The following is a 51,088-nucleotide window of genomic DNA, read 5'->3' as shown; positions in this document are numbered from 1 at the left end:
ATAGTAAGGAATATTATTCTATTGTTTAATAAATCCTGTATGTTACATTATAGCAAACATGTCAGATGAGCTCCTTTTTGGAGTAATTTTTTATTTTTACATTAAAACTGCAACATTGTAACTTAATTAAAAAACATGTATATAGCTGTATTGGCCCAAGAATCATTGGCATATCAAGGCAAAGTTGAGAGCGTCATTGGGCTGGGTTAGAATAAAATGTAGTCACATACACTTTCAAAGCCATCAGTGGTCGCTTCTACAAATGCCATCTGAATAAGAGATCTCTGAGGTCCGAAACGCTTTTGTGACTCTACATCTTCTTCCATGCTGGCCCAATCAATGCTATCAATGTTGACTAAAGACTCCAACGGTGTTTCTGGAATTCAAAAACATATTTCCTGTGAACAGCTAGGGGTTCTGCGTATCTGTAATGACTCCCACATGCCTATCATTATTATTATTGTTTTATACAGCGCCATCAAATTCTGTGGCATTGTACAAAGGGTAGACAGGACATAACATAGTAGTATGTTACATAACAAACTGACTTACAGAGACAACAGGTAAAGAGGGCCCTGCTCAAACGAGCTTACAATCTAACTATCTGCGGCCTAATAAGTAAAAACAATGCCAAAATCTCCTATCCATAGGGGAACCTGCCCCTTGGAATGTAACCACCCAGCAGGCTACCAAAATATTCTGCCAGGACCCTAATCTAGGATTATCATCGGCCATTTTTTCCAGCACACGTATCATTTTTACATATCGCTGACCAGCCATGTGCTGGCGTGCAGTATGCGGGATGGAATTAGTAAATTATACAGTCTATTTTCTGCTGGTCAGTGAAGTGGCTATAAATAGGTAACTCCCCATGGTCACATATAGTTTGGTAAAGTGATCATGGCTCTATGCATTCCATACCCTCTTCGGTAATTTAAATAACCAGTTTTAAGTGGGCAAGTTTTATACCTTCCACGTCTAACCGTATATGGACTGCAACTTCTCTTGACACCATTTTAGCCTTAACACAAACCTCGCTTTCTCCCTTCATAAACTAACCCAGAACCCAGAACCCACGGCTTACCCGTTATAGTCACCCCTATTCCCAAATTTAAGCGTGCATCGTATGACTGAGGATGGCCATATTTTGGACAGGTAACATAAACATACGCATATTTCATCTCATATAGTTCCCAGCTAATTTCATTAACCACAATGGCTGCCCTGGCTTGTCACTTTATATTTAAGGCGGATTGGTTTTCTTCAAAATAAGGCGTTCTAGGCTCCCTTATCAGAAAGCGCTCTTCCCAGGGCAGATTCTGCCTCGTCTGAGGGCACTGCCGACACGTGTACGCGCACACTGCATGAGGCAAAGCACCAGCAACGCACATGCGCGCATCAGCTCAAGCCCGCTCATCCCCAACAATCTTCAATTCGCAGCCAATACGAAAGCTCCTCTTGCACCCGCCCATTTCAGGTGCAGCCACGCCTCCCCCGCATCGCCCTCGCGCGCAACCCGCTTCAGGCGAAAGGACGAACCCGCGCTTAAAGGGACCGCAGCGGGCGCGCGCGGGCGTGTGAGAGAGAGCAATAGAGTGCGCGAGACAGCGGGAAAAGAAAGAGACGGCACGAGACTGCGGCTGCGCAAGAGACTGCAGGAGGAAGACAGCGAGACAGGAGGGGAGTGACTGTAGCCCGTCTGGTGAGGTACATGGAGAAGTGGCACCCCAGGGAGCGACAGCTGGGGATCTGTAGAGTAGAGGGGCGCAATCTGGTTTGCAGAAATCAAGAGGTGGGGAAGGGGTAGACAGCCGAGGTACGGACAGACACGGGGCTGGAGGAACCAAGAGGAGAGACCTTCTGGGTTGGGGGAGGGGTATGAAGTGAAAGCCACCAGGGGTGGGGGAGGTGAGAAGCCACAGCGGGCATTAGATGGGGCAAGATAGGGGGAGGGTTGGTGCCCTGTATGTGGGTGATAGGAAGAGCAAGTGGAGGTGCTTAAAGGCGGGGTATAATGGCTGTAAGAGGGGTGGGGTTTGGGGTAAGTGAGGGGGTGTGGGTAGAAACAGTGGTTGGCCATGGGGAGTAAAGATCACAGGGGTATAAACACGAGAGGCCCAGTCAGTATACGGTAAAGAGAAGAGAGAGTGCAACACCTTATTAGCGAGGAGAATGGGGAGAGAGAGACAGTCGCTAAAAGAGAAAGGGACATCCGGTTTGGCATGTGCTGGTGGAAGGGAACTAAAAGAGGGTGATTTGTTGGAGGCAGGGGAAGGTGTCTTACTTAGAGGAAGTGTGTTTTTTTGTTTTGTTGGGGGGGTGGTGTTGGTGGTAAATGGATAGAAGAGGCACTAGTGCTTGCATGGTGCAGTCACATGGTACCCCCACCCTGGCAAAAATGCAAGATGACAAGGGCCAGTCAAAGGGATAGTTACCAACGGTGTACATGTGTGCATATGTGCTATTCATAAATATGTGAACATAACACTCCATGTGATAGATCACGCGTAGTTCAGTGTAATGAGCATTGCATCCAGCTATTAGACTGTGAAGAGAGTGGGCTTTATTCACTAAAAGGAGAACTGTCAGGTGAGTTTACCCGGGCAGTTTCTCTAGCAAGAAAGGTCACCCTGGCCCTGTACGATGAATAAGTCCATGGGTGAGGAGATGCTAGCTATATCGGTGAATAAACATACATTGCACAGGGCTGGCGCAAGGAGTTCCACGCAGGAGAAGCAACTGGAGTTGGCCTTTAATAATATGTAGTAAAGTCAAGGAGCCGAAACACAACTCTCCTGGCGACTCTACACTATGTGTGTGTGTGTGTGTGTGTGTGTGTGTATATAACACACATAAGCAATATTTGTTCTATATGGTGCCATCATAATCCGCAGCGCTGTACAATGGGAAATTAGGGTGTTTGATTCTGGCAAACAATGTACATTAAATGTAATCCAGCTAGTAATAATAGCAGATAACATTAATATAGGACACTGTTAACATGCAAAATAAAACTATATATCTGTTATACTCTTTTGTTAGGTGTACGCCCTCTCTCCCCTCCATGGAAACCAATTCATTCACCGACGGTTGTCATATGTCGTCCACTAATGATGACTCGCAAAGTGGAGACCTTCCAACACATAATAAGTCTGCACAATCTGATTGTACACCCCAGGACAGAAGCTCTACGGAGCCCATTAAGATGGAGTGGGAGGAAAACTCAGTTGATGGGCAAAAATATGATGATGATGATGATGATGATGCAGAACGTCTGGGACCTGAAGATGGCACAACAGAGGAACAGGACCATGTAGAAGATATGGGAAACTCTAACAACGTAAAAGAGGAATCCATGGGTTCTGTAGAAGAGAAGCATTCCCTAGAAACAAACTCCGTAACTGAGAATTCACCTGAAGATTTACCGGCTGGTCAGAAAACAAATGATGATGATGATGACGACGATGTAGAATTTGTAGATGCAACAGATTGTAAAACAGGTTTACATAGGAGCCTAGGCAGATCAAAGAGCTCCAAGTCAAAACGCGTGGAAGAAAATGGTGATCCCAGCCGGAAGATTGCTGAAAGTGTCGAAAAGCCAATTTGGATAGATGATGATAAAGCAGGAGAGCCTCCTGAGACGCAGGCTGACCCGCCACAAGCAAGCCAAACAGCACAGAGAAGGATGAGACTACGGCCTTCATTAAAGCCTCGTACTTCTTCGTCCCATGGCCTTGACCACGATTTGGCGCAAGAGAGAGAGACAGACCCAGTGGACAGTCCTTCCAACGCCACTGACACTGACCCTAAACCTTCAACAGGTGTGTGAAGCTTCTGAATACTATCTGTGCCGTTTGAAATCAGCACCCCGTGTTTTAGTTCAAACTAAGCATAATCAAGTTAATTTATTGACCTTTTGTGTCCTTTGTGAGACCAGACCTTAAGTGAGGAAGGAATAGATTCCATTTGTTTTTCATATGAGTGTTCTTGCGCTCTTTGGTTTGTCTGCTTTATGCCCCCAGATTGTGACAGATTGTGTTTTTAAGGGGTAATTTTTGCTTTTAAGAAATCTTTTATGGAGTAATTGTGTACTTTTTTTTCTTATGTAAATTGCACTGTAATGTAACTTATCTGATAGTTCCTGACGGTGTGGTTTAGCTGATCATTCTCCTTCCTGAATCGTGGAATTCAGGGGGTCTTACTCTATTGTGAATGTCGACTGATCAGGACAGTTTTCTTTCGGAAGCTGCCTGTACTTTGTCACCCTTTTGAGATAATAGTTTGGAATTGGGACTATTTTACCTCTGCATGGCTCCAATGTGTGCAGTGCTTCGTACGATATGGCAAATTTAGCATAACCATGTCTTTTTCTGTTCTAAACTGTTTTATAATTCTCTATTAAAATCACTTGTCATTTACTATTAATGGCTTAAGTTCGCAGACACAAAGTAGAAATGGATGGTGGCTTTAAGCTACTTGATTGTTTGGCATGGTGACAGATTTGGGGTAGGCATAGGTTTTGGTACACTTGATGTGAACCGTATATTTAAATTAATATATATATTAACCCCTTAAGGACAATGGGCTGTCCCTAAACCCATTGAAAACAATGCATTTTGAGCCCGTACATGTACGGGCTTTGTCATTAAGGGGTTAAAGTGGTATAAATATAAGGGCTGCTGTACCATTGGTATCTGGGTACTATACCTTATATCAAGGGCTTATACATTGAACCTTCTCTAACTGAATTGTTTGTTTCTGTGGATGTGCGCTCAAGCCCTGAGTATTCATGCATTCAGGATCTCCTGGCTCTCTGTCCAGAGATGTCTATTGGATAGGCTTGCATGTTTATAGCAACTAAAGGGTGCCAAACACTCCGCTTAACTAGTCACTGCTTCACTCAGTCACCAGAGAAACTACTACCTTACTTTAGGTCTCATGAATTTAACAGAGCAGATTTTACTTGTAATAAAATATTAATTCCTACCCATCCTTATGACAAATGATTGATGTCCCAATGCTAAAGGTTTGTATTGATTTATGGTAATCACAGAAACAAAAGGTAAGGAGTGCCCTACTCACATGAGCTTACGCTTCAGAGGTTTCTGCTAAACCCAGAGGCGAGTCAGCAAATGAATGAACATGGAGAACAAGTGCCCATGTATCTGGCACTAAATGTGATCACACGAGGAGGTAGAGAAAGTAGCTGGGCAGTGTTTAATCCTGAAATGCTCTTTAATTGCATGGAGAGAGGTAAAACCGTTTGCTTTTCCGCTTACATGAAGATTGAGCACGGTTTGCCCCCCCCCCTTTACCTGTTGAATTACTGTCCGGAGAGGAAGATTTCCTTCTCTGCTTTCAGGTGTGGCATCTCCCCTTTTCTAGTCAGTTGAGGTTTATTTACTAATGGGGGGGGGTCATCAGAATTGTGGGTTTAACGCAGTAACTTGACTCTTCATTGTGAAGGGCCAACAAGGCCCGTTTCTCTAGTAAGATGGTTTAAGCCGGCCCTTTATCATGCATTGTTCAATGGATGACGAAACTTAAGAAATCTGATTTAAATATGCGTGATACAGAGCCAGCCAAGTTCTCCCTGGACCGAAAACTTGCTGGGGTTAGACCTTTATAATGTATTGTGATGTCAAGGAGCTCAGACGAATTTCCCCTGTCAACTCCCCCTTTAGTGAATAAACCCAAGTGTAGGTTTAATGCAGTCTACAGCAAAATAAATGAACACCGACAAGATTGAGGCTCAAATGTAAAAATCGTTTTTATTCGGCTCCCTATTCCCAAAAGATCATTGAGTATAATTCAAATGTAACAGCCAGCCGAACAAGCTAAACTTGAGATTAGGAGAGAAGGTTTTCTCTCTTCCTTACACGCGCGCGCACACACACGCTTACACACACACTCTCACTCGCACAGTCTACCCATATTTTAACGTCTTAAGAATGTAACTTAATATGTAACAACATCTCGCCTTGTGTTGGAATTGGCTCTAAGAATGGAATTGTTTCCTCCCTTGCAGGTGATGACCATGATGACAAAGGGACTGTGTCGGATAAACCCGCAGCGGTAAGAGCTTCACAAAACTGCTGAGCCTTCGTGTTGCTCAACTGGTGCAGATTTTCTTTTTCTTGTACGTATTTTCATGTGTAGGGCAGGTAAATGCAGGACAACATAATCGTCTCCTGAGTCTATAGCAGATTAGCAGTGATACATGTGATGTCTGGTGAATATTCCGTGAGCTTTAAGACATTTGGGAAACAATCCAAGCACCAATAACAATTGTTTGTGTATTGAGTGTTTATTCTTTCCTTTTTACAACAGACAAATTTTTGTTCCGAAAGAAAATAATGCTGGAGAAATAAAATGGGGAAAAAAACCCCACTTCATTCTCTTGTGATAATATTGTCATGATCTTAATGGCTGATGGTATTCTTTCTCATTCAGGAGCAAAAACGGAGTGAACGAGCCCGCCGTTCTGAGGCTTTAAAGGCTGAGGGCTTAGCCTCGTCCGAGAGCAGTAAGTATATGCCAGTTTCTGATGCCCGTATCTCTCCAAGTAGAAACTTTCCTTGCAGTGGTCCTCTGTTTACCAACAGTAATATTCAGTGTAGCATATTCACAAGTAATGACTCTGTTTTACGACATTAACATCCTATTCTGGCCTCATTGAGGGTTTAAGGGTTACTATGAAATGATTTTAGGTATATGGAGCTTACCCACTACTATCCTACAGTGCAGATTTCAGATGAAGACTCTGATGCTATGGTGGACGACCCAAACGATGAGGATTTTGTACCTTTCCGTTCACGACGTCCAACGCGCATGTCTCTTCGTAACCCTATACCACCACGGCCACCAAAGCCATCGTACACCAAGATGACTTGTGCCAATTGTCGCACACCGTTGCAGAAGGGACAGACGGCGTATCAACGAAAGGGACTGCCTCAACTCTTCTGTTCCTCTTCTTGTCTTACCATTTTCTCCAAGAAGCCCCTCGGCAAAAAGATGTGTACCTTCTGTAAAAAGTAGGTGTCTTCTATGTGCTGCCAGGTTACATTATGATGATTGTTTCCTGTACTCCATTTCCTTACTTCATAGTATATACACTTGCAGTAGATGAAGAATCCCCAGCGTGTACTGATCATGTTAATACCTACCACCATTGCTTACAGAATATGCTTCCGTCTGTTTTGGATGCAGTTCTGTTCATGCTTTCCACACATTTCAGGGATATGCGTACCTCCAAAGATTCAGTGGTTGCCCAGACTGGTGCTGGAGGATCGTTCCAGGAATTCTGTTCTTCTGCCTGTCTCTCGCTTTTTGAGGCACAGCCAAGATCCAGTTCTCAGTCCTCTTCTGATGTCCCCGATATCATAAAGTGTAGCATCTGTCACAAAAGCGGCGAGGTGAGAATCCTACGACCTTGTTAATCGGAATTGCGTTTTAGTTTGTATGCTAAATTCACAGAATCCTGCTCCGTCAGTTACCTCTTGGGAAATATTGGTTGTCACAAAAGCTTTATGTAGGTCTGTGAGGGGACAGCCTAATGTCCCATACATCAAAACCAGGAAATAATGTATGTCAAAGTATTTGGCAAGAACTTTAGTATGTATTTATTATGCTAAAAAGCTGCAGTGGTCAAAGACCCCCCCTGAAACACCAATGCAGACTAGCACTGTAGATTGATGGCAGTGGGTATGTGCCCATGCGCAGCTGTGTTAAAGTGCATATGGTGGCTGAAGTGTCCCTTTGCTTGTTTCTACATAGATTATATTCTGTGGCGTATACAGTGTGAGTATACATGTCGGATTTATGCAATGCTGATTGTTTAAAGCAATGCCAACTGTTTGCTAAACCCATGTAACGAGAGGCCTAGAAGCTTAATACTGCACAGTCGATCCTCTGGGAGGGTTACTTTCTAGCTACTTGATATTGTTGTTATTGTCAGCTGGTGCTTTGTTTTAATTTTTCCTCTTTGGCCACCCAACTTCTAAAATTGTTCAAATGCACATAGATCTTGTATTAAATTATCAGAGGCCAGAAAGAGAGAGATCCATAAAGATCTGTTTTGGATGGATTTCAAAAAGCTAGATGCTAGGTAAGATTTAATGTGTTAATGTTGGTGTTCATCAGTTTCTGTCCAACCAAAGCTCTGAACTGGTTATTTTTTGGAGGGGCATTTGCACGACCCTTTCCAACTGTTTGCCTTGTCTTGGATAAGTAATGAGCATTGTCTGCTTTTTAACTTCTTATGGAAGGTGCTACATATAGCTCGTCTTTTTAATTGGGAGGTTTCATAAATTTTAGTGTTTAACTTTGCTATGCCGTGTTTCTTCTCCCAGATTCAGCATGAGGTCAGCAATGGAAGCGTGGTTCACAGACTGTGCAGCGATACGTGTTTCACTAAATTTCGAGCAACCAAAGGTCTAAAAACGAACTGCTGTGACAACTGTGGTATCTACATTTACAACAAAGGTTTGCCACTGGAATATCTGTTCCACGAGGGACAACAGAAACGCTTCTGTAATGCAGCCTGTCTGAGCAACTACAAGAAGGTAACTGATGTGGTTGTGCTAAGTAGATGTTGGTGGCAACTTTGAGCACCAAATAATGAGTACCATTGAGTACCACTGTATTTGCATACCTAATTGTGTTTGCATTGCAGAAAAACACAAAGGTTTATCCCTGTATGTATTGCAAGACTCTGTGTAAGAACTTTGAAATGCTTTCCAATGTGGACAAGAATGGCCGCATGGGACTCTTCTGCTCTATCTGCTGCATCACCTCACACAAGGTCAAACAGTCTGGACTAACAGGTGAGAATCCAGGGCCAGGTTCTGTCCCTCTGCTGCCCAAATTCACTGTAGCTATTGTTAGCTTTTTGTCCTTATATTTCTTTTGCTGCTCTGTGCAACTATTATTTGAAAATAACCAATAGTAGACCCAGGCAGCCTCCCGAAGCACTATTATTCCAATACCAAAGTTATACTGGACATCCTGCGCAGCCTTTAGCGCTGTTATGTTATATCCTGTTACAAAATGTGGTATTTCCATAGCATCAACCAAACAGGTCATTTATTAGACAGCGATACTGTTTAAGATGACTCGGTTCCCTAGAATATAAAAAGGCGGATTTCGATTTGAAATAACTGCTCTGGTTGGTTCCTTTCTAGATGGTAAGTACTGACCTGTCCAAAAGTGGAGAGCAGCTAAATATCCTGCCCTACAATGAATCCCTATTTGGAACAGTCTCTGATTTTAGCTTACATGGTCTGTTACAGAGAAAAATCTCTTTCAGCGTATATGTCAAACATGCATAAGCTTATGTCCTCTTGATATGGGACCCAAACAATTCCAAGATTGCACTTTTAAATAGCCTGATTCTTATGTAGCCTATATGTAGCCGAAACATTTTGCCCCATGTCCTTTTTTGGTTGTAGGTCCTGCTCGCCCGTGCAGTCTGTGCAGACGCAGCCTTTCTGAGCCAGCTTATTACAACAAAACAGAACGCGTTCTCTATCAGTTTTGCAGCCCCAGCTGCTGGACCACATTCCAAGTGAGTTAGATGCACCTGTGAAGTACTGCACAATGTTATACGTAACCTAGATCTTTCTCTTCCCCCGGGGTCCTTAATCCGGTGTCGTGTGTCTGTTTTCTGTAGAGTCTGCGAGATACCCTCCATCCCTTTGGGGACCTTGTCTGTCCTTTCCAGCCAAGGTTTCCCTTATGTAGGCAAGCTGGTGGCTACATGAGTGAAACAGTAAAAACTCTAGTTTGACTAGTGTTTCGCTTCTGTAGCCACTACTTGTATGCAGGCCCGGACTGGCCATCGGGCACACCTGGTGCTTGCCCGGTGGGCCAGGCCGGATTGACTTAGGGGCTGATGGAGCTGCAGCTCCAGGCCCCTACCTTAAAATAGGCCCAGTCAGGACCGGACTGACTGGGCCTATGCGGCCTCTACGGCCGCATTAACGCAGGGCATAAGGGGCACCTGCCCATAAGCCCGCCGCAACTGCCACCGTGTCCGCCACCCTAAGGGGCCGGGAAGCCCCCACCAGGGCCGACCTTACGGGTGTGCGGCCGCACAGGGTTTAAATTAAAACATCGGGGGGTTTTTTGTTGGTTTTTTTTTTTATTTTTTTTTACTTTATTTAACATCCTCCATGTTAAATAAAGTTTTTGTTAACTTTATTTAACATGGAGGATGTTAAAAATATAACCCCCAATGTTTTAATTTAAGCCCTGTGCGGCCGCAGACCCCTAAGGCCGGCCCTGGCTTCCCGGCCCCTTAGAGTGGCGGACCCGGTCGCAGTTGCGGCGGGCTTAAGGGGTCCTGACTGGGCTTATTTTTAAGGTAGGGGCCTGGAGCTGCAGCTTCATCAGCCCCTAAGTCAATCCGGCCCTGCCGCGAGCCCGGTCGCAGTTTCTGCTTGCTCCGGCAACAAGGTAAGTAGGGTGAGGGAGGGGGGTGCAGTGAGAAGGGGCAGAGGGAGGTTAGATAGTGAGAAATGGGGAGAGGGGATAGATAGTGAGAGGGGGTACATAGTGAGAAGGGGCAGATAAGATGGGGAGAGGGGTGAATGCGTATGAGAATGAATGAATAAATGTGTGGATGAATTGTGTGAATGCGTATGACAATAAATGAATTCATGTGTGGATGAATTGCTTGAATGATTTGTGAGACTGCATTAATGAATGTGTTAATGGTTTGTGTGAATGAGTGAGTAAATGTAAAGATGGTACATGAAGGGTGGGCTTTAACAATAAATAAATAAATAAAAATGGCTTGCTCAGGCTTAAATGCCCAGGCCTGCTTGTATGCCATAGCAGAGACACGAAAAGGTGCGTTTTGTAGCTGTGCCTAGCAGAACCAAATAATTTGTTATACCACGAAAATGCTATAGAAGAAAGCTTTAGCAGAAACTGAGGGTTTGCTCTAAATTCTAGAGACATACACTGGCAATAATTAAATAAATTTTATTTTGAAAAAAAAAACCTTATTGAAATCCCTTAAACCTAGTTTAATGCACTGAACATTCTAAATGGCATACAATAAGCATCATTCCTACTCTTTCCTATCATTTATAGTTTTTTAGATGTCACTGAAGAGCAGCCGTATTGACATCTTGTTGGTTTAGAATTGTCCTTTATGTGTCATTTCAGCGCACCAGTCCGGAGGGTGGAATCCACTTGAACTGTCATTACTGCCACAATTTATTCACAGGAAAGCCAGAGATCTTGGACTGGCAGGTGAGAGGACTCACTTCTGAACACTTTGTTCAAATGCACTACTTGCTACCTCAAAGCATCAAATAATTTTCTAATTTCTATGCATCTGCCTCTAGGACCATGTGTATCAGTTCTGCTGCAAGGATTGCTGTGAGGATTACAAGCGTCTACATGGAGTGGTGTCTCAGTGTGAATACTGCAAACAGGAAAAGCTTCTTCATGAAAAGATCCGTTTCTCTGGGGTGGAAAAAAATTTCTGTAGTGAAGGTAACATCATTTTTTAAATCTAAAATAGGGAAGGGATACCGTGGGAGAGAACGGGTAATGGAGGGTAGCTTGGATCTCTCTCTAGGGGTATGGTTTATGTTGGTGGGTGGTGTGTAGTTTTGGAGTGCACACAATGACCGTTCTGCCTTCGTTGTTGGATAGGCTGTGTGCTGCTGTACAAGCAGGACTTTACAAAGAATCTGGGTCTATGCTGCATCACCTGCACATACTGTTCCCAGACCTGTCAACGAGCAGTCACTGAGGAGCTAGACGGAAGCACGTGGGACTTCTGCAGCGAGGAATGCAAAAGCAAATACCTACTTTGGTACTTTAAGGTATTGCTCAAGACGGATGTGAAAAAGAAACTAGTATTGACCAAATGACTGAAAGTTTTAAATAAGTGGTAAATGTGTTAATGGACAGAAGGGCATATTCTGAGCTTCCAGCTGAAAAAATTGTCCCTCCAAGAGTGAAGCATGGTTTAAAAAACGCTTTTGGAAATGTTTAGGGTTCTAGTGATGCATGTTGTTCATTCCAATACAAGAACTGTCTTCTCACATGCGTTTGGGTGCTTAATTCTTGTAGCTTTTTCTGTAGGCTGTGGGGTTTAATCATTGAGCAGTGAGTTTTATTTTTTTGCCATGAAATAAAAACTCAGCTTCCCAGAAACATTGCATTTTCCTTTCAGAGGAATCTACTGGTATTGGCCTTCCATAAAGCTTTTTATTTCACTCGTTGTTTAGTAAATAAGCCCCTTTTTATTTTACCGTTAACTCTCCTTGTGTTGCCCTCTCCTTAGGCAGCAAGGTGTCATGCCTGCAAGCGTCAGGGGAAGTTGGTGGAAACGATTCATTGGCGTGGGGAAATTAAACATTTCTGCAACCAACAATGTTTGTTAAGATTCTACAATCAACAAAACCAACCCAACCTAGACACTCAGAAAGGACCCGAAAGCCTTTTGCACAGCAAGAAAGGTTTGTGAGACAGGGAATGTTAAAGAACAGCATGGCTTGACTGTATTTTAATTAGGTGCATTAACTAGGCCAAGAGTTTGCAGCAGAGTTAAATATTTCACCTCCTTTACTATAAAATGTTTTTGAATCTGTGTTGTAACTATCCAATGTACAGCTTCAGTTAAGTTATTTTGGAAGAGAAGCTCATTGAAATGTTGAATTGTGAAACTCCATACTCTTTTGCAGAGTTGTCATGCCAAATAATGCTGGGATTTAGAGTTTCCTTCTATTCACTCACTTTTTTTTTTTAATGAAACCGAATGAAGATATATATATCTTCATAATCTATTTTATATATTAGTACTCTAAGTATAAACAGTGCTTTATCAACCTTTATGGGTATGTCATCTCTTGTAATACATGATTCTCTCTGACTGATATATATATATATTTATTATACACAATGTATGTTGACTATTAATTTGTGCCAGTTCACCAAAACATTTTATATTCAATCGTATTTCACAATATTAATAAAAACAAATGAGGTACTTGCCATGAAATGACATTTGAACTTCCATGACACTTTTGGATATGCTTTCCATTTCAGATGTGTGTTTCATTTAATAGAATGGTGTTGTTTATTTCATCTAATAGGCCTGCATTTTTTTGAGGGTAAAACATACTATTTTATTGCCCCTTCCAGGTCAAAATGCAGGATCCAAAACTCCAGCAAATACTCAAGTTAAAGCGGAGACTAACTCGGTGAGAAATTGGGCAGATACGTTTGGAAAGAGGTGGTGGTGTTTAGAGGGAGGAAAGGTTGACGAAATGAACACAGAATTATGGTTATTTCACTACTGGTGGGAGTTGGGGTAATGGCAAAGATAGGAATCACAGAACAAGCTCTTTCACAGAACACTGTAGAGAACCAGAAGCTTTCTGTCATGGTGTTTATTGCAGACCGTTAGTTTAGTCAACCATGAGTGTTTGGATGCCTGTTACACATGTTGCCGAACAGATTGTCCATACTTGCACCTAAAACTAACACTCCAGTCGTCTCTACTGTTTGTGTTCATGTCCCAGAATGCCTTACGAAGAACTACAGAGAAAGGTGACTCTAAACATGGTGGAAGCATGCAGCCTGTTGCGGGGGATCAGGAGATGTCAAGGCCTGCTGAAGCAGGAGAGGACAGAGATAGATTGGTAGGGACACAGATGTAATCATGGAGAGTGGGTGGACGTAGTGGGAACTGAAAAGGTGGCTTTGGTTGCAGCTTCAATAAAGGGCCATCAATTCAGCAATAAAAAAAAAAATTCCAAGCGCTACTGGGGCAGCAGCTGAATTTGTGCTCAATTGCTCGTGTGTGTATACATATATCGGTACTTACAATGGGATTATGTTCTGATGAGCCCATTATAAGTTAAATTCACATATCAATACATGTAATGTACCTGTATCATCCTTTGGTAATCAAGTCAATGTACTGAGTGTGCATCGCCATCACACAGTTAAATAATATAAATATTGTAAGTCGAACCATTGTTAAAGTATGGAAGAGAAAATATTTTATTTTGGTGAATAAAAATCCAGCTACTTTCTTATATTCAGCTTGGCAAAAAATCAAACTTATATCACATGCGCATTTAAATGGCAGCAACTTTATTCTGGTTTTATAAAACTAAAAAACTTGCTGAATCAAAAACACTGTGCTTTCATTCACCAATACATAAAACATGTTTTGAAGTATATATAACGTGTATTTTGAATTTTAGGTGGAACTTGCATTTTGAAGTACCTATTTGTGTGGGCAATTTAGACTTTTGACCATTAGTGGGTCTTTCTCGCTTTCGAAAGGATAGCACTTGTAGGTCTCTACAGATGATTCCCCCCTCAAAACAGGGGCTGCTTATAAAGTTAATGTTTTTATTTCTTCACAGAAAGGTATATCTAGAGCACCAAGTGCGTATATTTAGAAGAATCCGGCTACTGATTTATTTATTTTTTTGCCACCTAGGGTTCGCCAAAAACTCGTACAGCACAAGTCCCTCCTGCCCCTCCTCCCCCACAAAGCCCATCTGCTCCCCGCAAGAATAAAGCTGCGATGTGCAAACCCCTAATGCAGAATCGAGGAATATCTTGCCGAGTGGAGACTAAAAGCAAGGATTGTCAGACAGGTTAGACATGGTTGGCTTTCTTTTAGAAAATTTACATCTTACGGATAAGTTCCTAACTTGTGCTGTAAGTAGGGGCTGGTCTGCAGTTTGGTCCATTTAATTTCTTTTTTTTTTTTTTTTTTTTCTTTCTACCACAGAAGAAGATTGGAAGCCACAAGTGCTAGTGCTGCCAATCCCAGTACCCATATTTGTGCCAGTGCCCATGAACTTGTACTCTCAGAAAGTGCCTGTACCCTGCACCATGCCATTTCCCGTGAGTTATATTTTTACAGCCTAATAATGAACGCCTTCCTTCATGGTTGTCTTTTACATCCTTTACCTGTTTTAATTTTTACATTTTCTTTTCTTTGTTTAGCCTAAATTAATTTCCCAAACATCCCTTTTTTCTATACTTATTTACCTGCCATCTTTTATGTTCTCTTGTCTACATCTCCTTTGATATTCTATATTTTATTATTTCGCAACCCTGCATATTTCCAGGTTCCTGTTCCCATGCTACTGCCAACTACCTTGGAGAACACGGATAAAATAGTGGAAACCATTGAGGAACTAAAAGTAAAGATACCATCCAACCCACTAGAGGCAGATATTCTAGCCATGGCTGAGATGATTGCTGAGGCTGAGGAGTTGGATAAAGCTTCAGACCTATGTGGTAAGAGACTTTGGATTTAAGAGCTATGTTTTAAGGACAGGGCCTAAAAATGTTGGAACATGGAATGTACCTTGTAGATGCAAAGTGATGGGGAGCTTCATCTATATATTTATATGTATATTTTTTACGTATAATACCGACGTTTTGTCCTCTTAGCAATGATTCAACCCCAGGTTTGATAAACATTGTCTCAGGGGGGTCTGATTGCGTTAGTCATTATGTGTGACGTGAAATCTTCTGTGAGCCCCCAAGTGGTAACTGGCCTGAGAGAATCGCCTTCAAACCACATGGTTATTTCATAATCATTTCAGCTAATTTATGTCTTGAGAGAGCCCTGTCTTGTCTTTCTAAATATTTCAATCTCTGTAGTTGGTTTTCGACAATGAACTACCAATTAGTAGAATTCCCCTTTATTATTTTTCAGCAGAGCTTGCCAGTGATCAGAGTGCCGAGGGCCTACTGGAAGAATGTGATCTCTTTGGGCCAACAAGAGATGATGTCTTAGCTATGGCTGTGAAAATGGCAAATGTGCTAGAAGAGCCAGGGCAAGACTTGGAGGCAGATTTCCCTAAACGTAAGTTCAATGCCATGTTTATCATTGAGTCTGATTGTATGTTTGCCTAACTGTTCTTTTGATGTGGCTCATATTCCTTCCATTGTCTATGCCGTATCCCTCATGTAGACCCTATGGATATCAATCAGAGTGTGGATTTTCTGTTTGACTGTGGTCTGGTGGGGACAGAAGATGTATCTGAACAGGATTCCTCCCGTGTCCTGAGAAAAGTAAGGAAAATGCTTTCACGAAGAAGAAGAGTACTACATTAGCATCATTACTGGTTGCTCACATGTTATGTTTTCATCCTTACCAGGGCCCTAAGCGAGTTCTTGTTTCCGAAAGAGAGAGCTGCTCCAGAGACTCTCTAAGCAGCCAGAGGAGTAGCACCACCCTTAGCTTCACATATGGGGTCAACGCGTGGAAATCATGGGTGCAGAAAAAGTACGAAGGGGGTGAACCAAGCAAGGGTGACGAAATACGATTTGGGCGTAAGTACTGAATATAAAGGAATGATAAAGTATGATACCGTATTGATGATATTTCATTGATGTTTTATTGTTCTTAAACCTTTCTCGCTTCCTATCCATATTTTAAAGTAATTTTTCGTTTCGTTTCAGCTAAGCCTATGCGTATAAAAGAGGACATCTTGGCTTGCACGGCTGCCGAGTTAAACTATGGTTTAGCACAGTTTGTGAAGGAAATTAGGAGACCAAATGGGGAAAGATATGAGCCAGATAGCATTTACTACTTGTGTCTGGGCATCCAGCAGGTGAGGTACTTGGCAGTTAATGGTGTAAATTTTTCTTGTCATACCTCCCTCCCTTTCTCTTATTCTTTGAACTTCAGAATTTCTTGCAATGAAGAGTACATGAGCCTGCTTTACTGTACAGTAAAAATCAGTAACTGATCACCTTGTGTTGTGGTTTGCCACAGTATCTCCTGGAAAATAATCGAATGGTAAACATCTTCACTGATCTGTACTACCTGACGTTCGTTCAAGAGCTGAATAAAATATTGACAGCTTGGCATCGGAACCTGACACCAAACAGTAAGAAATGGGGATGGTGTGGGCATCTAATAACATGGAAGACTTTACTAGTCCCTGTTGTATTACAGAGCTGAAAGTTTGGATTGCTGATGCTGGTAAGGTCGTAATGTTGTTGGTTTTGTGAAGGTTTATGGGGTCTCTTTGTGATTTGTACTCTCTGGCAGGGCTGATATACTCGCGTGTAGAAGAAGAACATCTCTGGGATTGTAAGCAGCTGGGTGTCTACTCTCCCTTTGTACTGTTGAACACACTTATGTTTTTCAATACCAAGTTCTTTGGGCTGCGGACAGCAGAGGAGCACATGCAATTGTCATTCGCCAATGTTGTCAGACATTCTCGCAAGTGCACTACAAACAGAGGAACAGTGAAAATGGTTAGCGTCCGATACAGTCCTCCAGCACGACAGAAAAAGGGCAGAGGTATGTCTTGGTAAATGTCTGCTCAGTCCCTTGTACGTAAGGACTGGATCCTCCTGTCTTATGCCCCCCGTTTAACCCCCCCCCCAACTTACCGGTGCTTCTCACTCCCTGGTGTCTAGTCGGGGCAACGGGTAGATGTCTATGCGATTCCCGGAGGCAACTTCTGCTGCAGCCGGAAGGAGGTGCCTATTAGCGGGGGTTGTCTGCGTCCATCGCGCAGACCTTCCCCGGCTGTCAGAGAGGAGTGTACCCTGCAGCGCTGCAGGGAATTCTCTCTGACAGCCAGAGGGTGTATGCATAACTGGGGGGCAGGTTGGAAAATAAAAGGAAATAAAAATAAAAAATATATATATTTTTTTAATAATAGCTTTTATTAAAAAAAATAGTTTACATGAATTAACATTTACTAGTAAAACTTTTTTCCTATAGGGTCGTCTTATATTCAGGCTTTTTCTTTTTTCCCTAAATTAATATTCAGATTTTGGGGGGTCGTCTTATAATCGAGCAAATACGGTACATTCCCTACACACTATGGAAACGTGAGGGTTTTCGTCCCTCTTAATCAATTGGGAAGCAAAAAATTTAAAACCACAACATATCTTGCCAACTGTCCTTAAGTATAAGGTATAATAAATCTATATGCCATGATTTTCTTTTGAGGGATAATAAAACTTTTGTATTCCTTACCCCAAGAAAATACTACGAAACGGAAGCGTGAGGAAGAGCTGCCACCACCAATGGAGCAGCATGAAAACAAGATGAACCCTTTACGGTGTCCTGTCAAGTTCTATGAGTTTTATCTATCAAAATGGTAGGACAATCTTAAGACCTGGTCTATACAACTTTATGAGAATGTATTCCTTGGTTGATATCTGATACATATTATATACGCACATAATCCCATTTGTGTAGTGCAGCCGTTCAGTGTATTCTGGAAATAATCAGAAACCTTAAACAGGCATTCATGGAACAATGACAGTTGTGTATGAAATGGCCCCAATCTAGAAATTTTGCTAGCTTACATTGCTGACAACTGCCACAGGACAAACATGTAGTTTGGGACACCCACGATCAATTCCCATTTAGCCCAAGTAAACAGGGAGAACAAAATAACTCAGATAAGGTCAGATAAGTTAGCTTAGCATTGTTTTGCATTCCACCTTCTTTTAAACTTTTACATCGAATCGACGTGAAGGGCAGGCAGAAACCTGTTAAGAATATTTAAAGCAAATTAATGTTTTGTGTATAATAAGTATAGTTTGTAGTTGGCTAAAAATCTTACAGTGCTGCCAATTTTTTTGCTACCGACTAATTTGTCTATGAAAGCCCAGCTTTTCTGCGTATTTATGTATTTCTCTCTCCACCAGCCCTGAAAACCTTCGCAACCGTGCGGATGTGTTCTACCTACAGCCCGAACGCTCGTGTGTCGCCGAATCCCCTCTATGGTACTCTGTTATACCCATGGACAAAAGCACGCTTCAAAGTATGCTGAGCCGTATCCTGGCCGTGAGGGAGGTATATGAAGATCAAGCAGCGGCTAGTGCTGGCGAGGACACGGACTGACGGGTGGAGAGTGGGCTACCAGGGGAGAATGAAATTCTTTAAATCTTCCTTACCTTTCCACCATCAAGTGACTTGGTTTGAGACCTCATAAACTTACAGATGGATAGTTGGGAGCATGTACTGGTGTGGACCTGTATAACAAAGGCTCAGCCTCTGCAGACATTGGGACTCTGTCCCTTCTTTGCTGCCTGGAAACGATGTATTACAGAGCATCTTACCACCTTACCCTTTTTCTTCTCCATTGGTGTAGTAGAGGAAGGGCACAATACAGGTGTCCTTTAGTGTCCTTGTCTTTTAGACATGTAAACACAACTTGAATGTGGCAATGTCCCTCTCGAGCCAGCCGTTGTACTGATTTGAGTCAAGGTACCATCCTGTGCTATAACCGTGCACATTCACACTGTTCCCAGCTGCTTCCATGTGATGTCAGCTACTCCTTCATTTCCCAGCTTGTGTGATGTCACCATGCACTTGGTGACATTATACTTGCCTTTCACGTTTGGTCTTTATTCATGCTTTTGTTTCATGTATGCAAACTTTCTGGATAACCAAATTTTCTTTATCCCCCCACATGGCCTTTGCTGCTGGTGTGAGTTATTCACATATTTGTTGCTTGATAATATCACAAGATTTTTGCACTTCCTGCACTAATATAACTTGTCATTTGATCCGGGCACCGGCCAGCAGGTGTCCCTGTATCCTTACACATTTTCAGAAGGTAATCTCCCTATAGAGAAGAACAAGGCTGCTACTGCTGAATGCTCCCTCCTTGACTATGGTCAGGAGCTGCAATCCTTGCTTATGTGGCCTTGTGTTCTTGGAATTGAAATTCTCGGTCCAAGCTCATTTTAACTCCTAACAGTAAGATATCCCTGGTCAGGTCTGATGATTAGGCCTCTCAGTGGAAGATGCTTTTTTTTATTATTTTTTTTTTATACCTATTCTTTGGTTCTTCTGCTGTCCAAGCATGTATATACTGTTTTTATGCGTGTGCTCTTCGCGTCTGCCTCATGTTCACACTTATTGTGTGCCAGATCCTGGCAGAGCCATGTGTGAGGTTACTTTAATTAATTGAAAATAAAACAAAAAAACTTTTAAGTCCTTGATTAGTGTCTGGCAGACCTCTGCATGACACAGGTTATATGCTGTAAATGTTGCGACCTATAAACTATTTTTGATAGTGTATCCTGTTGTCTAAAAACAGCTTTCTGCCATTCTCTGTGTGCACTTAACCACTGACATTTGTTCAATGTGTAACTGTCCCGCAAGACAGTCCTTAGGGGACCTTTACAGGTTCTTCAAGCTCTCTGCTTAACGCATTGCTGTGTTAAGAAAACTGTTCAATGCCTGATTATTCCCCCTCCGGGACTTTGCAATCCTTGAATGCAGAACAACTGCTGTCACAACACATATTTCTCCCAGAATAATCTGTAGGACCAGCAGTGTATCACCACTGCCCTCTTAACAGACAGAAATAAACTGCCCATAGACCACAGCAGTGTGGTTGACTGGAAGTGTAAACGGTCTGATTGCTTTGGACAGGTCAGGAAAAGGTTTTAGGTTTCCTTATCTGACAGTCGGGTTAGTTCAGAATTTCATATCTGATGTCATAAGAGGTTATCATTACATTTCCTGCTAGGTAATCACAAATTGAGCATCACAATTTAATTATTTACTGCTTAATCTCGTGCACTGCCTTTCACACATAACCTCTCCCATTCACACCCAACAAACACTGCATGGGTGAGAGCAGTGCTGTGATCTCAAATCACTCCCTTAGCTGGGAAGAAACTGGACAATACGCAAGAACACTGCCCACCGCTGCCCACTACAAGCCATTCCATTTATCTCGCAGAGGAACCTCGGGTTCACCAATGTTACAGTGCAATACACGTAATAAATCTATCTGCTAAACGCAGCATTAGAGGTCTGAGAGTAGCCGTTTAACTACCTGCAGTAAGATTTGTATGTTTTGTTGTTTTTGTGTTTTTTTTTATTTTTATTTTAGGAGCAGCTGGTTGAACAAGCATAATAAGACTGAGAGGAATGTTGGTTCAAGTAAAGATAGGGTTTCCACCACTCAAGCAGCCTCTATGTCTCAAAGATTTACACTACTTGGAGAGGAAACAAAAAGTAGAAGCTTAAGGGTAGCTGTAATACTTTTAATGACGTTAAAAGATCTGTTGGTTACAGGTCCATTTTAATATTTGTCATAGTAAGGAACTTACATTTGGAGATCTTGGTACAATGTGCATGATTAAGAGGCTACAAACCAATCGGAATCAAGCACAATTGTGGCCGTACTAACTACGGCGTAAATGCTGTAAAGTACAGCGATCACTACCAGTCCGTTTCTCGTGGAAGGAGAGTTTGTGGTTATATTACAGATTAGTACAGCAGTCTCCAGTAAATCCAGAGGCCTATGAACCTACGACAATAGAAACAGCACACTTAAATCAGAGGAAAAAAAAAACGAATGCTTGCTCACTGAGTATCTCTCCTTACTCACTGAATACTGGAAATGGGTTACTTACTTTTTTTCGTGCCGGATGTACAAACCACATTATATAATTTCATTCATTTAAAAGATAATATTGTGTTCCATATGCCATATTACAAAGTATGCTACTGGAAAAAATATTTAAGTTATTTTTTTGTTTTGTTGTAATGGTGATAAGCATATGGGGTGGTTGTTGTCATTTTGGAGCCTTTTTTTTATTTTTTTTATGAGTGACTCCTCAGTACTCCTGGCCAATGTCAAAATTTAATTCTACAAATAAATCTTACTGGACGCTTCTTTGGTTTTAGCAAAGGCTGAGATGTATTTTTAGATATGATTGAAGGGTGGTAAGCCTTTCATTTGCCAAAGAGGCCTACAACTCTACTAAGAAACATTTTTGCAATCACAAAATATAAATATGTTATGGAAAGATTAAAGAAATAAAATGTTGTTGTTTTAAAGATCTTGGTTTTGTTATCACAAAGAATATATCTATACAGTTACATGAAAAGAATACGCAGGGTTTTGTTTTAAGGGGGTCAGGGTACGAAGCCCTGGCCAGTAAATCATCGGGACCCCATAGCATTTATTTTGGATTTAGGGAAAGAAAAGTTGTATGTTTTTTTTTAATAAAACAGGCTCTACGTCACATCCCGCCCACAAAACAGATGTTGATCTCGGCACAGAATATGGAAGCAGTGCAAATCTGCTACCAATCTATAACCATCATATTGGCTTCACCTGTCTCACTGTTGGCATTCACCCCCAACGCAGACCGCTAACAGTGTTTAGAAAAGGCTGATGTGAAACCATTGTTCTTTTTTTTGTTTTGCACCTTTTTCTTGGTTTTCCTTGTAATTTTCGGTCACACAGACAAATCTGGACGAGATCGGTTGCTGCTCTGCCTGCTGTTTCTGCTTGCCATTCTCTGATGCTCGGCATGCTCTATGTCGCTGTTGTGTTCTAAGGCTACGTTCATCTCCGGAATCCCGCTGCGTTCCACAGCCTGGTTTTCGCGGTTTTGTTTCCGGGCAGCCTGGCTACTGTCCATTGCATTGACTGTGTTTTTACTTGAGGAGAGTGGGAATGCAAGGGGGGGACTAAATACAGACCCCCTCTCAGGTGGTGGATAGTGGGGAAAATGTGGAATTATATGGGTAAGAGTAGTATTACCAGGTTTAGTTGATAATTTTGTTACTGGCTCACAGCCAGAGGAGGACAGTCCTTGTCTGCATTTGGTGAATCCCAAGTAGTAAACTTCAATGAGATTTAGTAGCAGAGACAAGCAGGCTACAGCTAGCATGAAGATGATGAATATGGTCTTCTCGGTAGGGCGGGAGATGTAACAGTTTACAGTGTTTGGGCATGGCCACCGGCTGCAGGTGTAAAGGGGCTGTAGCTGGAATCCATAAAGGAAGTATTGTGCCACAATGAATCCTACCTCAAACAGTGTCTTGAAAAGCACGTTAAACACGTATGTGCGCAGAAGAGCTCCACGGAGACGAACTTTGCCCAAATCATCTTTGAGTGGTGGTTTGGGTGGCGAGAGAAGCAATTCTTTGTCCCCCTGAGGATCTCCTTTGCTTTGGCGCTGCTTCAGCCTGTGCTTTTGCTTTTCTTCTAGGCGGACAAGGTGGAGGATGTGCCCGAGGTAGATGATGGTTGGGGTAGATACAAATATAATCTGAAGCACCCAGAAGCGAATGTGGGAGATGGGGAAAGTGTGGTCGTAGCAAACGTTCTGGCAACCGGGCTGTTTGGTATCACAGGTGAATCCAGACTGTTCGTCCCCCCAGACCTTCTCAGCTGCTGACCCCAAGACCAGGATTCTAAATATAAACAGCACTGTTAACCAGACCTTGCCCACTACCGTAGAATGTTCCTGGGCCCGCTCAAGAAGTTTCCCCAGCAAGTTCCAGTCTCCCATTGGAGCAAACGTCACATCTCAACCTGTTCAAGAAAAAAAAAAATACAGTATATCAGTCAGTGAGATTTAGCAGCTAACCTACCCTCTATCTAAAATACTGATCGTATAAATAAACAATGCGCAGAGATCTCCATTCTTGTAGGAGCTGAACGCCGTTTTATTACTTACCATTAGCATAGGTGACAAGCTGAAGGAATCTTGACGCGAATTTGCCGAAAGTATCGCAGTGCTGTAGTAGAACAGCCCTTATTACCCAACGATTAGGCTACTTGTGGTCTCTGTCCACCGTGTGAGTATTGGACTCCAGCCTCTCATAACTACTCAGGGAAGCTCCCCCCACCTCATCACTATTACTTGTTATTTTTAGAATGGGCTTCTTTTTTTTCTAAATATAATTCCACTGGGGGGCTGTGGCATTCTTCCTCCCCATCTCCCCTTGCACGTCACAAGTGTTAGCTTCATTCTGCTATTGGTGTCACAAAGTGGGACCGTGAAGCATCAGTGGTGATTTGGTTGTTTTCTTTTACCAATTTTAAAACCTGCTATGCACACATCCTACTGTCAGTCACCCAACGGTAGATATTTGTCCTCTCGTTTTTCCACACACTTTCTCTGGATTATCTCCGGTCAATTGTGTTTATCGATCAGTTTGCTTCAAAAGTTAATTGCAAATGCACTCTCTGTAGCACACCTTTTTCCTTGGGAATGTCTTTATTTGACATTCGCCTGCATACATTTTGTTTCTTCCCCATCGTTTGCTTGCTGTGAATAATTTTTTTTCAATATCACGATACATATTACTTAAGAAAAAAAAAAACCCCAAACAACTGCATTAAAATATAAATATACAATGCTTCCATACATTATATATTGAATATATATAATATTAAGGCCACTATGACTTTTTACATTAACAAATATTAATATTTCCCAATAATGGGTTACTGGGCGCGCTCCACTTTTGGAGCTGTTCTTTCAATAACCTACTTTTGATTTATGTAAATCATTTACATAAGTAATCATTTATAGTATCCACATAAAGTAATATTATAGGTGTCCCAATATTCCAATCAGACATTTTTAATGATAATTCATTAGTATAATTTGATCCAAAGCATGACTAAAATATCTAGCAAATCCCAAATACAAAATTGAAAAAATATATGAATCAAAAGCTACCAAATAGACAAAAGGTGACAATATAGCAAATCAATAGATGAACTTTGAAATATTTGATTTCTGGATGAATTTACCTTGCTAATTTGCCATGTAGTCTTTTGCCGGTTTTGGCATTTTTTGGTTTATACATTTTTTGCTTTTTTTAATTTTGCTTAGATATGTAAATCATGCTTTGGATCAAATTTTACTACCGAGTTATAAATGTCTGATTGGGATATTAGGGCACCTAATTAATTTATCATTAATTATGACTTTTTAATCTACTTTTGTTTTATGTGAATAATTTACGCAACATTTCCAAAAGTGGAGCGCAGCCAGTGATACATTACCTTCTACATTAAACTGGCCATCTGTTTTATAAGACTACTGGACGGCCATATTGCTTTTCTAGCACACAATGTTGCCCCAGCATTCCACTTTTGAAGATCTTATTATATCGAAACATAATTTGCCCCTAAGAAGTGCCTGCTCTGAAAATCAGACCTTGAAAATACCGAGCTAAGTTTGTACGTACAAGTATGTATCGCCACGCGTACAGCAAGGGTGTAGCCGAGTGCAACTCTAAATGCATAGGTTGACTAAGAGGTGAAAAGTTTAAGTGAAAGCTGTATGAATCATCAGCCGGAAGACAACGCTCTCCAGGATAAATATATATACATTTATACAGGATTTATACCCATGATAAGGAACCCAAAACTCTTATTCATTTCACCGCAGCCGGGAAGAATGACAGGGCCAGTTGCTGGTGTCTGACTCAGAGTGGGGATATGTGATTTTGTGTCGTCAGAGTTAGAATAACCGTGTCTGGGATTTTATGTGTCTGTCTGAGTGTTTACCCAGCACCATAACTTGGTCTCATGGCGCCTAGGGCCGGGTTGGTGGTCCTGCACCGCTCTAACGTCACACATACCTCCAAAAGTGGAAGGAAGGGACACGTGGTGAAGGGGTATTGCCGCCAAGTTGCTCAATTGCAGCCCTCACCTGCCCCTTTTGCCCGGAGAAGTTACGGCTCTGTGTTTACACCTTGTCTGCTGTTTTACATGTCGGTGTTTGAAGGAACTCAAGACTCTGGGTTCTATAACTGTAGTATTCTAACAACATTTCTCACGTAATCACCGCTTGGAATTTTGGGACAATTAACTAAATTGCAAGAAACATGTTTACTGCCCCTTTAAAGGTATGTGAGTTCATAGCCACGATGTCACAAGAAATGCAGCAACAAATGAAGCCAGCAAAATGTACCAGCAATACCGTGGGTGGCATTTTTTTCCAGTGAAGGTGGTGATACTAATTAAAGTACGTGATGCACTTCATTGTAGATTCCACTATGACAGGAATTTAGCTAATTTTAGTTATTTCAAACATTCCCCTGAAATGGCAGAAAGGTCCTTCCTTGACCCCTTACACCAGCGATTATGGATGTGCAGGAATTGCATATCCTTACATATAAAAAAAAAATGTCTATTTATAAAGTGCGGCCTTATTTTGGATGTTCATGTAAAATGATCAGGCCCAGCATACAAATAATTAGTGGAGTTCCAATGTAGACACTGCAATAGGTTCCTAAATTAAGCCGTCATATAGTTGTACAAATGGTCAATGTTCAATAATGTTGTCCGGTCCAGAAATGGTCAATGACCCCAAAAATGACATTCCCTTCCATAAATTTTCTGAATCTTAATCATAAACCACCAAATGCAAATAATTCGCTATAATTGTAAGGTTTTTTTCCATAGCGGTGGCATTTTGAGTTGGCGGTTAGATGTGGAGTGTGGCCTTCCCCAATATTACTTCTTATGTTTAGAAGGCTACCTTAAACTAAGTTCCATTTATGCACCTATCCTTAATTTAATCCCCACGCTAATAGTAGGTAGACATCTGTGAGATATGATAATAAATGTTACATTTATCTGTGTACCACATCTAGATTTACTTACGTTACTGGAGATGCCATATTTTCACTTTGTTGAAGACATGTTATTGCTGGTTTAGTTTTTTATTGGATGGGTGATAAATGTATCCGCAGTTGTTCTTTCTTTTCGTTTCCGTAGGAGTAACTATGCATTACCCATAGATACTGCATTTATACTTGGTAGATACAGACTGGGACACAATGTGGTCGATATGGTCCTGCTCAAAGTGGGTCGCACACCTTTGCCGCATAATGTCTTTAATGTGCTACGTCAGGTTCTACTTCCCATCTGTTTGTGGTATTATAAATTGATAGTCTTACTTCACTCTGATTTCTATTTGTACGCTTTTCTCCATTCATCTTTAGCAATTTGACTCTTCACTTGAGAGGGTACAGACTAACTGGCACCAAAAGGCTAAACATTTAAAGAATGTGTTTGCCTTTCTAATCAATTCTCCTTCCACCACAGGAAAGAGTATTGGCTAAAGGGTCAATCATTCCAGCCTCTTTAAAGGAACAGTTGGTCAACAATCTTTTTTTGCAGTAGACAAAAAGACGACATCACAAAAAGGGGAGATCACTTTCCTTAGCATGTCTTCTCCCTGACCTTTTGTGAAAAGTTACCAACAGCCCAGGCCTAGACGTAAATGGCAGTTGAATCATCCGTGGTGGCAAGGAGGAGCTCATAATCTACCTTGCAGCAATGCACATGGTCCATATGATGAAGTATGATTGCAAGCTCTTGTAATCATATAGCAGTATTTTGTAGTGACATATATACATTTTATCACTGGCTGTCAAATTACTGTCCAGACAAAGTTATTGTCTGGAAAATGTGATTAGAGTCAAGGCTTTCTTTAAAGCAAGGCAAATGGGATAGCTACCCCGAGCCCAGTTTCACTATAGAAGAGATTTGCTCTGAGCCCCATGTTATTAAAGATGTCCCTAGTTACTGGAAGGTTGGGTGAAATGGACATGGGAAATCTGATGAAAGTAGATGCCAACCTTTGCCAATAGTTGCTATTAGAAAAATAATCAGGGCTCTTCAGCACGGGACAAAAGGGTGCCCAGGACTCAAACAAACTCATGACTCCAGTGGCTCTGGACCTAGTCATGGTGAAAGACGAGAAAAGAAATTTCTTTGAAAGCAAGGAAAATTAATACCACACCCTCCTGCCTTCAGTGCTTTGTTCCATAAAGTCCATGTCTGGAACAACTGGGAAGATTGATCACGGCTGCTGGCCTGGGTCAGTGATGTAAAAGATAAAGCTATTGACTGATGAGAGCTTTCGGGGCGGTCACCCGGTCAAATTGCACCGATGCCCGCTCCCCCCTTCTGTTTATCTTGTCCCTGGAACCCTTGACCAATGCAATTAGGCAAAACGATTCCATCCAGGGCCGGAGATAGGGGGAAGAGTCCATAAGGCATATGAACATGATCTGATTTTTATGGTTACTAAACCACCTAGCTCGATATAACCTGAACATTAATGTCTCAGAAACCGAGGCCCCTCCATTAAAACAGACATCCTTTTCTGGTTAAAATCAACTTCCTCCCAATATTATACCTCTTACAAAGTCTCCCCATATGTATCCCTCGCTTCTTTTTTAAGTCATGCAGGAGCATCATAACATATTTTGTATAGAACATGAAAGCCCCTAGATTGGCATATGCCCACCTTACAAGGGGGTCTGGGACTGCTGGACCGCTCAGCCCACTTAGCTAGAATTGTAGAGTGGACTCAACCACCAGATACAATCTGGATCTCACTTGAACAACATGGCCTCTCGGCTCCTATATCGATTGTTGACTGGTTGCCATGCACTTGCAGTACTGCACAGTCCCCCGGCATCCCTCCATTGTGCCAACACTGGAGTTCTGGGAGAAGGAGGTATTAAGAGGTGAAAAAACCCAGTTTCCAAATCTTCTCCTCCTGACCCACAATCGCGATTGCCCTCCAGAGTACCAATAGGGTGCAATTAGGGATCTTACTCCCACAGACATAGATTTTCTCAAGGTGGGACATCTCCACTACTGGGGAGACTCTGTTACCACTAGTTTCTCAGGTCTATCCTTCTCAGTGTTGACTACGATTCATCCATCACCAGTTGAAACATTATTTTAAATCCATCACAGCCACACACTCTTTACTAAGTAAACTAACAACATATAAGGAGCTCTGCACATCACAAAGCTCTCAACCACACCTGTCCTTGCAGGTCCATGCTCTACTTATGCTACTCTATTCTCCATATCTTCCAAAGTTCAAAAGACCCCCTTACGAAAAATTACTGCAGTTTTTTCTGAAGTAATACTGCAGTTTTCTGGACATGAAAAAACTGCAATACTGCACTTTTACTGCAGTATTACTGCACTTTTACTGCAGTATTACTGCACTTTTACTGCACTTTTTTTTATATTGCAAACTATTGAAAACCTTCAAAGTACTGTAGCTTTATTGCATTTGTACTTCCGTACAAAAATAACTGCAGTACAGTGAAGTACAAATGCAGTAAAAGTGCAGTAAATGTGCAGTAATACTGCAATAAAAGTGCAGTATTGCAGTTTTTTCATGTCCAAAAAACTGCAGTATCACTTCAGAAAAACTGCAGTATTTTTTTTGTAAGGGCCGCCTACAAGCTTCCAGCCAGATGGTACAGAACACCAGTAGACATATATCACTTTTCCCCAACAGTCTCTAATCTTTGCTGGAGGTGCCAAGAGATCTACCTTTGGTGGCTTTGGCGCCTGATTGCCCTGTTTTGGGAAACACTTATACAGGTGATAAAAAGGGTGGGTGAGGCCTCCATAGCCACAATTCTATTACATCCACACCCCACGCCCTATTGCTAAATAAAACAAATAATTCTATTAAACACTGCAAAATTGATTATCTTGGCCTATTGGAAAAAATGTGAACATCTGGCCATCACACATTGGCTGCATATGACAGAACATGTTATAAATATGGAGGGGTTGGTTCCTATCTCACGAAGGGCAAGATGCCCAACACAATACCCGCTGATTTTACCGGAACTGCTTTATGCAATCTGATGATTTGAAGTTACTTTTGTAACCATGAGCCTTAATCCCTCTAGTCGTAATTGGAAATTATGGTTACATATGGTTATGTGTATTCTCATCAGCCTACAATGCTCATGTAGAAAACCCCTGCCATTTGTACATCTGCATCTCAATTGTCCAACCTGTTGTACTTTTACCTATGTATGCCTGGAATATAAAACTGGCCCTATTTGAAAATTCCAGATCTGAAATACCAAGATTATACCCCCGGATCGATGCATTATGCCTCACTAGGCAGCTGGACACTGAGATCATATACACATACACTATATGAACAAAAGTATCTGGACACCCTTCCTAATAATTGAGTTTAAGGGTTTTAGCCACACTCATTGCTAACAGATGTATAAAATAAAGCACATAGGCAGCCACCTCCATAGACAAACATTGGCGGTAGAATGGGTCATACGGAAGAGTTGAACGCTGATTGTGAGCCAGGCCTTCTAGTCCTGCATCAGTTCCTAATCTCACAAATTGTCCTTTCGCTTAATGGGCACAAATTCCCACAGACACATCACAAAATCTTGTGGAAAACCTTCCCAGAGAAATGAAGGCTGTTATAGCTGCAAAGAGAGGGGGCACCTCCATATTAATGCCCATAGTTTAGAACGGGATGCCCAACAAGCTCATATACATGTGATGATTAGGTGTCCACATACTTTTGGTCATATAGTGTGTGCTCATCATCTAAAATATCGCCTCATCCCCTTTATGGAGTAAGTCGAACTCCTCTGAGCCACACTGCTTAGGAAAAATTATTACCCAATCTTACTTTGAACATTTATACTCCATTACCTGGCTTTTTGTAAGGTGTGAGGTGTTGATTTATCTCGCAAAAACATTACAATACATATATACAGATATATTTTTTATTTTTCATATTGCTTCCTTGTATTAGTCTTTAAAATGAACAGCTTAGAATAGCACGTGATCCCTGAGTACAGACGCATAGGTTGCTACAGCAGGAGAATATGACATACAATAATAATAGATGACACATTGGAATTATTGGGAAGAAGAACTTTGGGTAAATGAGGTAACATTAGTGGGTTTAGGGAATTCAGGAGGTTGCACAACAACAGAGAATTAGTATGTATTTACTCACATTGCTTGTGTAGGAGAAGAGCAGGGAAAGAGCGTGTAGGGCAGGAATGTGGTTTGTGAATTAAAGTATTAAATGTCAATTAAAATATTTAAAGGGAACAACATGTAAAATGAGCAGAAACTGGGTTTTAGTTCATTTTTATTTTACAATAAATCCAGGCTGTTACGTAGAAACATAGATTTGACGGCAGATAAGAACCATTCGGCCCATCTAGTCCGCCCATTTTTCCTGATGTAAAAACTCAAACCTTAATCTGTCCTTGGTCTCATCTTAGAGTTAGGATAGTCACAGGCCTGTCCCATACATGTTTAACTTCTCTCACTGTACTAACCTTTACCACTTTTGCTGGGTGGCTGATCTGCTTCTGCTGGGAGGCTGTACCACTTACATAAACACTAAAATCACTGTATAATGCTCTACACCTCCTATTTCTGTGCACCCTTGTGGACATGTGCAGTAACTTGACTTTTATGGTTATCGCACATGTCCTCAATTCACAATTTAAAATATCCACCATTTATATGATCCCGTTTGTTATGGTAACTATGTTACCATGAATTTGAAACATCTACCATATCTACTCTTGGGCCAGGGAAGCTACAATAGAGTTGCCACATTCGCCAATGTTTCTACCTATATGTAGAAGATATAGTGGAACGAAGTAAAGGAGGTTCCCACAGTCAAACATCCCTGTTCCTCTCAATGTGCCATGTGTCTTAATGGAGCTATACTCAAGTGATCTGCCCCACCAATGGCTTATGTCTGTCTGTACCTGATCATTTGCCATGTCCACTGGTAGTAGATACTGAAGGCCCATACACAAACATTATACATTATATTTGGTATTTTAGTCACTGGTTTGTCAATTGAGAGGGGGCCGTAATAGTGAGACCTGAAGCATTGGATGGACAGACCTGTCTCTGCTGCCTTCCAGTAGGGCACAAGGCAAGAAGCTGACAAATCCATTGGGACTCTGGGTCCAATCTCTACAGTCCCTGCAATTTATGTTGTTCCGCCATTTATGCAGAGGTAAATTGTTCCTCTAAATGCCTGGGATCTCAAAAAGTTTAGTAATTATGAGGGTTCTATATAAAACTTTAATAAAGTTAGAATGTTAGACATTGGTATTAAACTTTTATAATAGTGTCATATAATGTAATAATGTAATGTGTTACCATAGTTTAAAATTTGTCAATAATCACAACACGGTAGCATATATTCAATACAGCCCCCTAGATTTTAGATCCCTCACTGTCTTGATGGACGTAATGCAGGAGATGGCATTCCAAAGGGCAGAAGGATGGGAGTGATTCAACGTGTTCATCTTATTCTATTGATGTTTTTGATGTACAAATTATCTTGAGGTTGATCTTGAGCCCGGAAACAGGCCTTGCCAATGAGGAAGAACACCTCTGCTAAATTAAGGAGAATGCAGACCCCAGAAGCAGAAAGCATGAAGATAGTGAAGACAGTTTTTTCTGTGGGACGAGACACAAAGCAATCCACCGTGTTGGGGCAAGGATACGCATCACACTTTACGAGCCGTATCATGGCATAACCAGGGTAAATGAGGTAGAAGATGTACATGAAAGCCGCCTCAAAAATGATCCTGAAGATCACACTTATTGTGTATGTCCACCACAGAGTACCAGAGATCCTGATCTTCTGCTTTTTCACCTCTGCCAGTTCACTAGGGTCTGCATGGCCAGACATGCGTAGAAGCCTCTTCTCCTGGTGCTGGCGGTACGCCACATGCATGGCCACAAGGAGAGCAGGTGTGGACACTATGATGAGTTGAAGGGCCCACAGACGAATGTGGGAGATGGGAAAAAAGTGATCATAACACACACTGTTGCAACCTGGCTGTTGTGTGTTGCATGTAAATTCAGAGCGTTCATCTCCCCACACACTCTCAGCTGCCACTACAAGAACCATGATACGGAAGATGAAAATCACAGAAAGCCATACACGTCCGATGCCAGTGGAGTGACGATTTACTCCACTTAGAATAGAGTAGAAGCCTGCCCAGTTCACTGCATTAGGCCTGAGGAAAGAAAGGAAGAGGAATGTAAAAGCAATAGTTTAGAATACTTTGATCTTGGGGAGGGGAAGTTGGGACAAAATGATAACATTTTGCTGGTTTAAAAACTAATCAATGCGTTTGAACGGCATGACAAATCCTCACCCCTATCCCAGGCTTCTATGATGTGAAGAAGACAATCAATTTTCATTTCACAGGCCAGGTCACTTTATTTACGTCATCAGCATTGGATAAACATGATTATTGTTTTTACATGAACTGTCTATTTAAAACTGTTACACTATTTCCACTTTATTAAATTCCTTTATATAATTCTGCTGGTTAACAGAAGATGAAATATTAACTTTACACCAAAATTTCCAAATTCAATTATTAAACTAAAGTCGTCAACACACCCAGGAGAGCTGAAAGCTGCCTAGCCCTTTGTTGTATATTATTTGGGATATTATATAAAGTAAGGTTTCTCATGTTTAGTTCTCAAGCTACATTTGTCCATCAGGTGTTTCAAGATTATCTCCAAAGAGCAAATTGGGGATCAATACATGTTGACAGATTCATAATATAATTAATATGCTATGCACTCTTACCCAGGAGAAGTTAACCAGAGGCGTGACCTTCATAACACAAGTAAATGTTCATATTATAAGTGTCATTATACTGTATGGATGCAGCTTTATAGGCATATCACATTTTTCTTATATGTATGCTCAAAGTGCATGTGGAACAACAAGGTAAAAAGAAATGGCATCTCCATTGGTGGGTTTTGAGCCATTCCTTGGATCAAGTCCATCCTGATTTTTAATGTGGAGTTCACATACCATTCAGAAGAATATGGCCGAGTGGCCGCATCCATTCAACTCACTAATATAATACAACAGAATCTCTAGGGTAGGGCGCACACGAAAATACTTGAGGCCCACATTTGCTCCAAAGGCCTCCTCAATCATAGTTCTTGTACTGGCATCAGTGGGTCAGATGCAACATTTCATGGTTCCTTTTTTCTGACACTGATTCCCAATGATATATATATATCTCGCTCTAGATTATCATAGAATATTAGAGGACCTTGTTACGTCTGTGTTTTTTTTTTTTGTGTGATATGCATTAATATGCGTAGGTACATTTACCAGACATTGTCAAAGTGGTTATACACCCACCTCATTTTAGTGAAGCAGAATGAGGATGTGAATCAAGGGGAGGTGACCATATATCAACATATCCAAATCTAAATGTATATAATACAAAGTATTGTGTTTACGTAAAACAAATAGAAAATGTTTATTTTTGTTTAAACACATCAAGCCATAAAACAGGTACGCTGATATACTAACACAAAGACTTATAAGGATTTATTCTTATGTTTTATTTATAATAATTCATTTGCATATTAAAACAATCTCAATTTTATGGCAGTATAAACCCACACACGCCCCCCCCCCCTCTAATACTTCCCTCCCCCTCTCATGAAAAAGCACCCTGGCCCATAGTTAATGAAGAATACTGTGAGAGGCATAGGTGCAGAATGGACCATTGACAACCGGTGTGCAATACAACTGGCATTAGAATACCAATACAGTCAACTGCAGTTTGGATACTTTCAGGCATTGGCCCATAATGGGAACTAATATATCATCACTGTATCTTGATCAGAATGTTGGTGTCTCAAATGAGACATTTACTTGCACCATCCAGTTCTTCATTTAATTTTGTTCCTGTTTCTTTCCAGTTTAAGTCTTGTAAACAATCCCACTTGTGATTACTCTCACTTAAAAATATGGAATGATCTCAATGCACCCCTGCCTTTTATGCCCAAAGGAACAAGCTAAACATATTAGGAAGCTCTAGGAAGTAGAACAATGTTCTGCTTTCTCCTGGCTTCCTGGAGGACGTTTAATAAGGCTGTCTCCGGTGATCAGCTTGTTCATCTCATTTTGTCTTTGCTCTTGACCTTTGTATGAGTCGTCGTGTCTATGACGTTTACGGGTACAGGCCTTGCCAATGAGGAAGAACACCTCAGCCACGTTTAGGATGATGCAGAATCCAGACGCAGCAAGCATGAAGACTGTAAAGATAGTTTTCTCTGTGGGTCGAGACACAAAGCAATCCACAGTGTTGGGGCAGGGATAGGCATCACACTTCACAAGCCTTATCATGGAATAACCTGGGTAGATGAGGTAGAAGATGTACATGAATACCGCCTCGAAGATTATCCTGAAGATCACACTTAATGTGTATGTCCACCACAGAGTACCAGAGATCCTCATCTTATGCTTCTTCACATCTGCCAGTTCACTAGGGTCTGCATGGCCAGACATGCGTAGAACCCTCTTCTCCTGATGCTGCAAGTGTGCCACGTGCATGGCCACAAGGAGAGCAGGTGTGGACACTATGATGAGTTGAAGGGCCCAAAGACGAATGTGGGAGATGGGGAAAAAGTGATCATAGCACACACTATTGCAACCTGGCTGTTGTGTGTTGCATGTAAATGCAGACTTCTCATCCCCCCACACGCTTTCTGCTGCCACCACCAGGACCATAATGCGGAAGATGAAGACTACAGAAAGCCAGATTCGTCCGATGCCAGTGGAGTGACGATTCACTCCACTCAGGATACCATACAAGCCTGCCCAATTCATTGCGTCAGGTCTGGAGAAAGAAAAAGGAGATTTATGTTAAAGCAATAGTTACTGTGACATTCTGAACAGCTTTTATATTTAATGATTGTAATAAATGGAAGCAACAATTTCCCTGCCATCAGCATTTGTCATGTACACCAGATTCCCATGCCATTCATGCCATTTTTACATACATAATCGGCCTTTATGCCCAAACTCACATCCGCCCCTCTACAACGCATAGCATTACCGTAGGGTTACTATACCCAGAACCTGATCCAGAGCTTTAAACTGTGTCTGTCTACCCCCATGTGTCATTAACCGTACAATTACTACTCAGCCTCCACACCACACACCTATGGACTAGTATTCCTAAACCATTTAGAAATGTAAGTACAATTTAACTGAAGTACCCCCTGGTATTGTACTGTTTTCCCCCCATAGGTACTAACTCCTCAGATACAATGGGTGAGCTGGGCTGTCCAACGTGCATTAAGCCATCCTAAAGACTTAAAAAAGTAAAAACTGAAAAACACTGAAACACTTACTACGTTTTTTAAGAATAGGTAGAAAAGAACCATAATTAGCAGACTGAATCGGGAACAATGTGTAAAGGTTTGTAATTTGAAACCCTAAGCAGAACAGTCTACAGAGAAAGGAATGTTTCTACTCTAGATTGACCACTGTACGCCCGCCGAGCACAGTAGAATTCTTACAAGTTAAGAGTGCTGGGAGTGTCAGCCATATTTCTTTCTTTATCATTTAGAACCTGCAGCACTTGTTTGTCTACATGATTCATTTCACATTGCAATTTTACACCCCTGGGTCAAATAAAAAAAAGAGTGGAAATATGTAGTGAACACTGAGTAGTTACATGACATATTTCCCAGGTGTCTTTTTTATGATGGTCAGTATCTGCTGTCTCTGCTGTCCCTCTTTTCTAGAAGTTCAGAATATTTGCTGGCTCTCGGTGTTTTACAGTTTTCTACAGTCATAAAGACAACGATAACGCGTACAGAACAGCAGGAAACGGGTATATAAAATAAATTGTTTAAATAAAAAAGTATTCTTGTAAAAAAACTTTATTCGGTTACATAGACAGCTATTGATAGGTCCCAAAGTCACATAAAAAGTCTAGCCATACACCGCAAAAAACACGTGTCCCGCTGGCTATTTCGATAATACATAAGCACGATGTATAAGACTAGACAAAAATAAATATGCTCTCCTAAATATAAAAAGGATATTAACAACATTTCATTTTTTTATCCTGCCCCTTAATTGTACACTGACATTCTATACAGAAACCTGCGGCCTCCAAGAGCAGACTAACCCAGTCTACACACCAGTAATACATATAAGTGCGTCAAAAACCTTCATCCCCATATCCTACCTGCCAAAAGCCCCAGATTTTTACAGCGTGGCTTTTAATAAAATAGTTAACAGTCCGATGGTTTCCCCGCTTTATTTATCATGTGATATGTAATCTACCTTACAACTTCCATGCTTCACTAAACGTAAGGACATTTAATGACACGCTGTGACATAATAACAACCCAAGGTGAATAGTCCCATTCTTAAGTACAAGTTCCATTAACAAACTGGATAAAAGTAGGTTTTGTCTTTTTTATATGTTCAACTTTATCTGCTGACCTGAAGCTCACCATGTTAGGTTAGCGCGTGATATTTATTTGCCATCCTCTAATCATTCCAGTATTAACTAAACTTTGGTAGAATTTATTCAATACCTCCTAAACAGGAACGGCTTTTTGCATAAACAACGTATAAAAACTAGCTATAGTTTTTTTGTTTTTTTTTGGGGGGGGGGTCATAAATGTTTTAAGGATAATAATTTTAAAAGTAAGGGATTGGCTACCTCTATGAGACCAGATATCAACGTTAAACGTACACATTCAAGTTATACTCCCAATCCCGTACATAGCAGTCAGAATAAATCAGGTTCCATTAAAAAAAAAAAAAAAAATGGGGAGAAATTATCATTAAAATCCTGATGGTAGGGGATTAAGATATCTGCTCATATGTTATGAATATATGGTGAGTTTGTAGTATGTATAACCATTGCATAGGATTCTTTAGAGTACTTTATTGCAATATGTGAGATTTGGGGGAAATGACAGACCTGCTTTAAATGCAAGCTCTCTCAACCACCAATACTCAAAATGAATACTGAGCTACCGTTTTTAATGTTGGATAAAACATACTATTTTGCTATATTTCTATAGCCCATACCAACCAGCCCCTTCAGACTTCCCAATCCCACACGCAAATCCATTGACCTTGCATGACACGTGAGAACGCTGGTAGATCACTCACCCAATGTCTTTTCCTCTTAAGTTCTTACAGGCATATGGCAGGGATGGGATACAGGTAGACGGTGGTAAAAGGGCATGTCAGGGACGACTCTCCACCCAGACAATAGAGCAAATTGCCTGAAGCCCGGAAATGAGCTGTCAAAGCCAAAGCCTCCGGGGCAAAAATAGATCTCCAGTATGAGATATGAGAATGACCATTTGTTATAAAGCAGGCTTCCGTGTTGAGCCCCAGTCTTCATACCTAAACTGTTCTATACAACCATGTTCCAAGCACAGGTATTGCTCTCTAATCAAATTTAGACATTTCTTACTTATTTCTTACTTATTTATCAATGCTTGGCAACCATAAAACTGGTTGACCTTGAATCTATTAAAAATATTAACTCACGTGGGCATTAACACCCAATTTACTTACAACAAGACCAATATTCCAGAACTATCGGAAGGGGTGTAAGACAGATTGTAACTTGAGAAAACTCTACTTTACAGAAATAGTAGTAGATACCTGGAATAGATATCCAGTCGAAGCAAAAGAGGCAAACCAGTAAAGGAATTCTTGGAATGTGGATAAAAGTAACCTAAACACTTAAGTACAAGGTAATTTAAAAAGTGCAGACTATATATAGGCATATTTTTCTGAATCACTCATATCCCAAGTATAAGCTAAACAGCTATAGTATATACCCCTAAATTCAAAATACAAATTCTCTTGTTATACGCTATTTAATAAACATGATCACTAACTTCTAACACATCAAACATCTTTTCACATGCTCCACCACAGTCCAGCGGCAAATGAAATTTCTATTCATTATAAATACAACGCAACTAGTGAGCAAACTTAACCATTAACCCCTATATCCAATACACATTTGCAATTTCCATAAGTCATTGTATCTCATAAAGAGTTGGCCTTACCATATATCCTACACAGAGTGTGCTTTGTTATAACCCCATAAGAAGCATCTTTCTTCGCTTCCCCACCCCATTCAATGTCCCCGTCACCATGGAATGAAGAATCTCAGGTTTTTAGAATAAAGGTTATACCGTCACAGGCCAGTGAAATCTATTTTACTGTAAATTCCATTGATTCACAATGACAATCCAAAACCTCAACTCGTTTGTCTTTCTATGGCCCGTCTTCATGTATCCCCATGTATCCTCATACACATCCACGTACATTTCCATAGTGAGTACAGGTCACTTCCCTATCCCTATCACAAAAACGCCATTCTTATTTCTCCATATAACACCTAAAATGTAAGACTCCTTTGGAATCCAGAGACCAGATGTCTCGTTTAGGTATAACAACTGACAAAAATGAACATAACATTATTTTTTTAGGTAATTGGTAAACAACATAATTTCAATACAAGCAACCTGTTTTAACAGCTAATTTAAAACATATGCATACAAATATTACATTGTCAAGCAAACCACAAACCTAAGACCGCTCAACACAATAACAAAGAATCACAGGATAAGAAACCTATTATTTTGCATAAACTAATCCTCTATAGCTCTTACTGTCACTAGTTCAAGCGATATCCCTTGTAGTCTGACATGTTTAATATTATGAGTATCATTACCTCCTTTTTCCTTCATCAAATGTTCTTCTGCGTCACTCTCTTCCTACCTTAGCTTTTTGTGCATCCATATTTGTCCTAGACAGTTTTATCTTTCTATATTGGTTCTAGTCCTTTACATTCCCAATTCATAAAGGTTTAATTTTTGCACAGCTACCCTTCACGCACCTCCATTCACTCTACCAGGAATGCATAACATACACATGTATTCTCTTTGAAAAATGCCCTGTCACACCATTAACCATCTGCCCCTGATCACGCAGTCTGCAGGTTACCTAGCGGTCCCTTTACCTTCACCGAGCTCTCTCTCTCTCTCTTTCTCTCTCTCTCTCCAGACTATGCTCCCCTTAGCTCTCTTACCACACTAGCAGCCGCTTTTTACCTAGCTCTCTCTGGTCTGCAGCGGTTTACCTGTTTTTCCCCTGTCCCGCAATCTGCAGCTCTTTACCTAGGTGCCTCTGCCTGTCACAATGTTTGTCACTCCCTGTTTGTCATACTTTCTCACTGTGTGACACTGATTGTTCTCTTTTTTTCCCTGTCACATTTTCCTGACTTTCCTTTTTTTTTTGTAACGCTCTCTCTCTCAGTCACACTGTCTTTTTCTGCTCTGACACCACACAATGCCTCCTTTCTCGCTCTCGGTAACATGTTACCATTCACACTGCTCAGACTTCCGCCCACCGGACAGTCACAATGCTCCTTGTTCCCTGGCGGGACAAGAGGAATCATAAAGCAATCAGCGCACCCCCCCCACCACTTCTTTGTGGGTCAACCCTTCTTGACTTTCACAGTCTCGTGATACCCTTTGTGTTAAAGGACCCACTAACGCATTTTCTCCCATATGACTGCCCCGTCCCACTAAATCTCCTGGGGGTGACAGGGACTTTACGCATTTCCCCGGAGAGGATGTTAGACAGAGGCGTAGGATAAAGTGTGGCTATAACATAAAGTTTCCAGGTTCCATCAGTATCACATCCCATAGCCCTCCCAAAAAGCCCACCCAAAGCATTAGGCAATCGTTCTTACCTTGAGTTCTTGAGTACAAGTAGACACAGGCAGGTACCAGGTCACCAGGACAAGCAGGCGGGTACACACTTCGGCACTGATTACGCTCGATGCTCCTTGTTATTCTGACACTGCATTCTTTCTAGGACCTTTATACCTTTGGCTGTTAATTAAACAGGTCAGATAACTCGGTGTCCCCCCATGTGTACACAAAGTTATGGGCGTTGCTTATATGTGTCACTTATCCCTATCAGCAAGAGACGGACACAAGAGCAAACTTTACAAACTCCCCCAGCTTACATAGAACAAAAGATATATGAAACAATAAAGAGCATGCATAAATTGTAAATACAATTAGTTTATTTGCTTGTTTAAAGAGACATACACACATAGGCACGCCAACTAAAATCAGGGTAAAATCAAGTAACATAGGTTTAGTTGTAAAACAATGCGTACATCCAGATTTCTTTTTTTACCCGCAGTGGTATGACATCATATTACATATAGCTTACCAACAGTGACACATCTGAGACACATATATGGAAGCTCTCAGACCATTTGTTTAGGACAGGTATGGAAAAGCATGAGACGAGAAAACAAGCAATAACGCCTCTTACTAAGAGGTCAAGCTCAGGGTTCTGCACGTCTTGGTTACACTATTGCAGAAATATAAAATCTCCATCTATGAACATCCTGCTTGTATAGGTTGTCCATTCAGTGAGCTGTTTCACCAAACGCTTTATGTCCATATCATGCAAGAATAACCTAAACACCTGTGCAGGTGACTTGGTTAACCACCAGCCACCCCAATACATGTCAGCCCAGCTGGGGGACTCGTCTATGTGTTTGACCCTGGCCATCTTGAATGCTGGAAGTTATGCTTCAGACACAGAAGAATGTACTAAACTTACACTTAAGAACAACTGAAATATTCCGTGTAGGAAGCTTAAAACACTTGAAAGATTTTGCATGAGTTATTGCTGGGGTCTACCAGCTTTCAAGTGACTCCAGAGAATGGCTTTGAAAGGGTTCACTGGAGAGAAAAGTTTTCTATTTTCTCACAGTTTAGTAAATCTCATATTTGTCATGGATCGTATACCCTGCAAGTAAAACACAATAACCGTAGGTGTGATCTATGATATTGCTCATTATGACAAAGGCTTAGTGTAACTTTGTTTGTATTGTACCAATCTTTAAAGAGCAAGTACGAGTCACAGTAATCAGCTTTGGCACCCAGACTCTAAAATGTCTGATGCTGTCTCAAAAAATGTCTCAGGGACCAGCATGCACACCAGAAAAATTCAGAAGAAATAAATCAAAAAGTCTCCCAAAATTTGATTCAAACATAAATGCCTACAAAAGTAGCTTTTCAATCCTTAAAACAAGCCTTTGTCAGTGCCGAGGGATGAACAGATGACATATACACTGACTGGCCACTTTATTAGGTACACCTTGCTAGTACCAGGTTGGACTCCCTTTTGCCTTCAGAACTGCCCTCATTCTTCGTGGCATACTTTCTACAAGGTGCTGTAAACATTGCTCAAAGATTTTGGTCCATATTGACATGATGCGAATCTCTCGTTCCACCATTGGTGGCTGTGGAGGCAATTGGAGTAAATTAAACTGATTGTGATGTCCAAGAAACCAGTTCAAGATGATGTGAGCTTTGTGACATGGTGCATTATCCTGCTGGAAGTAGCCATCAAAAGATGGGTACACTGTGGTCATACAGGCATGGACATGGTCAACAACAATACACAGGTAGGCTACTACTAAGGGACACAAAGTGTTCCAAGAAAATGTCCCCCACACCATTCCACCACCACCAGCCTGAACCGTTGATACAAGCCAGGATAGATCCATGATTTCATGTTTTTTACACCAAAGTCTGACCCTGCCATCTGAATGTCGCAGCTGGAATCGAGACTCATCAGACCAGGCAACGTTCTTCCAGTCTTCCATTGTCCAATTCTGGTGAGCCTGTGCGAATTGTAGCCTCAGTTTCCTGTTCTTAGCTGACAGGAGTGGCACCCAGTGTGGTCTTCTGCTGCTGTAGCCCATCTGCTTCAAGGTTTGATGTGCTGTGCGTTCAGAGATGATATTCTACATACCTTGCTTGTAACAAGCGGTTATTTGAGTTACTTTTGCCTTTCGGTCATCTCAAACATCTCTGCCCATTCTCCTCTGACCTCAACAAGATATTTTGTCCACACACCTGCCGCTCACTGCATATGTTCTCTTTTCCAGACCATTCTCTGTAAACCCTAGAGATGGTTTGAGTGAAAATCCCAGTAGATCAGCAGTTTCTGAAATACCTAGACCAGCCGGTCTGGCACCAACAACCATGCCATGTTCAAAGTCACTTAAATCCATTTTCCCTAGTCTGATGCTCAGTTTGAGCTTCAGCAAGTTATTCCATACCTCATCATCCATAGGGTTAAACTGTGTTGACCTGCAAGGCACTGTTATTAGCATTGGAGGCATCGGGTTTGTACAATTACATATGGATGCCTTCAAAGCACAACAGATAGCAGTGATTAATTTTCCTTACGGAACAAGGAGCTGCAAGTCTAAAATCTGTAAAGGCCGCAAAACATGTAATCTGCAAAGCTAAGCATTTATAATGTTATGTTCTATCCAGACTGAGTGGGTAATTAAAATATTTAACTAAAGCCTCCAGAATCCCATGACGTTGGATCCATAATCTGTGAATTATGGAAGATCATATATTAAAAAACCCTTTCATTATCCTTTCTAGCGTCTCATAAGGAAAAGTACTAGGCAAGATGTGCTTTTGAGTACCTGGAACATGTCCGCCAGATGTCTTCTGGGCTATCCATTAGCACATCTTCACATTATTATTATTATTATTATCACTTAATGTTGTTACAGGAGTAGATGAAACTCCATCCAACATGGCTGCTTCTCAGACCTCAAATTTATCACTTTGAAGTCAACAGTACTGAACTAATTTCAGTTTTTAATGGACCTCTTAATATAACCATAAATGGTTGGGAAGTTTTGGGAACTATTCTCTCTTTCTCACCCCCTGTGAGAGTGAGTGGCCAAAAGGAGTCATTTTGAACCCCAGAGGCAGAGATAAACTTAGGCTGACAAAGACTAGACTTAAGGTGGCAACCAGGGGATGGCAGATACATCATCCAGCTGGAGTTTCAACCAGGAGATATGTGTGTTTCTTCTAGTTAAAGCCTCCATAATTGGGGCACTTTTGTTGACTCATTTCCCTGCGCTCTGTGTTATAAGCATTTGAGATAAGAAGCTGCCTAGCATCCTGATCCATAAACAGTAACAATTTATGCTTTTCATTATTGTTTTGTTGTATTGTGAGACATAGGTGGCAAGTTTAATTTAAGTGGAGGCCTAGCTCTCTGCTTGAGAAATGTTCAGAAATGTCTAAAATGACCCTGGTCCCTGGCATGATCTGTACGAAACTTCATCCTCCATGTTCCACTCATGAATAATCTGCCAGTTATGGTGATTATTCCGATAAGATTCCCCCTCCCACCGGCAGAAGAAGCAGTGACTTACCGGGCGCTCATATTCACCGATGAAAAACTAGCTTTCTCCCCTGAAGTCCTCGGGTGAAAGAGATCTAAACAGAGACCCGCTCTCGACCCCTTACAATGCAGTATCTCACAGCCTCCTTGGAACAAGTCCAAGTAGTGGCCGCAGCTGCATCGGATGAGCTTTCTAAAGATTCATAATGAGCTAGTTAGAGGGTGTTATGCTCAAAGAACTGGGAATCCATGAACGATCAAAAACTTGAATACTGAAATGTTCTTGGTGCTGGTAGTACTGAATGGCAGACTATTTAAAAAAATATATTTTAATAACAATAGTTATATATTTTAAAATTCTTCAGAGTTCTGAAACCGTGTCGGAATGAAGAAGCTGATTTTGGGGGCTCCATGCACCTAAGAGGCTGAGTGTCCAGGACCGCAGAAAAGTAATTGAAACAAGCTTGTTTTGAACCCAGTAGAGCCCCAGTTCGCATCCCCATTATTCCTCCCTTTATTATTCTCCTTTCCCTTCACAAAGATTACATTTTGACCTAGAATTGAGTTACTTCTACCTACAACCACTTCTGAGAAGAAATAATGAATTTTGGGGGGAAAAGGCAGCGTGTACGTACAAAGACACAAGTGTCTGCAATGAAGCTTGGATACGTTATTCATGTCTATTAGGTACTTGCTAATCACAAAATAACCTTAAAGTGTAAATTATTTGGCAGCCATAAATCAGACATCTATAATCTCTGATTTATCAATCTGTATGGCAGAATTGGAGTTAAACAACAGGAGCAGCAGTGTCACTGTGGGTAGAAGAAGGAGATCTGTGCCTTTGTAGACCTAAAACAACACCCAAATGTAGACGTAAAACCCCCGTCATTTGAAATACTGCCCTCTGCCATTTCTTTCTGAAAATAGATTTTGCACACAATGCCTGCACTTATTTGACTGTTAGTGGACAGGAACATTCAAATTCCCTTCTCAATATGGAGTAAGGCCTTGCCCTTCTCCATTACGAGTTACTACACTGTAATGTAAGGAGGTTTTACTTCACCAAGAAGGTGGTAAATAAATGTAACGGCCTCCCATTCAAACCAGTAGATACATGTAACAGCCTCCCATTCAAACCAGTAGATACATGTAACAGCTTCCAATATTTCAGCCTTGTCCAAGTGCTAGAGGCTAATACAGTGATGTCATTTAAATGTGCAAGGGACAGGCCTAAATCTATCCTGAATCAAAGAAAAAACCAAGGAGTGATTAAGAGTCTTTATGTCAGACTAGATGGTTCTGCCATCAAATTCTGGGCTCCTATGATCAACGATGTCACAACCCGGGTGCGTTGTGGGGTTACAGGGGGTGACACCACACCAGTCAATCATCCGGGTCGCGGGAGCGGGGTCTTGACACGCCCAGCTCCCCGCTCAATTTTTCCTCCAAATGGGGGTGTTTCCCGCTGCCGTCACCAGGAACGCCTCCGACGTCAGTGGGAACTCCCCCGATGTCAGCGGGACCACCCACCGGCGGCAGTGACACCATGTGTCATCGCACCGGGTGACACCAACCCTAGTGACGCCACTGCCTATGATTATACCATTTATTTTACTATACATGAAATACAGTCTAGAATATAATCTAAATAGTCTAGAAAATGCAGTGGGGGTATGCAAAAGAACAGGGCACCATAGCAACTGGAACATTCCTGCGTGCTGATTGTTCCCCTTGAGACGCATGGTACCAGCATAGCTCTATTCCTTTATCCTACATGACTTGACCCGGTGTTGTTCACCAGTGGTTTACATGTTTCTGTGTTTTACTGATGGTGTTTTGTTAATTCTGATGATGATTATTATTATTATACAGTGTTTAGTGCTACAATAATAACGGATGAGCCGGCTTTCACTAGGAGGAAAGCGGCAGCGATGGCCACGGATGTCCCCTTTGCATTTTTAGAATACTGCCTCCATTAAACTTGTTTTCCAGGAATCACCTCTGTTTGACTTTGGATAGACCCTGTAAAAATATCCCTTGCTTAGCAGATTAAAGCTTTTATTGTCAGGTAACACATTAGCCAATAGATAACTAGGTCTATGGTTGGCAAATGTATTAAGGAATTAGAAGTCATTGTTACTTAGTTATTTGGAGAAAATCTGCACTGTGTTAAAAATAGGGTGACCTGATGTCCTTGTATTCAGAACAATCCCCCGACTAACACTTGTGTCCCTGGCTACTATGTGTCCACGGACATATGGACACTTTGTAAGCCTAAAGGTAGAGTCTATTTCATAAATAATTAGCTTCAAATGCCATAGCAGCCTTAAATACCGTAATAATAAATATCAACGCTATGAAATTTGAGGAAAAAAATGCGTATTGAAGTATAGTTGTCAGCTATCACAAAGAGCTTAACACAAAATACACTACAACCATGTATCCCGACAGACCAGGAGAGAATGTTGGCAGCTATGGTTAAGGTTCCTATATAATTGAATAACATGTTGGATCGCCCAAAAATATTCAATAGTACCCTCATGTTCTAAAAGCAGTTCAGACTGGGACAGTGTTTTAACGAGTTTGTGATTTCATCACTGCTGATTTGTTATCTATCAGAATTTCCATATTAATGTGCGATCAAACATTTAACACTGGGCATCACTGGGCATCGCAGTGAATCATAGAGAATTAATCAGCATGCTTGGGAGGTGTTTCCTCGGTTGTCTAATAGACTTAATGTTGTTATCTCAAGTTAAAAGTAAACCAGGTAATCTTTTACTGATAACTTTGCTTGCATGATGGATATGAACCTAAATTATTTCAATGTTTTGCCAATTTAAAAGCAGTTTGACCACAACTTATGTCCTGTTGCGTCATTCTAGTAATGGCGGCACTATATTACTATCTCTTTAAATGCCTTTCCACATTGTGTTTGTACTTGCTATATTTCAGTGCCATGTAGTTCATATTTAAGCTGATTTAGGTTTTTGAAGATGTTACTAAATTAAAACAATTGTTTTCACTGACTCATTTTGTCCCTTTGGATCAGGGACAGCTCTAGATTTAATAGAGAAAAAAGATAATGCATAATGCTGCAATTAATATTGTTTTAGACACGTGCAATTGGGCCAAAAATGATTTAGACACATTTTCGGTTTTTGCCTATTTGTTTTTGTGCAATTAATTTAATTCTCTGCTCATTCGTCTCAGTGATGAGTGTATGAGGAATCTGTCACACTTTAATAGGTCTCTCTTTCCTTAATTATCTAAAAGGTCCGTAGACCATTTTAATGGGTCTAGCCAGTTGCTTAATTTGTGTATATGGTAGCACCACTCCTGATATGGATTTCCCTGTCCAAAGTTCAAGTTTATGGCTTGTTTTCTAGGACTTACACTCCAACAGAATAGACATCCTCAACACTGTCAGCCATATGGAAAGGTATATACAAAAATCAGCAAGACCTAGATGAAAAATGAGTGTGGAGAGCATCTATCCTGCACCTCAGCTTATGCCTATTAATGATATGCACCCTCGCCATTAAAAATAAACATGAACAACACTTCCATTGTAGAACCAAACAAAAAGGGCTAGTAGAGCCGACCACCTCATTGGGCACCTGTGAAACCATAGCATTGTCTACTCTAGCAGATGTTAAATAACGTCATGACCACCTGCCTAATATTGTGTAGGTCCCCCTTTTGCCACCAAAACAGCCCTGACCCATCGAGGAATGAACTCCACTAGACCTTTGAAGTTGTGGTATCTGACACCAAGACGTTAGCAGCAGCTACTTGAGGTCTAGCATAGCCCCGGAGGAAGAGCAATAGACACAATCGACATAGGGGCCTCTTCCTTTCCTTTTCCTTGGTGTTAGGCAGTTCAGTTGTATTTTAATAGCTAAAGGGATCAGCCGGAGTTGCCCTCAGGGGACAGCCCCCTGGAGTAATTGAGGCTACATGTAGTCCCCTTTATTTTTTTTGTGTTCAGTGATGTTGGCTTGTTTTCAGAGGTTTTACACTGGCGTGGTGCAAAGGCTAATCACATTAAGGCATGGTTGGCTCCTGGTGCACAAACCTTTGGGTTTAAGTGTAAGACATTCCTTGAGCTGGAGGCCCTTGGGATTCCTATTTGTGTTATGGGCTGATGGGCAATGGACACCGGCACTCACAAGTTTAGCAGGCCTATGCTACAGAGCCGTAGCTAGTTCCTTTTGCATCCAAGGCAAGAATGGAAAACTGTGCCCCCCCAGCAATTATTTTTACAGAGGTTATTTTAGTTACATTGCCCTTAAGCACTGCCTTTACACACACCTGCCCATAAACACACATATACACATATAATCTGCAACAATGCTTAGGTAGGTGGAATGTGACAAAGAAAAATCCACATAAATGGCAGGACTCAAGTTTTCCTCAGAACGCTGACCAAAGCATCACACTGCCTCCAACGCCTTGCTTTCTTTCTATAGTGCATCCTGGTGCCATGCGCTCTCCGCGTAAGTGACACACGTGCACCTGCCCATATTATATTATTTATTGTTTATAAAGGGCCATCAAATTCCATGGCGTTGTACAATGGGTGGACTGGACATAACAAGTAGTATATAACATAACAAATTGGCTAACAGAGACAACAGGTGAGGAGGGCCCCGCTCAAACGAGCTTACAATCATACAGGTGATGTGTTAGAAAATATGATTCATCAGACCAGGCCACCTTCTTCTGTTGCTCCGTGGTCCAGTTCTAATGCTTACATGCCCATTGTAGGCATTTTCAGTAGCGGATAGAGGTCAGCATGGGCACCCTGACTGGTCTGTGGCTAGTCAGCCCCATATGTAACAAACTGCGAAGCACTGTGTGTTCTGACGACTTTCTATAAGAGTCAGCATTAACTTTTTCAGCAATTTAAGGCTACAGTGGCTTGTCTGTTGGATTTAACCATATGGGCAGACTAGGAGCACCCCACATTCAGTTTTGGAGATGCTCAGACCCAGTCATCTAGCTATCACAATTTGTCCCTTTTCAAATTTGCTTAGAGCCTTACTCTTGCTCATTTTACTGTTTCTAACACATGGGCTTTGAGGACGAAAGATTCACTTGCTGCCTAATATGCCCTTCACCTGTCAGTGGTCAAAATGTTATGGCTGATCGGTATATATATATAGATATATATATCTATATATATATAGATATATATATCTATATATATATAGATATATATATCTATATATATATAGATATATATATCTATATATATATAGATATATATATCTATATATATATAGATATATATATCTATATATATATAGATATATATATCTATATATATATAGATATATATATCTATATATATATAGATATATATATCTATATATATATATATAGATATATATATATATATATATATATATATATATATATATATATACACCTATGTTGCAATACCTCAGTTAGTATGCTCATCTGAGGAATGGAAGTATGGCCGGTTTTGAAGTTTGTAGTGTAACTCAGTTTTAAGCAGCGCTTCATGACAAGCTGGGATGAACGTTTTATTAAATCTGAATCTCTTCAGTCTCAATCAGAATATGTGGAAATCTGCTATTTGACACCTAAATCTACACGTCATGTATATGTGTGTATACTGCACAGCCACAATCATTTGCTGTTTAATTGTTAATGATCTTTAACAATAGAGACGTGGTCTGGTCAATATTTACTTATCTTCTATCTCCTCATAGTTTGTGCCCAAGACAAGAGATTAGGGATTTAGAGGGGTGAGGGTGAGCGAACACTTTAAACATTAATCCCAAATGGATTTTTACGGTGGACTTTACCCATTAGTTGTTACATTCAGAAAGGCCTACCACGAGAGACCAGAGAAGGAAATGTGGTCTTACACATGTACAGGGATTGCCCCTGGGGAAGCCCATAGGACACAGCTACATGCAAAACTTGACAATAATAAGTATTCAGCAGGGTAAAGGAACCCCTGAATATATATTTTCATTTTTTTAAACAAAATCCCTTCTGTGGTGAAGAAATTGTTGACCTTTGTACAGCCCTCTTAGTTCCAGCTTTCAGAACTAGTCAACATTTCCTCCACTTCACTCCTCGAAAGTGATGCTTTAGGTATTTACCTTGAAGGCAATCCAGTGTGTGTATATATTTTATTTAAGGCTAGTGATCATATGAAGCCATTTATTATTACATAGTTATTTGGCTCCTTTTTTAATCATAATGATAACTGATATCACCCAAACGGCCCTGATCAAAAGTTGACAAACCCTTGAATGTTTGTCCTTGTTACAGACACACAATGTGACACGCGCAGGTTAAAATGGCAATTAAAGGTTAATTTCCCACACCTGTGGCATTTTAAATTGCAATTAGTGTCTTTGTATAAATAGTCAATGAGTTTGTTAGCTCTCACGTGGATGCACTGAGCAGGCTACATACTGAGCCATGGAGATCAGGAAAGAGCAGTCAAAAGACCTGTGGAACAAGGTAATGGAACTTTATAAAGATAGAAAAGGATATAAAAAGATATCCAAAGTCTTAAAAAATGCCAGTCAGTACTGTTCAATCACTTATTAAGAAGAGGAAAATTTGTGTCTCTCTTGATAGCAAGCCAAGGTCATGTAGACCAATAAAGATTTCGGCCACAACTGCCAGAAAAATTGTTCGGGATTCAAAGAAAATCCATCAGGTAACCTCAGGAGAAATACAGGCTGCTCTGGAAAAAGACGGTGTGGTTGTTTTAAGGAGCACAATATGACGATACAAAAATGAGCTGCATGGTCGAGTTGCCAGAAAGAAGCCTTTACTGCACCAATGCCACAAAAAAGCTTGGTTACAATATGCCCAACAACACCTCGACACATCTAACAGCTTCTGGCATACAGTAATTTGGAGTGATGAGACCAAAATAGAGCTTTCACAACCGTAAGCACTATGTTTGGAGAGTGGTCAACAAGGCTTATAGCGAAAAGAATACCATCCCCACTGTGAAGCTTGGTGGTGGCTTACTGATGTTTTGGAGGTGTGTGAATGAAAATTGATGGCAAGAAGAATGTAGTATGTTATCAGAAAATACTGGCAGACAATTTTCATTCTTCCACACGAAAGCTTGGACTTTTCAGGACAATGACCCTAAGCACAAGGCCAAATTGACCCTACAGTGGTTACCAAGGGTAAGCAAACTTTTGATCACAACTGTATACATACAGTATATGCCAGAAATATAATGCCATCGGTAGACGACAGGAAACTTTAGATGTATCTTTTGCGAACCACAACTCCATGATTCTTCGAAGGAAGAAGTACCAGAGGTGGAGTGCTACCTTCTAGGCCAGCTTCAAAGGGCTTTCTTGTATGCAGAGTAGACTTGTGCATTTTTTTACGT

The 51,088-nt window shown here is 41.1% G+C and overlaps 4 protein-coding genes across 9 annotated transcripts; 1 reads left to right on the top strand and 3 right to left on the bottom strand.

The window, feature by feature from the left end:
- The first annotated feature begins 1,480 nt into the window (after positions 1 to 1,480).
- On the top strand, positions 1,481 to 19,980 carry ZMYM3 (zinc finger MYM-type containing 3). 3 transcript variants are annotated; one of them, XM_053473714.1, is made up of 26 exons: positions 1,481 to 1,702; positions 3,043 to 3,821; positions 6,029 to 6,075; positions 6,454 to 6,526; positions 6,743 to 7,034; positions 7,238 to 7,415; positions 8,352 to 8,564; positions 8,675 to 8,825; positions 9,450 to 9,565; positions 11,173 to 11,259; positions 11,355 to 11,505; positions 11,668 to 11,840; positions 12,305 to 12,479; positions 13,165 to 13,223; positions 13,545 to 13,664; positions 14,477 to 14,636; positions 14,774 to 14,889; positions 15,117 to 15,288; positions 15,713 to 15,862; positions 15,971 to 16,071; positions 16,158 to 16,332; positions 16,462 to 16,613; positions 16,778 to 16,892; positions 17,057 to 17,311; positions 18,005 to 18,122; positions 18,679 to 19,980. In XM_053473714.1, the coding sequence occupies exons 2-26, from the start codon at positions 3,065 to 3,067 to the stop codon at positions 18,872 to 18,874; spliced, it is 4,302 nt and encodes a 1,433-aa protein (XP_053329689.1). In that variant the 5' UTR covers positions 1,481 to 1,702; positions 3,043 to 3,064; the 3' UTR covers positions 18,875 to 19,980. The 3 variants fall into 3 exon arrangements, with proteins under 3 accessions (XP_053329689.1, XP_053329688.1, XP_053329690.1); XM_053473713.1 differs by having other exon boundaries at positions 1,481 to 1,707; XM_053473715.1 differs by lacking the exon at positions 13,545 to 13,664 and having other exon boundaries at positions 1,481 to 1,707.
- A 1,688-nt stretch (positions 19,981 to 21,668) lies between these two features.
- Positions 21,669 to 23,608, bottom strand: LOC128503418 (gap junction alpha-3 protein-like). Its single transcript, XM_053473499.1, has 2 exons — positions 23,470 to 23,608; positions 21,669 to 23,324 (listed from the first exon to the last, which is right to left on the bottom strand). The coding sequence occupies exon 2, from the start codon at positions 23,299 to 23,301 to the stop codon at positions 22,240 to 22,242; it is 1,062 nt and encodes a 353-aa protein (XP_053329474.1). The 5' UTR covers positions 23,302 to 23,324; positions 23,470 to 23,608; the 3' UTR covers positions 21,669 to 22,239.
- Positions 23,609 to 31,055: 7,447 nt separating this feature from the next.
- LOC128503090 (gap junction beta-1 protein-like) lies at positions 31,056 to 43,763 on the bottom strand. Its single transcript, XM_053473111.1, has 2 exons — positions 43,712 to 43,763; positions 31,056 to 32,626 (listed from the first exon to the last, which is right to left on the bottom strand). The coding sequence occupies exons 1-2, from the start codon at positions 43,720 to 43,722 to the stop codon at positions 31,903 to 31,905; spliced, it is 735 nt and encodes a 244-aa protein (XP_053329086.1). The 5' UTR covers positions 43,723 to 43,763; the 3' UTR covers positions 31,056 to 31,902.
- GJB1 (gap junction protein beta 1) lies at positions 33,963 to 40,304 on the bottom strand. 4 transcript variants are annotated; one of them, XM_053473106.1, is made up of 2 exons: positions 40,184 to 40,304; positions 33,963 to 35,269 (listed from the first exon to the last, which is right to left on the bottom strand). In XM_053473106.1, the coding sequence occupies exon 2, from the start codon at positions 35,257 to 35,259 to the stop codon at positions 34,465 to 34,467; it is 795 nt and encodes a 264-aa protein (XP_053329081.1). In that variant the 5' UTR covers positions 35,260 to 35,269; positions 40,184 to 40,304; the 3' UTR covers positions 33,963 to 34,464. The 4 variants fall into 4 exon arrangements, with proteins under 4 accessions (XP_053329081.1, XP_053329082.1, XP_053329083.1 ...); XM_053473107.1 differs by lacking the exon at positions 40,184 to 40,304 and adding an exon at positions 39,161 to 40,012; XM_053473108.1 differs by lacking the exon at positions 40,184 to 40,304 and adding an exon at positions 39,518 to 40,012.
- Positions 43,764 to 51,088: the final 7,325 nt, after the last annotated feature.

The sequence above is a fragment of the Spea bombifrons genome, chromosome 8 (genome assembly GCF_027358695.1).
Source record: "Spea bombifrons isolate aSpeBom1 chromosome 8, aSpeBom1.2.pri, whole genome shotgun sequence".
Taxonomy (NCBI): domain Eukaryota; kingdom Metazoa; phylum Chordata; class Amphibia; order Anura; family Pelobatidae; genus Spea; species Spea bombifrons.
Note: the sequence above shows the minus strand (reverse complement) of the source record. Positions and strands in the feature narration are given on the sequence as shown.

Excerpts from the sequence above, each read along its gene's own strand:
- ZMYM3 (XM_053473714.1), top strand. The coding sequence starts at position 3,065 with ATGGAAACCAATTCATTCACCGACGGTTGTCATATGTCGTCCACTAAT. Across the intron at positions 9,566-11,172 it reads GCTGCTGGACCACATTCCAA|CGCACCAGTCCGGAGGGTGG; the intron begins GTGAGTTAGATG and ends GTGTCATTTCAG. Across the intron at positions 11,506-11,667 it reads AAAAAATTTCTGTAGTGAAG|GCTGTGTGCTGCTGTACAAG; the intron begins GTAACATCATTT and ends GTTGTTGGATAG.
- LOC128503418 (XM_053473499.1), bottom strand. The coding sequence starts at position 23,301 with ATGGGAGACTGGAACTTGCTGGGGAAACTTCTTGAGCGGGCCCAGGAA.
- GJB1 (XM_053473106.1), bottom strand. The coding sequence starts at position 35,259 with ATGAATTGGGCAGGCTTGTATGGTATCCTGAGTGGAGTGAATCGTCAC.